The sequence below is a fragment of the Boleophthalmus pectinirostris genome, unplaced genomic scaffold (genome assembly GCF_026225935.1).
Source record: "Boleophthalmus pectinirostris isolate CB_2022bp ecotype Guang Dong unplaced genomic scaffold, ASM2622593v1 HiC_scaffold_4, whole genome shotgun sequence".
Taxonomy (NCBI): domain Eukaryota; kingdom Metazoa; phylum Chordata; class Actinopteri; order Gobiiformes; family Gobiidae; genus Boleophthalmus; species Boleophthalmus pectinirostris.
Window position 1 is genome coordinate 18,820,020 of NW_026571353.1, and position 69,340 is coordinate 18,889,359.

The 69,340-nt window shown below is 37.9% G+C and overlaps 10 protein-coding genes across 16 annotated transcripts in view; 8 read left to right on the plus strand and 2 right to left on the minus strand.

Moving 5' to 3' along the window:
* The first annotated feature begins 409 nt into the window (after nt 1–409).
* On the plus strand, nt 410–5,563 carry LOC110156738 (arrestin domain-containing protein 3-like). 4 transcript variants are annotated; one of them, XR_002318654.2, is made up of 11 exons: nt 410–798; nt 885–957; nt 1,319–1,463; nt 1,563–1,665; nt 1,744–2,009; nt 2,141–2,265; nt 4,577–4,637; nt 4,715–4,878; nt 4,946–5,049; nt 5,259–5,354; nt 5,422–5,563. XR_002318654.2 is itself a non-coding variant. In XM_020920952.2 (6 exons), the coding sequence occupies exons 1-6, from the start codon at nt 534–536 to the stop codon at nt 2,237–2,239; spliced, it is 951 nt and encodes a 316-aa protein (XP_020776611.1). In that variant the 5' UTR covers nt 410–533; the 3' UTR covers nt 2,240–3,563. The 4 variants fall into 4 exon arrangements, 1 of the variants encoding a protein (XP_020776611.1); XR_008633237.1 differs by having other exon boundaries at nt 4,715–4,846; XR_008633238.1 differs by lacking the exon at nt 4,715–4,878.
* Nucleotides 5,564–9,717: 4,154 nt separating this feature from the next.
* On the plus strand, nt 9,718–14,578 carry LOC110156737 (arrestin domain-containing protein 3-like). The gene is made up of 7 exons (XM_020920951.2): nt 9,718–10,095; nt 10,483–10,527; nt 10,600–10,660; nt 10,901–11,051; nt 11,988–12,084; nt 12,184–12,440; nt 13,473–14,578. The coding sequence occupies exons 1-7, from the start codon at nt 9,831–9,833 to the stop codon at nt 13,782–13,784; spliced, it is 1,188 nt and encodes a 395-aa protein (XP_020776610.1). The 5' UTR covers nt 9,718–9,830; the 3' UTR covers nt 13,785–14,578.
* A 276-nt stretch (nt 14,579–14,854) lies between these two features.
* LOC110156753 (arrestin domain-containing protein 3-like) lies at nt 14,855–17,906 on the plus strand. Its single transcript, XM_020920970.2, has 6 exons — nt 14,855–15,144; nt 15,221–15,281; nt 15,510–15,657; nt 15,726–15,822; nt 16,250–16,506; nt 16,832–17,906. The coding sequence occupies exons 1-6, from the start codon at nt 14,886–14,888 to the stop codon at nt 17,159–17,161; spliced, it is 1,152 nt and encodes a 383-aa protein (XP_020776629.2). The 5' UTR covers nt 14,855–14,885; the 3' UTR covers nt 17,162–17,906.
* A 470-nt stretch (nt 17,907–18,376) lies between these two features.
* LOC129411277 (arrestin domain-containing protein 3-like) lies at nt 18,377–21,272 on the plus strand. Its single transcript, XM_055161701.1, has 6 exons — nt 18,377–18,632; nt 18,704–18,764; nt 18,848–18,995; nt 19,191–19,278; nt 19,523–19,779; nt 20,967–21,272. The coding sequence occupies exons 1-6, from the start codon at nt 18,377–18,379 to the stop codon at nt 21,069–21,071; spliced, it is 915 nt and encodes a 304-aa protein (XP_055017676.1). The 3' UTR covers nt 21,072–21,272.
* A 976-nt stretch (nt 21,273–22,248) lies between these two features.
* LOC110156690 (arrestin domain-containing protein 3-like) lies at nt 22,249–28,627 on the plus strand. Its single transcript, XM_055161924.1, has 11 exons — nt 22,249–22,504; nt 22,572–22,632; nt 22,722–22,869; nt 23,124–23,214; nt 23,385–23,641; nt 26,619–26,907; nt 27,374–27,434; nt 27,508–27,655; nt 27,972–28,065; nt 28,152–28,411; nt 28,546–28,627. The coding sequence occupies exons 1-11, from the start codon at nt 22,249–22,251 to the stop codon at nt 28,603–28,605; spliced, it is 1,725 nt and encodes a 574-aa protein (XP_055017899.1). The 3' UTR covers nt 28,606–28,627.
* Nucleotides 28,628–29,378: 751 nt separating this feature from the next.
* LOC110156689 (arrestin domain-containing protein 3-like) lies at nt 29,379–31,288 on the plus strand. Its single transcript, XM_020920896.1, has 6 exons — nt 29,379–29,637; nt 29,716–29,776; nt 30,203–30,374; nt 30,469–30,556; nt 30,625–30,881; nt 31,160–31,288. The coding sequence occupies exons 1-6, from the start codon at nt 29,379–29,381 to the stop codon at nt 31,286–31,288; spliced, it is 966 nt and encodes a 321-aa protein (XP_020776555.1).
* Nucleotides 31,289–33,072: 1,784 nt separating this feature from the next.
* LOC110156688 (piggyBac transposable element-derived protein 4-like) lies at nt 33,073–35,103 on the minus strand. Its single transcript, XM_020920895.1, has one exon. It carries the CDS (start codon nt 35,101–35,103, stop codon nt 33,073–33,075), a length of 2,031 nt encoding a protein of 676 aa, XP_020776554.1.
* A 7,692-nt stretch (nt 35,104–42,795) lies between these two features.
* Nucleotides 42,796–44,458, minus strand: tmem167a (transmembrane protein 167A). Its single transcript, XM_020920953.2, has 4 exons — nt 44,367–44,458; nt 43,738–43,847; nt 43,599–43,633; nt 42,796–43,517 (listed from the first exon to the last, which is right to left on the minus strand). The coding sequence occupies exons 1-4, from the start codon at nt 44,367–44,369 to the stop codon at nt 43,447–43,449; spliced, it is 219 nt and encodes a 72-aa protein (XP_020776612.1). The 5' UTR covers nt 44,370–44,458; the 3' UTR covers nt 42,796–43,446.
* A 26-nt stretch (nt 44,459–44,484) lies between these two features.
* LOC110156687 (DNA repair protein XRCC4-like) lies at nt 44,485–57,976 on the plus strand. 4 transcript variants are annotated; one of them, XM_055161681.1, is made up of 9 exons: nt 44,546–44,598; nt 45,473–45,544; nt 45,713–45,862; nt 46,552–46,730; nt 51,946–52,112; nt 52,393–52,557; nt 52,683–52,774; nt 54,133–54,216; nt 57,225–57,976. In XM_055161681.1, the coding sequence occupies exons 3-8, from the start codon at nt 45,724–45,726 to the stop codon at nt 54,213–54,215; spliced, it is 825 nt and encodes a 274-aa protein (XP_055017656.1). In that variant the 5' UTR covers nt 44,546–44,598; nt 45,473–45,544; nt 45,713–45,723; the 3' UTR covers nt 54,216; nt 57,225–57,976. The 4 variants fall into 4 exon arrangements, with proteins under 4 accessions (XP_020776553.1, XP_055017657.1, XP_055017656.1 ...); XM_020920894.2 differs by lacking the exon at nt 45,473–45,544 and having other exon boundaries at nt 44,485–44,598; XM_055161682.1 differs by lacking the exons at nt 44,546–44,598; nt 45,473–45,544 and adding an exon at nt 44,513–44,542.
* A 4,262-nt stretch (nt 57,977–62,238) lies between these two features.
* Nucleotides 62,239–69,340, plus strand: part of LOC110156762 (versican core protein) — a 38,535-nt gene continuing 31,433 nt past the window's right edge. Inside the window, exons 1-5 of the mRNA XM_020920980.2 lie at nt 62,239–62,299; nt 63,050–63,433; nt 64,248–64,422; nt 64,514–64,641; nt 65,493–65,786. Of these exons, the coding sequence (XP_020776639.2) occupies nt 62,239–62,299; nt 63,050–63,433; nt 64,248–64,422; nt 64,514–64,641; nt 65,493–65,786 (1,042 nt within the window). The remainder of the gene's footprint in view (nt 62,300–63,049; nt 63,434–64,247; nt 64,423–64,513; nt 64,642–65,492; nt 65,787–69,340) is intronic.

Genomic DNA, 69,340 nt, shown 5'->3' on the forward strand with positions numbered 1-69,340 from the left:
CCCACTTGAAATAAGTAAAAACACTGCACTTAACATAAAAAAAGAAAAATCTTCCGCCAAATAGGCCTATCCTGATGCCCTACTGAAACAGTCGATCCTTATGCTGTGACTCACTAGGGCATGGCGCCATCTACTGGTTATTTATTTTATCACTGTAACAATTTTAAGCGAACATTTGCTACAAGGCATATTGTCTTTAAAAGTGCACATAACATGGCATTAACATGTTTGCATATTTATCTTGCTCTGTCTGAATAATTAACAGTGCTTGTATATCAGCCCGTTACTTGGGCCAGGGTCGCCGCAGCATCATTCCCTGATATGGATCTATGTAGTACGGTAAATGGTTGGTGGGCGGGCAGTCCTTGGGTGGAGGGCTGTTCTGCTTTTACGCGTGCGCAGTATGCGTAAATTGCTACGTGAGGTCATGTTTTTGTCGTGTTGTGGTGTCGAGTTCTAATAATTTTTCAGGTTGATAAAAATCAGGAAATGGTTTACATTTAAAAGAAACAGATCGCGAGAGCTGATACACAATGTTCGAGTCTGGCTTCAAGAATGTCAACATAAATCTGACCTCGGCTAATTCGAGGCGAACATTCTCCTGCGGCGACATCGTCACTGGAACTTTATCGTTCGACCTCACTAAGGAGACAAAAATCACGTCCATCACAATGGCACTGTCTGGAAATGTAGATGTACACTGGAGTAGCGGTAGCGGAGGGAAGAAGAGACATCGAAGACATTTCTCAGCAAAAATCAACTTGTTCCTCTTAAAAAGCGGACTTCTGCTAGAAAACAGTGTGTATACTAACCCATGTATGAGAACAACACACATTACCACCCTGTCATATGTTATGCCGTGTGTTTTGTCTCTGTTGTATTAGGCCTTGGTGGTGGACCAACCAAACTTCCCCCTGGAACGCATGTGTACCCCTTCACCTGTCACATCCCACACGGGTACGTTGGAGATGTCTGACTGTGAAAGCTACTTACATTGTTACTCGGAGTCATGCTGTTAGGTCCTGCCCGCACGCAATGTAGTTTTTGAGGCCCAATATAATCTGTCAGCCCCATATGTCAGAGAGAAGGTAAACCAAAGACTAAACAGCTAAAGAGAATTCTTGACTACTAGACAACTAAAGAGACTACTAAACCATTCTTCCACAGATTAAGTATTATTTTTTGCAACAGGAACACAAATTTGCCCAGAAGCTGCTGTGACCCAGTAAATATGAAAAGGAATGCAGTCCTGCAATGTTTTATCTCAAGAGTCAACATGCACAACATATTTACAACATGTAACACAATTTTTCCACAGAGATTTCCCATCTACTTTCCATGGTGTTCATGGAAAGATACAATATCTTTTGACAGTGAGCATTGACAGACCGTGGCATTTTGCAAAATCCTTTGAGACAGAACTAAATTTTTTAGAACGAATCAACAACAAACCTGAACTGTGGGTAAGAACACTTTGTGCATAAGCATACCTTACCATTCAAGTTACATTAATTTTATTTTCAATGTAATGTGCTTGACTGAAATAAATCTTTGCTCTGTAGGCCCCACTCTCAGGATCTAACAGCATGTATGTCTGCTGCCTGTGCTGGGCCTCTGGTCCAGTTGAACTGACAGCAACTTTAGAAAGAAAAGCATTCATGCGGGGTGAGTGCACCCTCAGCTGTCTACTGGCTGGCTTTATTTGTCATTAATGCTTACATGTCAGTGCTGTGTTTTTACCAGGTGAAATTGTGAAAGTCATTTGTGAGATCAACAATGCCTCATCTCGGACAGTTACCCCTAAAGCTAGGTTGAAGGAGAGGCAGACGTACTACACCCATGGAAGACACAACCGCAATTCAGGCACACGAAACCTGGTCACTCAGAACGGAGAAGCCATTAAAGCCAACTCTTCAGATGTCCACAAAGAACTCCTGCTGACCATTCCCACCAACACTCACCTCACCATCTCTAACTGCCCCATATTAGAAGTGGACTACATGATTGAGGTAAAGTAACCTGTTGCCCCAAAATACAGTGCTTGAAATGTGTAATGTGAAATATTAATATAAGTATATACAAATTATAAATATAAATATAAATAAATATTAATATTGTAATCTATGCATTGCTTTTACAGGTTGTTGTTGATGTAAGAGGTTCCTCTGAAGTCATTGTGCGCTGCCCCATTATCATCTATGATTATAACATTTATAATCAGATTCCACAGCAGCCATAGACTCTGCATGTGCTGCACCATCTCAGGTATTTTTGGACAGTTTCTAAAACATGTCTCAGTCAAGAAACCAAAATCACACCAATACTATGAAATGGAATATTCTAAAGGTTATGATTTACACTCTGTCAGTACAATCATTGCTGACACAGTTAATACTGTTGTTTTTGCCCATGGGCAAAAGTCTTTACCTGCCTTGCCTTGAAGGAGCTTTGACTGCCACAAGAATGCAGAAAAGTTTTAAAATGAGATCATGTGACCAGACCTGCTACACTCAAACTGAAAGATTGTTTTATCCTTGCCTAAATGCTCTATGATACTGAACATTCATCATAGTTCCTTTGTGTGAAGTTAATCTATGAATGTTTTTCACACCATAACTGGAGCAGTTTAGTTGATCTCCCTAAATCACCATTAAGGTTGATAAGACACACATACACACAGATCTATTTATGTCAGATAAGACATAAATGTTCATAAAATGTGCATTTCATGACCTAAACACTGTTTACCTCAGCACACAAGTGACCAAATGTTCATCTTAGCAGAAAATGACACAGCAGAGACATACATACTCCATGTGACAGCTTGATTGTAGTACTTGTAGTGCTTTTCTTAAACAAAAGTGTTTTATCTGAATTTTTTCATATTTAAAAAACAAAATCTTTTTCACCATGTGCCATGGTATTTACAGTTGTGATAATGGCTGTTGACCAATTTCTTACAGTGTGTATCTATCAGAAGTAAGAGTAGTTGTACTCAAATAAGAGTCAGAAAGTATATGAGGAAACCACTAATCATGTAAGGGTAACGGTAAGAAATAACTGTCTTAACGTATCTGATTTATAATTTGAAGTGAATGTAATTACCAAACATTACATATATTACTCGAGTTGAAGTAAAAGTATGGTGTCAGAAAACTAATGTACTGAGAAGTACAATTTTATTAAAAAGTTACCCACCTCTGATCCTTTCTATCAACACAGCTTATGTTAGGAGTCTATTGAAGCAGGGGACCTTTTGTTCTGTGAACAAAATGTAGCTTACACTATTTCATGTTACATTTGAGAAACCTGGTAAAGTGCTCTTACATGTATTGCCATTTATTTTCTATAGCCATTGTTTCAAATACATTTTAACATAGTAGAAAGACAAAATATCTAATGGCCAGTCCAAACAATGTTTGCTTTGATTAATTGTGTGTAACATTACATGAAATACATTACTAATACAATGTTTTACCAGATATAAATGTTGTTGATGTTACATATTTGGATTGACTGCATGTATGACATGACAAAGAGTAATAAACTGTATAACAATTTGGCATGCTTGAAACCTGTCAGTTATATTTCCAAATGTTTAATGCTCAAATTATTGCGGTAGTAAGCTTCATGTGATTATATTTAGAGGCATATCTATATCTATATCTATATATATCTATATATCTATATATATATATATATATATATTATATATATATATATATATATATATATATATATATATATATATATATATATATATATATATATATATATAAATGTATGCTTGCTTCACACATTTTTATAACAGCCCCTGACAGACCTACCATTTAATCATTACAGCATTGCCCTTTCCTTGCTTATTGCAGCTGAAGATAAGAGAATCCTTAGTATCTCAGGTTAGTTCAGGTTGCTAGCCATAGCAAGTAGCGATATGATTAATGCAATTAAGAACTTTTCTGTGGGCTATAATCCTATCAATGAAAGTATCGTTTACTGCAGTGGGGACTACATTACAGGACAGGTGACACTGGAACTGTCCAAAGACACAGAAGTGAATGCCTTAAGCGTGGAACTAAAAGGAAACTCACAAATGTTATGGACTGAGGGACATGGAAAAAGTTCACAGACGTACAAGAGCAAGGAGGAGTATTTAAAGATCAAGCAGTTTCTCATCCAGAAAGACTGCGTTAAGTAACAGAAGACATATGCCAGTGTCTTTCTGAAGACATGTTACTTCTCTTCTTCTGTATTATGAACAATTACTGCACCTTGACCTTCAGATATTTGAATAATTTAGTTCAGTTTGTCATCTCTGTTCTTAATACCAATTCTATGCATTATTTATGTGGTGTTGGTTCAATTAAATTAACTCAATATTTATCCTTACTTTGTAGGTTCCACAAAGATGTCCTATGCTTCCTTGGGGAACTATACCCTGTACTTGCATGATGAATATTATTATTTTAAAGTAATGATCTGCTTAAGTCAATCTTTGGCCTCTCTACCACCCTTGCTGAATACTTGCACAAACACAACTAATGACTCTAAACTAATTTTGACTCAATGTTTTCAGGAAACAATCTTGTGGGCCAGGGCAGCACTCTCTACCACTTCAGCTTTCAAATTCCTGCACAGTAAGCCACTTGTAATCAAAACTCATCTTCACTAATAAGTGTGGAAAAATGAAACTGTGTGTCCATGTCATTTGCAGACTTGCCTCAATCTTTTAAAGGTACAATGTAAATGTAAAGGGGTAAAATTATGTACACACTGAAGGCAAATCTGGACAGACCTCTGAGAGCAGACAGGAAAGCAAAGGCAGAGTTCAACCTGGTTTCAAAAAGTAACATGGCCATTGATTCAAGCTATCTAATGGTAGCCACCAGCATAACCTTCATAATGCTTTTGTTTGATGAAATAACAGTATCATTTTCTGTCATAGGCTCCACAACATGGTGTTATAGATGAGAAAATGAAGCTTTTCAACTCTGGACTCTCAACTCTCAACAATGGATGTACATATTGAGAAGACCAGATTCCACCAAGGTAAATGTTTTTTTGAACTGAATGAGGGTGTATATGTCCAGTCTCTAGGCCTTTTAATGAGCTCAAGGTCCCCTGTTCCCCACTTTATTACATGTTGATTGCCAGTTTGAGAGCAGTCAGTATCAAAAAAGCAGTATCAACAATTATGGACTTTATGAAATAATGTACAATTGTGTTGTGTGCATTTAATAACATGCTTTATTCTAAAGGAGAAGGGATAAAAGTGGTGAGTCATCACTATCCCCACCACCACATACCCATCTCTCTTAAACTACAACATTATGAAAGCAGAGTACAGACTCAGGGTATGTGCAACATATACATTTTATTACCTGCAGCAAAATCAAACTTACACATGTGTTGTTTTTGCAGGTCTGTTTGGATGTCAAGTATGCTTTGGACCCTAAGATAAAGTTCCCTATTATAATACTATACTCCTGGCTTTGATACAAATATCAGTCCAACTTATGGATTTGAAACTTTCCCTACAGGGAATGACCCCTCTCCCTACTCTCCCTACTCTGGAGCACAGCCCTCAGCACCACCTATAGACTGTACACTTCCACCTCCCTATGAAACATGTGGGAGCTATCCACCATTGCCCGATTATGAAACTAAATTTTGAGGTTTTGTTTCCATTTCTATTGAATAACCTCATCTGATCATGTGTGATAGTCTCATTCTATTTTGGTATTAAGTATTATATCAAGACAGTTCCCTTATCATGTTTATATGATTTTACACTTTACATTGAGGAACAATGTTACGTTGTTATAAAACAAAAGGCGTAAGCAGTTTTTTCATTTCAGTGGTTAGTATGCAATGTATGACGGGTTTACTATACTGTAGAATTTTGGATTGTCAGATGGTGTCAGGTTTGATATGATAATGATTTAATAACAACATCACTGTTTTAGAATACTTACTGTAAATTATTAATAAACTACATTATTGGTTTTGGTTCAGTCATTAAACTCATTAAGCTCTGTTTATATTTATACAGTTTTTTTGGTAGAAACTTACATTTTCCCATTAATTAAAAAGCACACTGACTGCCTATTGTGTTTGTTACAAAAAGCCTATTTTGAAAAGTGCATAAGGTTAGGCATCTTACAGGTATAACCATATGTAAATGACTGCATATAAGGCAATTAAAACTGACAGAGAAGCCCCAAGAGTAAACTGAAAGGACAACACCCTCTGGCCTATGAAGTTCACATAGAGGTTAAGGTCTCATACTATCTAATTGGGATGTTTATTGTAGCAATAATGTACTTAGTCATAAACCCAGTAATATAATCATGTGACAATCGTGATGAATATGACTGATACAGTATATTAGAGAATACAATTTGTCTTACAACTTTCAACTTCATTGCTCAATTCTGAAAAGAAAAGGCTATAGTTATTGTACTATTCAAATCACTTACTGAGTGAGGTAGGCTATTGTTAGTATTCAAAGATTAGTCTTTGCATAAAACAGTGATTAAAGCTAAACTGAAAGGTCAAAGGTGGGTCAAGTTTTACCTCTCAATGGTCACCATTGTTAGAATAAATAATTAAGCTTAGCTATTTTCTATAATCACTTCTATAGTTCATTTTTGTACCGAGGTCATTTGAAGATTCATTTGAAGGGCTCTGATCACAGCTGTGAGACTCATAGATATATGTCAAGACAAATGCAGGATATTCCAATCTAATAGCTAAATAAATAGGACAAGAACTACTGATAGGGATGATGTCATGACATGTTAGCCAGATAAGCCCCTCGGATGGAGTCTGATTGGACTGTGCAATGTGCTAATATACCTGGCTGGCCTGTGCACCAACGAAGAGGCGCTAAGTCTAAACCGTGGTAACCTCCCACTATAGTTTGCATATAAAAGTCATTGTATAGGTGTACAACATGGAGTCTCTGCATGGGAATTGGAATAATTAAATTATTGGGATTTTGTTCGTTTCTGCTTGGATATAAATTACACTTGAAACAGAAATAAACATGAGAGGAAAAGGTTGTTTTCCTCAACACCATTGTAACACCCTTTAAGGGCTTGACTGCCCCGCACGACAGTTATGTTGGATCACCAGAGAACTATGGACAGCTAAGTTCAGTTTTATGGATTTTATTACAATAATCTGCAGAGTTTTAGTTTAAAAAGGGGAAACAGGTCACAGGAGTGGGAGAAGTCCATTGAGTTCATAAAAAGGTTAAAAACTTAGAGGTAGTCCAGAGGTCCGGGCTTTCGGTCGGCTAACATTACTCTGTGGCAGGCAAATGGCGGCTGGTGTGGCGCTTTGTCCCCAGAGTGCCCCAGTTTCACCCACGGAGTGGCCAATGTTTCTTCAGACTGCCCAGGACCTCCTGAACAGATGACAGCCAGGTGTGTGTGTGAGAGAGAGAGAGACAGCAATTAAAACAACATTATATGGCCATTGACCCACACCAAACAAAAGAAAACCCACACAAAGAAAAAACACACCCATTAAAGTGACAGAGGAATGATACCATAGCCCTGTTACACCATACTGTCACCAAAATCACCACATGTCCAGTATGTTCAATAAGACATCCATGTGCATTATGATAAATGGTCACATTTCCATATAGGACCTTTCCACCTTCAAGGCACTCAAAGAGCTTTACAACAAGGAACCAAAGAACCACTCACTCATTCACACACTGAAACATCAGTGTACGCAGACACAAGGGGTTAGGTGCTTTAAGTGTCTTGCCCAAGGACACAATGACAACATTCATCTATGGGAGATGGAATCACACTGCCAACCTGTGGGTCAGTGGATCTGACCACTCAACCAACGGTGTTTATGTCGAGAGCAGGATTCAAACCACCAACCTTAGGATCAGTGGACCAACTAAGCTGACGTGATTAATCAAAGGGAGCAAGATCACCATGACCATGATCCATGACCAGTGTTGGGAAGGTTACTTTTAGAATGTAATCCCCTACAGATTACATATTACACACCCCAAAATGTAATTTGTAACGTAATCCATTAAATTACTTAAAGTGAGTAACGTAATCTGATTACTTTGGATTACTTGATATTGTCATGTTTTTTTAAACGACATGAATGTAGCAACCACATCCTCAAAATTCGTGTTTGTTGTCTTCAAATTGTCTGAGCCCAAGTCTCCATGAATAAGCAACTGTTTGCTGTAGAGAAACAAAGACCACGATATCTTAATATAAGAGGTTTTGTCTGTTAAAAGACAGTAACAAGATAAGACTTTCCTTCACCAGATTAAAAAATATTATTGATAGAGAAATTATATGAGATCACCTTAAATTATGTCAACCTACTGTTAGGTGTCATGTTGTTTAGACCTGGTTTAGTCCTGGTTTAGTCCTGATTTTTAGACCTGGTCTAGACCAGGTCTTTAGTTCTGGTTTAGTCGTGATTTAGTCCTAGTTTAAACCTGCTTTAGTCCTGCTTTAGTCCTGGTTTAGTCCTGGTTTAGTCCTGGGTTAGTCCTGGGTTAGTCCTGGTTTAGTCCTGGTGTTAGTTCTGGTTTAGAGGCGCACAGGAGGAAGTGCGGTTTATGCGAGAAAACACGGTCCACACGCGGCGCACGAGACGGCGGTGTCCGCGCTGTAACTACGGAAGGAGACGTGGTCCGCGGGTTCTCAGGTTGATGACGATGATGAAGGTGTGTGTTTGTGTTTGTGTGTGTTTGTGTTTGTGTGTGTGTGTCCCCTCATGTGGCAGGTCACTATAGGACAGTAGTGCAGATATTATGAGTCTATGCAGGTTGTTTTCACCAGTGCCAGTAGCTCCGGTTTCACATTTAAGTTGTAGGCGATTTTATATTTGTTTTTTATTTATATATATATATATATATATATATATATATATATATATATATATATATATATATATATTCTATATATATTCACATCGGGAGAAGAATTTCCAAGACACAAATGCGTTTTTACCAATGCACTGCTGCTTCCACTGTGTGACTGACACCGCCAACTTTAACATGACGTTTACATCGCTCTTCCTGTCGCGTTCTGTTTGGGTTTCAGGCAATGAGTGAAATTACCGAAATAAAAAAATAAATAAATGGGATGTAGCACAAAATGTGAAAAAAGGAAAATACCGCCTTGTAATCCACTTATTTCAACAAAGTAACTAATCCAATTACCACTCATTGAAACAGTAACTGTAACGGAATACAGTTACTCATAATTTGTACTCTGATTACGTAACGGCGGTACATGTAATCCGTTACTCCCCAACACTGTCCATGACCTATCGAAAAGGGTTGATTCTCTTTCAAAAACAATATATGGGCACATTTTAAAATACATTGGTTATATTTTAATTTATATCCACATCAGCCCAGTTCTTTTTTAGATCAGTTCGATCAGGAGTGATGCGAAGATAATCCAAGGTAAAATTGTCGGAGGGAGGAGTTATGCATTTTAATACAAAAGTTATAGGTATCGTGTTACTCAAATTTGCATCAAATAGGCCCAGTTGAAGATATAGGCTACAAATAGTTGAAGATGGGATTCTTGGCTTTCTTAGTTGAAAAAGCAAAGAGAGTCACGTTTCACGATGTTCTGTGGTGAGCCTCTGCCGTTGCATGCCGGGGCATGATTGGCCAGGCTGTGCTGGGGCTCCTCTCCCCCTGCTGGCCCCACTGTAATGGCGGATCCGTGTGCTCCAGTCTAGATGAGAGGGAAAGGGAAAAGAGAAGATAACGCCCTTCAGCTGCTCAGCCGCACCGCGGAAGAAAAGAGTTGTTGTTCAAAATGTCGAGCACCGTAAAGGACTTAAAAGTTACTTATAATCCCGCGAACAATGAAGCCAACACATTTACCAGCGGAGACACTGTGACTGGTCAAGTGGAGCTGGAACTGCTCAAAGAGTGCACGGTCCAGTCTCTGTCCATCAAGTTTAAAGGGAAGGCAGAAGTTTTGTGGACCGAGCGACATGGGAAAACCACCGTGGTGTACCACTCCAAGAACAAGTACTTCAGCATCAAGCACCACTTCATTAAAGATGAAGACAAAACGGGTAAAGAGGAGCAGGCTGTTGAAAATTTAGTTTCAACTGTGTGGCCCACAATGGTTACGAGTTAAGTTAGAAAGCTATTAAACATCAGACGGTATTTCTTATTATAAAACAACACCACGAGAAGAAAAAAAAAGGCGTTGGCCGAGTAGCTTTTTAATTAATTTTTTTTATCACATTCTTCATATGCACGATTTAGATCGGCAGGGTTATTGATTTTGACAGTTTACAGTGATTTACAGCAGTCAGACCAGACATCTTGCAGATTAATGCAAAACATTTGTTCTAGGATCAAGGCTTTGCCCTTCTGTCAGGTCACAATACTGTTATAAGTACACTGTAAACTGAGACTACTTTAATCTTTACAATTGTATGCTTCTGTTCCCAAAGAAAGTGACAGTGACAGAATTCTGAGTGGAGAGATTGGACAAACCTGTAAGTCCTTCAAATGTTGTATTCTATGAATCTACCTCCATATTTGTGTGGCTAAAACTATTCTCTTTTCAGATAGTAATGTGCTTCCTGCTGGACGCCACATCTACCCATTTACATTTCAGTTTCCAATGGAGTAAGTTGGAATAAATTGGTATACTATGCAAAAATAAACATCAGAAGATGAGCATTGTGAGAAAAGACAAATTTCCAAAATGGTGGACAATAACTGAAAGGAAGATACTGTTTTCAAATATTTTTTTTAATCTCTTTTATTATTTAAGCATTATAATTTGAAATATACAAAATGTTTATATTGGATGACAACACCACACAACTACATTCACATTTTTCATGTCATTTTTTGTTCCCATAGGCACACACCGTCCTCCTTTCATGCTGACACTGGTAAAATAAAATATTTGCTCGAAGCGAAGTTGAGCCGATCAATGAGGATTCCCAAGAAAGATGCAACAAAGCTCAACTATGTAACACAAGACATTATGGACTACAACCCAGAGCTGAAGGTAGGCTTTTTACAGGCATTCCTCACATTCCAGGAAGTGACACAGTTGCTAACCAAACCACTCACGATAACTTCTATAGGCTACATAGTAGTACTGGAACTTTCGTCTCTTTGTTCAGATCCAAATCTTTTGATCAATTCCTTTCAAAATGATGTTCAAAAGCCTACATGGCAGAAGCCAATGTGATTTAACTACTTTTATGTACAAAATGATACCAGAAATAAGTGATCAAGGCTAAGATTTGTTTGAAATGGTCACATCACTACTACATGTATAGACTCGATTATGATGATATGGTGATTATGATAGTGCTCTGAAGGGGGAGTAGGAGCAAAGGGAGGAGGAACACAGAGGTCAAAAAGGAAAGTGAAACTTATAAAACATGTAAAAACATTGTTTCAGCAAATAAAGGATTTTCAAAACAATAATAGGCATAGTGATATGTTATGTGTTTGCAGTTACTAACCCACAGAAGTCTAATACCCCCTCTTTAACTAATATTTGGAAGTATATTCTTTTAGAGTGTAAGACACAATCTTTCTCTTGATAATAACATGAGATTTGCATGACCTAGGGCTGGATGATAAATAGATACATCATATATTGATATAATTATGTTCAAGATATACATTTGCCATATTGTAAATATCAAGTTATTTAACGTTATGTAACAGTAATGCCACACTGCTGCCTAGTTTCTCATCTTTTGGTTTTGCTTCTCTCTACTCTCTCCCTCTGGGGCAAAGGACATACACTGCCCTCTGTCCAAAATGTTTCTATAAATAAGAAATGTAGAGCTATATATTATATATGAATGTTTATATTAAATAGCTCTGTTTTCAGTTTTTTTTAAATGTAATAACCAATATATTGGCTGTATTTATGAGCTGGACATTGATAGTGGATCCATTCTTCTCCTGTATATAACATTTTCAGGAGCCGCAACATGAAACTAAAGACAAGAAACTAAAACTTTTTAATTCAGGAACAGTCTCTATGGATGTAGATTTGGAAAAAATGGGGTTTTACCAAGGTGAGTAATGGTTGATTTATATCTTATATATCAGTGTGGTGTTCTGATGTTATGTTAAGTATGTTCTGTGCATATTTCTCATTGCTAGTACTTTTGCAGGAGAGAGTATAAAGATTTTCGCTGCCATTCAGAACAACTCTTCTCGAGACATCAAGCCAAAGTTTGTTGTGTACAGCAAACACAGCTTTTTCGCTGGCGGCAAGAGAAGACTTCATACCAAAGACCTGATCAAAGAGGTGGGGGCACCCATCCCTCCCTCCAGCAGTCAGAAGGTGACCCAGCTCATCCACATCCCCCCCGACATGGAACCGTCCATCCACAACTGTGACATCATCAAAGTGGAGCACAGGCTCAGGGTAAGACTGAGGGGTGGCCAATATGGCAAAACTTTATTATCACAAATTTCTTGGAGCCAAATCACAGTTTAAATTTATCACAATTCATACACTTTATTTTTGCAAACTATGTAACTTTTCTGGTGGAGGGTCCACCACCTGTTTGTCTTATTGGAGATGCATTTGCTTTGCCTTGAAAGTGCCAAAGTATGGCATTAAACTTCCCTGTCTTCATGGAGACAAGTAAGTGACACAACTTGTCCAAGTTACAGGTTAGATTTGTGGAGAAGAGAAATGACTCACAATAAGAATACTTGAATTCCCAATATATTTCATAGCAATTAAACATATAATTGAAATAATGCTAAATGTATATATGTTTAATGCCATACCATGGAACATGGAGATTAGAGGCGGGCAGTTACACAGTGTACCTTTAAGAGGTAATTAAAGTAATCTTCTTATTCTGAAATCATACAATTGATAAAATACAGTGGTCTCTCACTCAGGCCTTACAGAAGATAATCAATTTCAGAATGATGATTGTTTTGATAACAATTAACATTTTCAATCTAAATAAATATTTAGAGCTTTTGAAAAAGTCACCAAATGTTGCATGTGTCAGAAAACCTATGAATAGAAGAAGTGGGAGGGAAAAGTGCCCTCCCTTCAGACAGATGTAAGGAAGACAATGTCTTACGTGTGTCCGGCCAGAACAGATTCACAACTTTTGCAATGGAACCTCTCTGAATGACTGAGAGATTATACAGGCGATGTGCCTATAATGACAGGTCGTCACAGCGATGAGATCACTATTAGATTTGTATTACTATGTTGCCCTAAACAGTGTCACCACATATATGATTGAAAAAAAAAAGATTTTCTTAGAAGAAATTGAAATTGCTGAAGGTTGAAATTTTGTCTATGATTAATAGAGGAATGGGCACCGAAAGTATTTTTTAAGAATTTGCAAATGTTTCTTTTAAGTAAAAGAATAAAGTCAGTTAAAAGTTCACAAATCAATCCAACAAACAAAATTAATGTTATTTGCAGGTCTATCTGGATGTCAAATATGCCTCCGACCCACAAATCAAATTCCCCATTGTGATTCTCCATGCTCCCCACTTTGTTGCCAATGGCCCACCACCTGCTGCTTCAGAGTTTGGATTTGGAGCCTATGGAACGGTCAACCCTCCAGTGTACAACCATTTGCCCTATGCACCACAACCTGGACCACAATACCTCCATCCACCACCAGGGGTAATGACGCAACCCTCAGCTCCACCGTTAAACCGCTCGGACCCTCCTCCATACACTGCTTATGAAATGTACCCTTCTTTACCATCATATGACACCAAAAAATAGCACAGCGTTATTGTCTTTTATTGGTACAAGAAGTCAAATTGTAGCAGAAGTTTATTTACTTTATTTTTCAAGTTTAAATGTAATCGCTTTGGTCTATACATCAGTTAATCCCAATTTATGCTAGCCGGGTGGTTCAGCCTTAGTTTAAATAGGACCTAATTTTGTCAGTTTAACCTTAAAGAAGTTGCTGGCCATAATCCCTTCCACTTTGTTTCCAATTTGAAATATTTTTTTTATGTTAATAGTTTTTCATTATGTGATGTTTTCATATAAAAATAAGATAGTCTGTGTATAAAAACAGCCAAAATTTTGAATTTTTGGGACATTCAAAACACAAACATAACAGAGCATGCAGAGCCAGGTTTAAATGTTTTGCTTTTTGTGTTGACATGGTGGGTTTCAGATCACAACATTCTATAGACCAATGTTATTTAATACAGTTGGGGGCTAAAATTAACATTGTTAAATTGCAGATTTTTGTTGCCATACAGTGAGTTCTTGTGTCTTGACACTGATATGTTCTGGGGCAACATTTGTGGGTTTACCCTTTGGATATTTCATGGCAAAGTACAATATCATCAATAAGGAAATCTGACTCTTGACCCCCATCTGGGACTATGGCATCATCACATTCTAGAATCTGAATCTTTTTTCAATATTTGAATAGTCTAGATCAGACTGAAATTTTGTCTAAAAATTTAAATTTCATGTTTTGTTGAAATCTTTTTGTTTTTAAACGTTTTTGCATGTATTATAAGTTTGTATATTAAATAAATTACCATGGCCATTTCAAATATCTATTGTAAATTAATTCTTTAAATATCTGTAATTCTACTATAATAGAGAAGTTCTGTCTGACCAGTACTTTTTCAACACTTTACACCTAAAGGTATTATGTTTCAGTTAAGATATTGTGTGGTATATCTTTACAAAGCATTAACAACATGTGACTCTGAGTAATGTAAACAAATTGGAGCCGCCTCTTTTTCCTCACATTTCACAAAGGACAAACCAGTCAAACAACGTGCTTACATGTACACGTAGCATTTCATTAGTATTACTCCACAGTCTGAGTTTGAGCTACGCTGCTACAGAGACAGAATGACCATTCATAATTTCTCTATTGAATACGATGCCATCAACAGCAACAACATCTTCACAAATGGGGATACCATAAAAGGAAGAATCATTTTAGAAGTCTCAAAGGAGATCAAGGTTCAAGCTCTTATTTTCAGAGCCCAGGGGCAAGCACGTGTCTGCTGGCATGAGCAGTACGGACAGTACGTGCATGTGGTGTACACCTCTAAGGATGAGTACTACAGAGTGGAACATCACATCTTCACAGAGACCACACAAGATGGTAATTCATGTTAAATTTGTTTCATTTAGAATTAATTTAATATATATTCATGTATTAATTTTTGGTTCTTTTCAAGGCACTGAAGTTATTGGTCCAGGGAGACATGTGTTCCCTTTTTCATTCAAGATTCCTGATAGGTTGACAAAAAAATGCTTGATTATTGTTTGTATGAAAATACATAAATTAGATAGATATTTCTCTCTCTCTCTCTCTCTCTCTCTCTCTCTATATATATATATATATATATATATATATATATATATATATCTGTCTATCTATCTATATTTTTTTAAGTTAAAGTGTTAAAAAGTTAGAAAATTTTGTCACTGTAAAAAACTATTTCAAGTCAGTATGTTTAATTACAGAAAAATGCCATCAACATTTAAATCCTCAGTGGGTAAAATTGTGCACAAGTTGAAGGCAGAGCTAAAGCAGTCAATGAAGATCACAAAAACTGCTAAAACACACTTCACCTTAGTCTCACAAGCGGACCTGGACATACCTGGACTTCTGGTATGCATTGCCTAAGCTTAAGTGCACAGTCAGTCCTGCTATTGTAGTAATATCTAGTGTGTTTTTAGGAACCTCAATACGGCTGCAAAGATAAAACTATCAGTGTTTTCGGATCCGGAACTGTTGCCATTGATGTCCGCACAGAGAGACTGGGATATTGGCAAGGTAATTTGTTTATTCAATAATTCACCAGGTAGAACACCCTCTCATTTACATAAGAATCTGGTCAAGGTAAGGCAATGTGACTGCTTTGTGTGTAGTATTAAAGATTCACTGTGTAACTGATGGTGGAGGGTTTACTAACTGATTGTCTCCATGGAGATATTATTATTTTGCCTGGAATACTCCACAGTATGGCATTAAACATAAAAATTTCCAAGAGGTGACACCACCAGGCCAAATTACAGGCCAGTTCAGTGGTGAGGCAGCCTTCCTCACAGCAAGAAAAAATGGGTATGGTACCTCACATCTCCATAAGACACGTTGGAACTTTTCTGGGTGGCTTTTCAAAATAATAAAAAAAAAAAAAAAAGATAAAATATTTCTCCACACACTATGCTAACATAGGTTTATTCATTGATTTGACTTTCAGGTGAAGCTCTACAGGTCGTGGCTGAGATTAAAAACCAGTCCTCTCGTGCGGTCAAGCCTAAACTGGTCTTGTACAAAAAGAAGAGTTATTTTGCCCAGGGTCACAGAAGGGTCAACACGTCTGACATCCTGAAGGAGACCTGTGATCCAGTCGAGTCTGGCTCCAATAAAACTGTCACCAAGACTATCACTATTCCAAAGGAACTGCCCTCCTCTATACTCAACTGCAGCATAATTAAACTGGAGTATAGACTCAAGGTATTAAATTCACTGGCAACTGTGCATATATAAAGTAAATATACAAGCTACATAATATACTACCTACACCTACTTTTGGTGCCTCTGACCATTAGATAATATTACATGCTCAACTACACAAAGAGGTTTATTAATGACATTTAAAAGTACAGTTTATTCAAAATATAATAATATTAATACTACTGGCACACCCAGTACATCCCTAATATTAAAAACTACACACCCTGTACATAACTATTGTAAGACTACAACTTAATAAACAGAGAATTGTTATTCTCTGTTATTTTATTTTAGATGTAAACACGTGCCTGTTCTCTCTTTCCAGATCCTGCTGGATATCAAATGTGCGAGTAACCCTGAGATCAAGTTACCTATAATTGTTTTACCTGAACAAAGCAGCCTCACAGCAGTGGATAACCAGTCGGCTACATTAAAGGAATATGAAGCTTCAGCCCAGCCCAGTCCACAGGACATTTACTATCCACCCATCCAGGCCTGGTCTCTGCCCACTCAGAACCTTGCACACCACCAGCCTGCTGCTGCAGCAGCCTCTGATGACCCTCCTCCCTATGGATCTCTGTACCCCCACACAGACCAAAACAGCTTTAACTGTTACATCCAGGGAAAAGGAAAGGGTGCTGCAAATATTAGTTAAACTCAACAGAAAATTATATCCAATGGCCTTTTCTTTTTGTTGTTTTTGGCATAAAAAGAAAATACTTATTTACCTAGCTGATTTGTACTTTAACATTAACACCAACTTGTTTGAGGCAGGTATTCTCATCTAAAAAGCACTGCATTTCTGGTGGAGGGTCAGTCAAAAACTTTTCTCCATAAAAAAGTTATTGCTTTGTTTGGAATGTTTTGCATTATGGTATTAAACCTTTCTAACTTCATCTAGACCAAACCAGATCAAGTTACGGGTCAAATCTTTGGAGAGGCATCCCCACTCGCAGTCAGAAAGCCTGTATTTTTGAGCTATAAAACCACATATAATTGAATAAATGTAATGTAGAGCTGTTTAATGTCATACTGTGGAACATTCCAGACAGAGCAAAAAAGCAGGTGATAAACGCCCAACCAAAAAGTTACCTAGTGCTGTTTTAATCTGTTTTGTTGTTGTTGTTGTTGTTGTTTTTTATAGAGATCGATAGAGATAGATATGTTTAAATATCATTCTTTACAATATTCAGGAACAAACAATAACATCTCCATGGAGACAAGTAGCAGACCATTTTCCAGAAAAGGTACATAGTGCACATTTATTTATGCATTTATTTATTTTATGTTTATTGTGATTTGACATTAGACATTTGACTTCAGGGAATAGGGAGGGCATTCATCAGGTTTGAATGGGGTGATGTGACAATAAGATACATAGTGAGCAAATATGTTTTTACGTAACTGATTTGTGTACTTTAACATTAAATAAACAGGTACTGTTTTCAAACTTTACTGTATATATGTGTGTGTATATATATATATATATATATATATATATATATATATACACACACACACACAAATACAGTAGAGAGTGAGAGTTAAGCCTAGGCTCTGACAGTTTACTGCTTTATTCTGTCTAATATGTATGTATGTAATATGTATATGTGTATGTATATGTATCAATAGAAAAAAATATATTTACATTAAAAGATCATTGTTTCAAAGTTTTTATAGTTTATTGTATCTGATAGCAACAATAAAATGATATATAGATGGATTAATCACATTGAGATTCCCAACTTCAGTGTTATCGTCCCCTAAGGGCTGTTACTCACCGTGGCAAAGGTTGTGAAACTGAGCATGTGACAGTTGTAAACCATTGATATAAAAAGAGTGAACGCTCTATCAAGGCACACTCGTGAAAATGACCATAGAGAGCTTCTCCGTTGAGTACGACACCAACAACAAAGACAATGTGTTTTCCAGAGGTGACACTATCTCTGGGAGGGTGGTCCTGGAGCTGTCCAAAGAATCCAAACTAGACCATATCACTGTGAAAGCCAAGGGGAAAGCATCTGTACTGTGGAATGAATACTATTCACCTGCACATAACATAGTGTACACGTCAAAGGAAAAGTACTTCTCCATTGCACAAGATGTACTTGACGATTCAACACGTGGTAGGTTCTGTTGTATCAACAAATATTTAAATGTGGACTTTCTATTAATGTTTTGTTGTTTTTTATATCAGGTTCTAAGGTAATCGCTGTGGGGAGACACACATTCCCTTTTACTTTTCAAATACCAAATATGTACGAAAATCTAATTTTACTGTCTCAAATTTACATTTGTTCAGTTTTCAAAACAACTAAACTATTTGCTCTTGTCTTTGCAGGGAGCTGCCATCTTCTTTCAAGGGAAAACATGGCAAAATCACTTATTTTCTGGAAGCAAGAGCGATCAGATTTATGAGAGTGGATCAGAAAGCTACAGAAGAATTCTTTATTGTTTCCAATGAAGACAAGTCCACTCCTGAGACAATGGTAAGAGTACAAATCAAACAGTTTGAAACTAGGCACTTAAAGTAAAACTTACAAGATAAATTACTTTCGGAGCTATGCTTTTGATAGTTGAAATTGTAATATCGATAATGATATTTGCAGTTTTAGTGTATAGCACTCAAAGCAGTTGTGTTACAAATAAATTAAGTAATAGTAACAATTTTTAATGTTGGACAGAAACCTCAATACATGCGCAGTGATAAGAAGCACTCATCTGGGAACGTGATTTTGAATGTGCACACTAAACGGATGGGATATCAGCAAGGTAAAACAAGAAAATTTAATTTTATAATTCAATCTAAATGAAGCAGATTACATATTAGGTGCACAGGTGTACAGGTTAGTGCAAAGTGAATGATTTTGGAATAGCTGCTCTTTATCTTGCCTATAAGGACCATTGTTGATAGAATAATAATCACCTTCAACCCATAAAACAATATACTTGTACTATATCTCATGTACTGGCTTGAATAAAAAGTACTCTAATCATTTATTTTTGATTTTTGAAGGAGACAATATTGAAATCCAAACCGAGATTGTCAACAACACAAACGGCATGGTCACACCCACGTACTACCTGTACGAGAAGCAAAGTTTTCACACAAAATTAAAGAGGAAGGTCTACACTAATGACATCATAAAGGAGTCTGGACAACCAGTGGGGCCCAAAACAGAGCTGATAAATAACAAAATCTTGCACATCCCAAACCTGCTCCCTCCAACTCTCCTCAGCAGCTCCATAGTCAAACTGGAGTACAGACTCAAGGTAATACTCTTATTTCATACATATTTAGCAGTTGCAGTGCAAGTGCAGTGTTTAATTTTGGCATTAAACCTTTCTATTTTCATGGAGCCTAGTTATAGGTCAGATCTGTGAAGAGGCAATCCCACTTACAGTCAGAATGTCTGTTGTTTTTTGTTTATTTTTTTAAGGTATTTTGAGCTATAAAACAACTTGTAATTAATTAAGTGTAAGGTAGAGCTGTTTAATGTCATACTATGAAACATTCCAGGCAGGGCAATGACATCCATCCATAGCAACAAGCAGCTGACAGGCCCCTAACCAAAAAGTTGCACAGTACATCTTTAAGACCACAGAGAATGGATTAAGTTGTGTCCATAAAGGTACAATATGCAGTTTTTCTGGTGAGTCTGCCCTGTCCATGGTGATGTTGTCTAAAATGTTACACAGTATGTCATTAAAGATAACTTTCTTGCATTTAGGATTTCTAGTATCATTTTATTTTTACCTGGTCCCCAAAGGGTTGACCAGGTTTTGTATTTACCCTGTGTGTCTTTATGTGTGTGTCTGTCCACTCGTGATAATTCCGCCATTTATGAACCGATATATCACCAAATTTGGTACGTGGGTCAAGCCCCTGTGCCCGATGCCGCAAAAAAAAGTTTGGTGACGATCTGAGATCATTTGTGGTCACACGGGTCAGTTGAAAGGTCACACCATTATAAAGGATAGGCAATTTCGGCAAATTCTGAACTATCTGTGGCCTAAAATATTCACCCAATCATCACACAAGTTGACACACACATAACGCCTCATGGGGGACCAGGTTGCTATCTCTGATTGCTCTTGTTTTCTATAGAGATCAGTAGAACGATAGATGTGTTTAAATACCATCCTTTACGATATTCAAGGTTAAGCAATAACATCTCCACAGAGATGACATACATAGTGCACCTTTATTTATTTATTTTTATTTATTTTATTTTACTTTTTTGTGGCGTTAGAGACGTTTTGACTTGAGCGAACAGGGAGTGGTTGCATCCAGGTTTGAAGGGGGTGATGCGATAATAAGATACACAGTCACATAGTGCATAGTGCATAGTTTTAATGTAAACTAAACTTAATGTAAGCAGGAAAATTTGAGCAAGGATTAAGTTTCTGCTGATTATAATGTTTTCAATGGCCCGTAGTAAAAAAAACTGTCTTTGCAGGTGGTCCTGGACGCATCTCTGATAGGAAATGCAGAGGTTAAGTTTCCAATTGTTGTGCTGAGAGAGTTCAACAAGCTACAAGAGCAGAACCAGAGTGTTGTGTGAATTAGGTTGGGTAGTCACTCCAAAGCATGTTTTCTTGTTTTGTAACATGTTCAGATGATTTAAAAACTCTAAACAAACATCAAGTGGTTGTAAAATAGAAGCTCATAAAACCAGCCACTATCAATATACAATGCCTGGACTGGTCAATGATTGTTTAATATTTCTATGTAAACCAGAGGAAAAATATGTCAGTTGTTGGTGTCATACTAACTTTGTAAATCATACAGTATAAAATCTAAGTTTGTATAAAAAATAAATAAATATATAAACAAATCAGACTATATAGTGTGATGTGTTATGTACCTTCGTGATTTAGATAAGAGTCCAAAGTCTGACACTACAATGCAAACACTTCAGTCATTCCAGCTTCATGAAGTATCCATGCATAGTATTTTTACTGCATTATGTTCTCACCCAAATAGGCCTGTCACAATAACACATTTTGAAGCACGACGATATATAGCTGCAGAGAAATATGGTAATAAATGATAATATTAAACTACTTTATTTCACTGATAAAATTAAAGTATAAAACTATTTTTAAATAAACATTAAAATAAAAAGGCCTAAGCTGCAGCAAATAAATAGCAGATTAAACCAATAATGAGCCATTGACCTATTCAACAATTTACAGCTCAAATCTTGTCTCATTACTACAAAAATAAAGCAAAAACTACCCATGATACCCAAAATATATTGTTCCAGCTTTCATATTGAATGATAAGTTGATATACTAATTATCATGACAGGCCTACTCCCAAATTTAGAAAGTTACAGAAAGTTAGAAAATTTAATTTTCTATCTTTATACCTGTTTTCATCTGCATATTCTTCTCTCCAACAGCTTAGTTAATTTCTATTCAACCTCCCTAAGTCTAATACAAATCCACAGAGCAGCTGTTGGCAGTTCAGTTTTCACCAAATGCATTGTTATTATACAAACTGATTACAAAAATGTACAAGACCAAATATGCAACCGTACATACATTTTTTGATATTGTAACCATAATATATTACATTCCTTCAAGTTTCTATCCTCTGAAAGTCAAAAGTGCATTGTTATCATTCTTTAAGTGCTATTAGCATATGTCAGCATGGAAAAGGTTGCACAATCAGGACATGTGACAGTTGTAAAAACAAATGAAATACTCTGTCAGTAAGCGCCTGAGTTTGGCAAAATGACCATTGAGAGCTTCTCCATTGAGTACGATGCTAACAACAAAGACAATGTGTTCTCAAAAGGAGACACCATCTCGGGGAGGGTGGTCCTGGAACTGTCCAAAGAGACCAAACTAAACCGTCTCATCGTAAAGGCCAAGGGGAAAGCGACTGTAAGGTGGACTGAACATTATGGACCTAGATTACACATAACATACACTGCGAAAGAAAAGTACTTCTCCATTGAAAAACATCTTCTGATTGATTCAACACACGGTATGTTCTACTATTGTATTTCGTTCAGTCTAGTTTATTATAAATAATGTTTTAAAAATTATTATAGATTCTAAAGTGACACCTGTTGGGAGACATGTCTTCCCTTTTACTTTTGAAATACCTAATGTGTAAGTGAATTAAGATATTTTATTGTTTCAAATCCATGTCTATTTCTTATAAAATAAATAAATAAATAACTTTTGAATTATCTTTGCAGGGAGTTACCATCGTCTTTCAAGGGTAAACATGGCAAAATCTGTTACCGCCTGGAGGCGAGAGCGAGCAGATCCATGAGGCTGGATCGCAAAGCTAAAGAAGAATTTTTTATTCTTTTCAATGAAGACCTGTCCACCCTTGACTTAATGGTTGTATTGCATTTAAGTTTAATATCAGAACTGACTTAAATAATCTGTGAACACTAGTAATTAGCTGTGATTAGAATACTTAAATTTGTTTTAGTATTTCTATATTGTAATAAATTATTTCTACATAGGGGTATTTAATCAGCATTATTTAGTGTCAGATGTTCTTGTCACTTATTCATTATTACTAGATGCAATTACACAAATAAATAAATGAAAAATAATTATAATAATTACTGATGTTTTATGTTGGACAGAAACCTCAATACATCTGCAGTGAGAAGAAGTTTCTCTCCTCTGGAAATATAACTTTGAACATGCACACTAAACAGATGGGGTATCTGCAAGGTAAAAAGGGGAAAAACTATTAACTATTAAGTATTCTGCATGAAGACCTAATGCAGATCGGCATATTGGTGACTTCAAATTGGCTCCTTAAATAACTGCTCTTCTCTGTGCAATAAATGAACCCTATCCTGCCTTCAGCTGTCAATATAACTCATGTCTTGTTTTTAAAGGAGACAAAATTGAAGTGCGAGCTGAAATAATCAACAATTCAAACAAAACCATCACACCCAAGTACTACCTGTATGAGAAGCAAAGTTTCTACACAAGATTAAAGAGGAAGGTCTACACTAAAGACATTATACAGGAGAAAGGACAGCCAATAGGGCCCAGGACACAGCTGAATGACACCAAAGTCCTGGACATCCCAGACCTGCTTCCTCCAACTCTCCTCAGCTGCCCTATACTCAAACTGGAGTACAGACTCAAGGTAATATGCTCAAACTCAATCATTTAAGTTTTACAAGTATTACTGATGATGTTAATGCTGAAAAGCAAGCAATAGTGATCTAAGGCAGGTTGAAGGCGCTGTATAATCTAGACTGCAAAAATAACACGTCTATTGTTGAGTTATAGGAGAGTGTTTGGTATTGCAATTCAGTGGCTCTTGGGAAGTAAATGCTCAACCAGTGACAGATAGAGAACTGTATTCATACCATACTCCATACAAATGTACGACAACACACCCTTATGTAATAGATAACTATGTCAATCACTGTTTGCACTGCTTCTCCTTACAACTTCTTGTATATACGGTAACTGAGATATATATTACTATATTTCTATATTAAATTTTTACTTATGCAAATACATTTATACAATTATACCCTATTTGACCTGTCTCTTGCTTTTTTGCTACAGTACTTATTTTACATTTATTATTACCATTTATATTTTAGCTCTTTGTTATTATAATATATTGTGATGTCTGAGCTACTGTGTCCAAATAATTTCCCTTGTGGGTCAATAAATTTTGTCTAAATCTAATTAAATAAGCAGGTAAAATTATCAGGATCCCTTATGTATGTTTATTGCACCTGACTTTGCACTGTGTGTTTGCAGGTGGTCCTGGATGTATCAATAATAAGAAATACAGAGGCTAAGCTACCGATCATTGTGATGAGAGAGTCTAAGATGCTACAAGAGCAAAACCAGACTGAAGGTTTATTTGGATAGTCACGCAAAGCCATGTTCGCCTGTTTTAGCAGCATGCTTCACTGTGTTCAAAACATTAAAAGAGGGGTGTCAAACTCATTTTGATCTCAGGGCCGTATCCAACCTACTTTGATCCCAAAAGGGCTGGATCAGAAAACTCATGGCATATAAACCCCAAAAATAGCAATAAATTCAAATATTTGTGCAGAGAAATGCAAATATATTACAGAAATCTTTTTTTAAATTGATTAACTCTTTTTTTTTTTTTTTTTTTTTTTTTTTTACAAAATATTATAATATTATGAACAACCTGAAACTTTTAGAAAAATGCAATTTCAAGACAATGTTTTAACATTAACTTGTATGCAAATAGGAATAAGTCAGTTTTTTGTGGAAAATCCTGCACTCGGCTCCACTTTTCTCATTTTTGACATTTTGCTGGTGAGGGTGTCACGGTCAACAGTCAAAACTATTGTCCTTTAAGAGCATTTGGAAAGAGGCAAGTCTTCATTTGTGCTGCTCTGGTGGGAGGTGGCCACGTACAGAGGCGCTGGAGATGCTGCTATGCTAAGCATCGCAGAAAATTACCAATATTTTAATAGAAAATATAATTAAAATATTTTAGTAGAAAATCAGCCGAGGGCCAGATTAAAGGTCTTGGAGGGCCGGATCTGGCCTCTGGGCCATATGTTTGACACCTGTGCATTAAAATCTAGAGTAAACAAACATTGAGAACATCTTCTGTTTTGTGTAATCTACACTGTATCGTAATTAAGAATAAGATAGAAGTAGTAAAATACATTGGTATACGTGTCTTATGTGATATATGTACTGCCTTCATGGGTAAGATAAAAGTCCAAAGTCTGACACTACAATATACACTTCCATCAGTATTTTTCCTTGTTCCATTACTATCCCCAACCACCCCAAGTTTACTGTTCAGTTTGTATCTCCATTTCATCTGTAGGTTCTGCTTAACTATTTAATTTAGACTCCATAAAATTTTTGGTCTAGAACTGCACCCTAAGGCTTTAGTATCTGTTCTTTCTTTTTTCTGGCATCACATCCTAAATTATACAGCATTTGGAATCTCATCACTGCCTTGTTTTCTTTTTTTTCAGTTCAAAGGTGTAAAGCACACAGGCTTCAGGATTTATTAATGTGCTATAAGTTAAAAGAATCAGCAATTAATTGGAGCAGTTAGAGACTGCAGACACGAGGCATACACTTCAGTTGATCTGTAGCCCCACAGTGTGGCCAAATTTTGCTAAGCAACGGGATGTATTTCTGTAGCCTACATTTCAGGTCTAAAGAGATATGTGGTTTACAACATTTTTGTAGATGTCTAAACTACAGGGTTATAGCTAATTTATAAATATTAAGGTCTGAGGTCTAACAAGATACTAAACAAAGTAGGCTGAATATTTAGCTCCAATTGAAACATAGGCTACATTTTTGTCATTAATGTCTAAAATAATACACAAATAAACAGGTACTTAGCATGCCAGTTCTACAGTAAACAGAGACAGTGGCCAAGCACTTTTAATAGCAGACTCCTGTCATTTACTTTCAGTTTCTATTCCCACACTCCCTCTTCTGTGACATCACAGCCATAAACACACAAGCCTCTTCTAGTTACACAGCCACACTCAACTTTTAGTTAATGTTCCCAGAACAGAACAGAAAATATTATTTTACAAACTTCCCATATTACCAAATATACTAGCTGGACCTTCACCTATTTTTAGTTTGACAAATGCCTCATACTGATACTGACTGAGTTAAGGTGTCTACATTAGTGATATCAAAATATTCAAATTAGTAATCAGTACTTTTGGTTGTATTCACTATTGAGGACAATGTTAACCACTCTGTAAAGTTTCTTATGAAGGGCTGATATCATGTGACATGTACTTGTATTTATCCATCATCAACATTTCAGATTTCAGGTAATGCAGTAACATCTTCACCAAGTTAGTTACAAGTTACAGCACCTTCAAGCAGAAAAACTGAATGATTAATACCCTATGTGAAAGAGCTCCCATTTGATTTATACTTTTTTTTTAATTTATTTTTTTATCACAGATGTCCAAGTCATTTCTGACAGGTGAGGCTGAGTTTACAGTAAAGGGAACTGGCACATACCGGCAATATTACATGTACTTATTTCTTATCAAAGTTTTGTCAGACATGTCCTAAGCAAATGTTGTAAAAGCACTCGTCATCACACTGTCATATATAGGCTACAGTAGCTCTACAGCTTCAGTCCAGGACAACTTCAGAACAAAATGAGCATCAAAACCCTCACAGTTGAATATGACCCCTCAAAGGAGAGGAGAGGGTTTTCCAGAGGAGAGACTCTCACAGGAAGAGTGATTCTGGAGTTGGCTAAAGACACTAAAATAGAGTGTTTTTCAGTCACAGCCAAAGGGAAGGCATCTGTGTTTTGGACTGAAAGTTACATCTATTCTGTCGTCTCATACAAAGCCAAGCAACATTTTTTTTCTAAAACCAAAATTCTTCTGGAGCGATCAAGACCTGGTAAGTTGTATTGTCCTTTGAATGTATTCTTGTGTAAAACCTTAAATATATAGCTGTATATATTTTAAGTATTGAATTTGGAATATTATATTTTACCATCTAATCTAATGCAGGGTATAGGAAGTAAAAAAAAAATCAAGACAGTAACAGCTGATGAGGAGTACTAAAACATATGTTCTACTTCACTGAAAGCTCACAGCAATACAGTTCAATATTTTCAACTCTTTCTACCACTCTGCAGTACTATAATGTCATTTCATTCATGAATTCTCAAAATTATTAGGATCTTGTGCAAAAAATTTACCAGAAATGTATGAGTTTTCAGCATATTTGTGAGTGAAAAGGCAGATTTAAATGGTCCTGTTGCAGACTTCAACCAATTTATGCTTTCTCCATTCTGCTGTGGTCAATTTAAATCCTTATAATTAAAATAATATTTCTAATATATTTCTTTGTCTGTTCACAGGGGTAAAGGTTCTTTCTGCAGGGCGGCATGTTTTCCCCTTTGCTTTTGAGCTCCCTGACATGTACGTACTAGTATATGAAACACGACATAATTGTTTCTGTGCACTGTGTCTGATGGCTGAACATCTTCTGCAGTGACTTGCCAAAAGACTGGGTGGGTCGCCATGGACACATCAGTTATTCATTGGAAGCCAGAGTGAGCCGATCCATGAGGCTGGACAGCAAAGAAAGAACAAGCTTCACAGTGGCGTCTAATAGCAACTATTCCAACCTTGATATAATGGTAATTTATCACTAATGTCTTCATACTTTAATGTCTTCAAGTATTTTATTTATTTATTTATTTATTTATTTAATAGGGACAGTGCATTTTACAGTATCAAAGTTGAGAAAGTACACCAAAATGGCCAAATTTGTGGATTTTAAGCACTACTGTAGCTGCTATAATAAAACTTTTTATATTTCCATCTCTTCTACTACTATGATTACTAATACACTAACCACTGCAACCTTCTGTTCCTACTGCTACAACATGTCCATATATTTAATTTATATTTAACCACTATCTATGACTTTGTATTTGGTATTGTCTTTTACAGAAACCTCAACAAAGGCAAGATGAGAGGAAAGGAATGTTTTCATCTGGGAAAATGGCATTAGATGTTACTACTAAAAAGACGGGTTATCTGCCAGGTAAAAAATGAACCGTCTTTTAATTGTTAAAAAGTTTCAACAAAATAATTTATGTTTATTTATTACAACCCATGAATGTTTTACAGGTGAAGGCCTAGAAATCACAACTCAAATAACCAACAACTCAAAAGACACAAAAGCGACTCCAAAATATGTGTTCTACGAGAAGCAGTCTTTCATTTGCAAAAAAAAGAGGAAAGTTCACACTAAACACATTGTTGAGGAGAAGGGCGACCCTGTGCAGGCTGGACAACAAGTGACCCAAACTAAAGTACTACAAATACCAAAGATACTTGACTCAACTGTCCTCAACTGCAACATCGTCAAGCAAGAGTACAGGCTGGAAGTATGTGCTTTATGAATATTTTGGCTAGTATGACAATATTATGTAATAAAGTACTTTTGATGTATTTTAATTAGCCAAGATTAACATTACATTCATTGGACTAAGCTTTGTGTTGCGATGTCTTGTGTTTGCAGGTTTACCTTGATGGGCCGCTGTATTCCCCAAAGGCCAAGTTGCCAGTCATTGTGTTGTGAGAGTTTGGGAGACAAAGAGAAGGAAACTAAAATGAGAAGATTGAGTATAATATGTTTTAATATTTTTATACTGTTGTGCTGCTCATACATAATTGTAATAAATGTACAAACATATGTATGGCTAATTCATTCATTTGTGTGGCATATACTTTTCTCAATTGTCTAATGTTGAAATACAACATGTTGCATACCTTTGTCCATAGAAATAAACACACATACGGAAAAAAAGAAAAGAAAAAAAGAAATAAACACACATACCAAGAACAAGGCTTAGACAGGCCTAGATTTCATCATCATCGACATCTGAATTGGGACTAAACCTAAACTAAACTAAACTAAAAAAAAAACAAACAAAAAAACAGAAGTAAAGGTGCACTATATAACTTTTTCTGTTGGAGGGCCTGCCACCCCACCTGCTTGTATCTGTTAATATAAAAAATGAGCAGTCTGTGGACACAAGCAGAAGATACCACAAGTTACAGGCCAGATTTGTGGAGAGGTGAGCATGTGAAACATTCCAGGTAAAGCAATATCATTCCCATGAAGACAAGCAGGTAGTGGACCCCCAGACCGAAAAGTTACAGTCACCTTAGTTTGAGTATTGTAACTTAACCCACAGGATCAGATGGCTCATGTGAAAGAGAGCCTGCTGGCTGCTCACATGACAGCATGGAGAAGCAGCTCCTTTGTTATCACTACTCCAGAGCCATTTCTACAACTTTCCTGAACAATCCAAGTGTTTTCATTGAAATGTACAGATAGGGGTGGTTATAATGACAGTGAAGCACTTCCATGTGGAATACAACAAACTAAATGAACAGGGCACCTACTCTCCGGGAGACAGCCTAACTGGACAGGTCGTCGTAGTGACCACAAAGGAGACCAAAGTGCAGTGTTTCTATGTGCGGGCTAAAGGCAAAGCCAAAGTAACATGGTGTGAGGGGAGTGGGCCCAACAATGTGGTGCATCAAGACAAGAAGAAATATTTCTACTTTGAACACATCATCCTTCAGGACAAGAACAAAGGAGATGGTCTGTAAAAGAAATTGTTTTAAATGTGTATACTGTATATTATGGTAAATGCATTTTATATAGATTAATGCTTTACAGGTTCTGAAATCATTGGCGCAGGGAGAAATGTGTTTCCCTTTAAATTTAACCTACCAAATACGTAAGTAGCCATTCCTGATTGTCAATGTCTGACTTGGTCAGATGTCAGAAGCTAAGCCACCACCAGGCCTGGGGCAGCAATGGCTAGGGAAACAACTAATTGTGTCCTTAGGCAGGACACTTTCCCACATTGCCTAGTTTCAAAGTGGTGTATACGTGAGTATTGGTGGTGGTTGGAAAAGGCAGATTGGCAGCCTCTTTTTTGTCAGTCTATCTCAGGGCAGCTGTGGCTACCATAGCAGCTTGCCACCAGAGTGTGGAGTAAATGTAATGTAATGTCAAATAAAGTGCTTTGGGTGTTTTGAAAAGCACTAGGCCTATATAAATCAAATGCATTATTTTTGTCATAAAGATCTTTTAATTCAAATATTTTCTGAACAAGAACATAAACAATTGATTTTTTTGTGTAATATGATTTCATTTGCAGGGATATGCCTTCATCCTATCAGGGAAAATGGGGCAGAATTTCATACAGTTTAAGGGCCCAGCTGACACAGTCTATCTGGGTTATACACAAAGCCAAAACTGAGTTCCCATTTCAGACCAACGCAGAGTATCCATTTGCATCTAAAACTGAGATGATCTTAATTGGGCTTAAGGTATGTATATTTACACATGACTTTAATATATCAGTCTGTTATGGTTTTGTTGTTGCTGTTTTTTTTTTTTTTTTTTTTTTTTTTTTTTTTAAAGGAACAACAACAAGCAACACAGATTTCATTTTGTGGTGTTGGAAAAGTTACTATGAATGTTATCTCTGAAAAAATAGGAATCATGCAAGGTATTGTAAATAGCCTTTTATGTAATTTAGTGTAATCAAAATATTGAAAGTGACCACTGTCACTTTAGGTGAGGCCATGGGAGTGTCTGTGGAAGTTATCAATGAATCATCAAGAACAGTTACCCCCAAGTTGTACCTGTGTGAGAAGCAGACTTTTGTAGCTCAGTCCAAGCACATAGTCCACACTGAGAAGATCCTGTTTGGGATGGGTGACCCAGTTTCCTCTCAGAGCAGCCACACTGTGACCAAAGTACTGAGCATCCCACCTCTCCTGCCCGCAACCTTCTTCAACTGCTCCTTGATGAAGCTGGAGTACAGGCTAAAGGTACACACATACACTAGCAGTTAGCAAAGTAAACAAAGTAATGCTATAAACAAAAATGAGCAGATGAGAGAGAGAAAACTCTCCTTAACTGAAATGCAGAGAAGTTAGCATAATCATATCTGCAAAAACAAATAATCATTAGCAAATTTTGCATATGCATCTTCAGAACTATGTCATGCAGTAAATAGATATTTTGTACAACTGAACTCAAATGAAATCAAAGGTCAATGCAGAAGTTCTAAAAATAAATATATTAATAACACATTTATTATTTTCAGGTGATTCTTGATGTGCCACAAGGACGAGACTCTGAGATCAAGCTTCCTCTGATCATTCTTTTGGGTTCACCAAAACCACAACAGCAGAAACCAAAACGCTCCATCTGGTTTAGAAAACTTATTGGTTAAAATGGGCTATTTAGAGAGACAGAGCTGTGAGAGAAGAACTTATATGATATATATATATATATATATATATATATATATATATATATATATATATATATATATATATATATATATATATATATATATATATTCATATATGTAGAACATCTTTATATATATAGAACATCTTTTAACATTTTGATACTGTTTTCATTAAATACTTTCATATGACCTTTGAAATACAAAGGAAAGAATGATACAGTGAAAGTCAGTGATTGCAGGGTGGAGGTTCTTTTGCTCTTTTTTGCAAATGGATGAAGGAGCAAACATGTGTTGCCCAAGTGCTGGTCTGTAAGTGGAAACAGCCCCATGTTCTTGACACTGCAAACTTGTAAATGAGTGTTTTATTGTGCAACACATTGATTGTTGTGACACTTGATGATACCACAGTAATAAAGTTACCCTCATTTTTTGGCAAAAATCAGTATTAGATAAAGGGTACACATTGAGGAAAGGCACTCTAATCACCAGAACTAACTGGTCTTTTTAAACATTCATCATGTTCCTCTTATATTTATTAGGGTCATGTGTAACTGGTGATCCTTGGTCTTCAGGAAGGATGCACCCTGCAGTATTTCCTGGTTGTTAAATATTAAAAATTATGTCAAATAACAGTTTGTATGATGTTTTGCCCCTCCCCAACAAATTCATCTTAGTAGGAAGCAGATTTGATCTGGAGCTGTGGCAGATCCTGCCTGGTAACTAGCCATGCTTCTCCCACACAACCTAACCACGGCCTGATTTGCCTGAATTTGGAGACAGGGGTAAGGGGGGGAGTGGCCTGTGGTACCTCACAACTTTGTAGTGCGGCTGCCATGACAACATGTAGGCCTGCTGGCGACTCCCTGTCTTCATCTGCTGTGGTTACTATGGATACGCCCCACGGGAGCTCCCGAGATCAGCGGGATGGGCGTCCAGTCGACTAACCCTCCACCAACTGGGAACAGCAGAGGCAGAGCGGGAGGCGTGTGCGTGAGGGAGCATGTCAGCGCAGAAGACAGACCAGAAGGAAAGACACACGCAGATACTAGTGTGACCTGCTTCTGTCCAACAACATGGACCAGATGAAATGTGTTTTAAAGTGCATTTAATAAAGGAACATGATTTGAACTATGTTAGAGGTTGACCAGTATACTTTATAGAGGTTTGGAAGTAAGAGGGCTACAGAAGGCTGTGTGGAGTGTGGTTGGGGAAAGAAATGGCATCATGGCTCTGGCTCCAATGGCCACTGAGCGTTCAGGGGCTTTTTCTGCTCTGTAATTGCTCCAAGCTGTGTCCTCACAGAGCCCATGTACAGGAAACAGTCTCACGTGTTTCTAAAGGGTGTCTTTTATCAAAGAGTATAAACTTTTACACAAATATATGTTTGCAATGAGATTCAGTTTAGTTACTTTATTTAAGAAAAGGGGAGAAATAAAGTTTATAGTAAACATTTCCAATTTAATGTAAGTGCTGAAAAGTATCTTAAAAATGCTTAGGCTATATTTTACATAGAAAAAAGTGACAAGGCAGTTCTGTCCGTATTGAAGGCAGGAGCTATGTCAGAACATTCTATCTGATTCCAACACTCTACAGTTTGTTTCTCTATTTTACGTGCAATAATTCTTCAAATCTAAAGCTACCTCATGAAAGTGTAACTACACTATGCATCTGAAGTGGTAACCTTTGGAATTACATCTTCTGTATAAAATCTTTTAACACAGGCTTGCTAACAAAGAATATAAAAACTGATAATCAGCCAGGTGTTATTTGTGAAACTCTGAGAAGCAGCCGCCTCTGCATAGGTGGACGTTGCATATCTTGCAGCCAAACACACTCTCATGTCTCAGTCCTTTGTTGGTGCAGTTCCTACAGCGGCGGGAGCGCTCAGACATGCGCTCCAGTCTGTGTCCATACTCTATGGGTGAGTCAGCGTGCCTCTTACGTGCTGCCCGCTCCATGCCCCGGGCCCCCTGATAGTCTCCAATCAGCTGCTGGGCTAGTCGGACCCGAAAGTGGCGCTGAGTGAACTGTTTTCCATTGAAGCCCGTGGGTGGAGTCCCCCCCCGGCTCTCCCTCTGGATGATGTAGGCATTTACTATACAGAGATTGATGTAGAACCAAAGGAAGTAGCGCCACCACTTTTTGCAGGGCCGACCCACCAGATAGCACTCTCTCAGCTGGTCACACAGATCTACGCCTCTCATGTTTTCTTGATACAGAAGCAAGGGCAAAGGTCGGGGCATACCAAACCCAGAGCTATCACCACTGTCACTTTCACCTTCCCCCTCTGCGTCGCTCTGTTGTTTTCCCGGGCTGATGCCAACTATGCCAGGGGCAGAGTTGGTGGACAAACAGCTGACCACTTTAACATCACGTGTTACTGTGGCAACCAAGTTCCCTCGCTGACACTGGTAAAACTCACCCTGGGACAGTTTTCCAACATTGCGTGGTCTGAGAACCTCAGGGTAGCCCTTACGGCCAGGATGAGTGGGTCCACAGGCGTATAGTCCATCCTGCAGTAGCCTCTGGAGCAGTGGCACTGAGGTAAAGTAGCTGTCCATAAACAGGTGGTGGTACTGACCCTCCAGGCCCCGCACCAGGGAGGTCACCACCCTGTGGCCAAGGCATGCCGCTGCCTCCTCATCCCTCGGCTTTCCCACTGAAATCTTGGTCCGGTGGCAGTACCCTGACCTGGAGTCACACAGCATCCATAAGGTCAGGCCTTTCTTCAGAGGCTTAGAGGGCATGTACTGTGCTGGAGAGAACCGTCCCTTAACCACAATGGCACACTTGTCCACTGTTAAACAGCGATTAGGCATGTACGCGTCCCACATGGTATTCTCCAGCACGTCCAGCAAAGGCCTGATCTTAAAGAGGCCATCATAGCCACGCTCTCCCCGCTCTGGCTCTGACTCCCGCTCACACAGCTGCAGGTATTGAGTGAGCTTCTCAAAGCGCCTGGCTGTCATTGTTTTCTTAAAGCCTGCATTGCCTATGAAAATATCACTGGCCCAGTACATGCCAGTGTCCGGAAGCTGATTGATACCCATAAGAATGTTTAAGCCCACATAGGCTTGCATCTCTCTCACATCAGTGGGGTGCCAGTGGGGGTCTGTCTTCCCACTCCTCCTTTGCCGATAGAGGGCGTAACTGTTTGTTTGTTCTACCATGTGTTCAAAAAGAGAATCTGGGAAGAGTATCCGGAAATAGTCACGGGTGTCAGCATCGTCCCCCAGTGAGTGCTGCGGGCCGCAGGGAGCAGTGAAAGGTTCGATAGAGATCACCTGGTCTGGCTCTCCCCAGAAGTCAGCAGCGGTGCAGTCCTCGTCCAAGTCTTCTTCTAGGCTGAACAAACTTCTGCGCTCCTGCTCCTCCTCCAAATCGGAGAAATCGATATCCGAGTCGTTGGAGGTGTTATCGGAGCAGTTAGTGGAGGTAGAGTAGAAACAGTCCTCGACATAGTCCTCCTCGTCGTGCTTGAGCCCGTTACTGCCCGTCACCACGATGATGTTGCAGGGGACTCCACTGATCAGACTGGCTGCGTCCGCCGCGCCGTGCTCCGCGGTGGCGGCTACGTTCGCTGCTCTGAATCCATTCTCGCCCTCGCCGTCCTCCTCCGCCTCGCACGCCTCGTCTTCCTCTGAGTCTGGCTTTTTGTACGGAATCTCGAACCACTTCACATCGGCTGAAAGATTAAGCGGAGAGTCCTGACTGACGCACACCGAGCTACTTTCTGTGTCCGCGCTAGTTTCCAAAATAGTAAAAAGCTCTCTCCCTTTTCTTCCCGTCGCCATGTCGGGGTATTAAAGTGCCCCTGCATGAGTCTTTTTATGTTAATATTTCCATCGTAGCACCTCCGAAATGAACTGATGTGCACTTAAGGCACCTTCCTAGGCTATAAAATTGCCTGTTCCGTGGCTATGCGCCGTCTATAAGCTAGATTCTCATTGTTTCCGCTCCTGGCTTTTTCTGGGCTTTGTAGCGCAGTGTGGCCGCAGACGTCAGAAGCTGCATGCATGTCCTGCTTTATAGGGCGTTTTGCGACTGCAGCTGGTGGGGTTGCTAGTTCGCTAGGCTGGCAGATGGCCGCTTGCTGTTGTAATGCCCGCTGGCATTCGCCACTATCAATAAGCCGAATGGCCATCTCTGAGGCCGCACAAACAAGTTTCAACAAAAAGCACAATAGTTCACTCTTGCGATGTCTTACAAGCGTGAAATGTCGTCTGAAGAGAACAGGATGGTCACTGGCACAAAGCATTGTGAACTGTAAAAGGGTAGGCTATAACTTGTTATTATAGATCATAAGTGATCACAACATACCATATTGGTGCACAATTCACTTGACTGTGCTCCCCTGTGCTGCACACCACACTGAACTCAAAAGAGCAGCGTGTCCATTCATAAACATGCCTCTTCCCCCCTGACAGGTTCCACATGAATCTGAAGCCCTATAGGCTATTGTAGAATTAGGGACCTCCCTCTATTTTATGAATGTAGCCAAATACCCTGTGATTCACTCCTAATGGTTGAGATATGCTTCAATTACAACTAAGCCCTATACTGAGCCACTATCAAGCAAGCCCATCTGAATTTAAGATCACATGCAAAAAAAATAAAATAAATAAAAATAAAAATGTTTAAGGCAAACAATAGGCTATGTTTGATCAGTCACTGCTGTAGGCTTATAGCATAAATTTATGTATTTATTAGTCCAAACTGTGTGATTATCTTTGGTAGTAAGTTAGGCTAATTGATCTATGATAGAAGAGTGAAGATGGAATTTTTGTGAACTATCCACTAAAATCTAGTTAATACTCCTGGATCAGCTGCCATCCTAACTTCTGGTTACAGGTTCTGAAGATATTAAAACCAATGCCAAATACTAATAATATGAATCATTTAAATGTATCTTGTTTTAACTTAATAATTAATAACATATAAAACAAAGTGATTCCCGAAAATAACAGTAGTCTCTATACTAGTGTATATACTATTTATTTATTTACCCAGGTAAGTTATTTAGATTAGAACGTCAACCGATAGCACATAGTATACAAAATACAGGCCCGTAGACACTAAACAGACATCTTTGTGTATGCAGTCCACTTTGTTATTGATACATTTTTCACAATATTCTTCTGCTTATGGGTGATTAAAAAACCCCAAAAAACACCACTTAACCACTGCTGCCACAAACCATAAATAAATATGCACTTTTACCATAGTAAATGTTTTAAAGCTGCCAAATTGAACTGTACATTGTTCACTTGAAACACTATTGTTTTGTTTTTTTCTTAGGTGCTATAGTGGATACTGAGTGTAGGACATGCTGCATCGCTGCCTTGGGCCCTGCAGAAGAGGAGAGCTGATTTATGCGTCCTCCCTCACTTGCTTAGTGCAGATTCTAGTTGTCTCAGTCAGTAGTATCATGTTTCCTTGCAGTTTGCATTGATTCTGAGACAGTCATAGGGAGCCAGTATGCAGCAAACTGTGGAAAACAGGGGAGGCAGTTTGCTGATATGAGCCCAAAAATAGCTCTTCAGAAAGGGGGCCATTCTTGCGTTTTCAGGCCCCTGGAGCAGAGCACTGCAGCAGACCCCTCAGAGACTCAAAGTGGTGGGGTGGAGAAAGGTTGGCCAATGGCGGCTCACAGCTCCTTCCTGCTCTCTGCGTCTGCGTCTCTGGCGGTTAACTCCAGAGATGTGGCTGTGTGTGTGTTTGCGCCTGTGTGTGTGTGTGTGTGTGTGTAACAGGACGTGCGCTACCATGTGCGCAAATGGTGCACTGGACTGTAACCTTCCATACACATACACAGTCAACTCCTCTCACTCTGATGTGTGTTGTCAGAGGGGGGTGAATTAATGAAGTTCACTTCCATAGCCCAAACTAAATTGTATGTGAAAGCTTTATTTAACATTGTAACCTATATAGTTGAGAAAATGTTTGACATGTGATTTGACAGACTTTGTAGAAACTTCAATATTTTGGCCAACATTTCAACTAGTGACCCACTCAGATTCTGCTTAATGCACCTTTGATGGATGGCATCAGATTCACATTTATTTATTTTTCTTTCAAATTATAAAAAATATTAAAATGTCCTCCTTAAATAGGCCTGTTATAACTGAGCACTTTTGAATTATTGCTGACCTTCACACAATTCCTTGGTTTCCCTCTTGAATGGTCGGTGCCACTGAGCCCACTTGTGGTAGTGAAAGGGATTTTTTTTTTTTTTTTTTTTTTTTGTAGCATCTCATTGACTCATTGGTTACTGTACAACTTTCTCACTTATTGTTTTATTTAAAAAATCATACAACTTGAGTTGGATATTAATAAAACACCAAGACAACTTCTATTGCTCAACATAGCACATTTTTACTCTCAATAATTTGTGTGAAATTAGTGGTGCAATAGTGGGTAACTTTTGAACACAAAGACCACTAGAGGGAGCTGAAGGCCACACTACAAAGAGGGACTGCACATCAGTTTGTCAGTGTGGACGTGTGACTGATTTTTGAGTTAAAGCTTTTAATCCCTGTGCATTTCTGTTTCTCAGCCTTGACTGTCCTAGCTCTGCCTTGGACTGTGGGTGCATGTGTTCCTCATTAGGCCTATGCTGGCCTGGGACAGGCCTGGACCTACTTTGAGGCTTGCTGCTCTTGGCTCTTTCTCAGCAGGGCCTCAGCTCAGTTGGTCTTTCACAAGTTTATTCAAACATTCATAACAGACAGCACTGTGTTTCAAATGTCTGTTTTACCTCTGCTCCATGTTTTATATAAGGCATTTAATATTTGGTAATGGAGTCAGCAACAAAACAACAACAAATCCTTTAGTGTTCTGATTCTTTATTACTTTATAAGCCTCTACTTTTGAACAATAATTGACATGGTAGCCCACATGCAATTTAAAAACGTTCTAAAATACATGTTAAATATGCTCTGCAGGGTCTGTATAATGCATTTTGTGAGTAATTTGAACCCAGACCAAAGTGACCACAACTTAACTCTACTAGTTTCTCAACAGGGAACTTGTCAGTTTGACAGATAAATTGCTTTAGATTTTTTGGAAAAGCATATAAATCCTCCCGCCTGTTTATCACTGAATCACATGTTGTGAAATATCTCGTTAACTTGTATGGCTCACAGCTTGGGAGAGTGTTTTGGGGGAATCCTTTACCATCCACCTCAGGCCCAGGCCCAGCTGTTCTTATTGTCATGTGACACATCATAGGCAGCTTCCCACAATGACGCATCTATGCCACAAAATACAACACACCAGGGAATTGTGCCCAAGTGTTTTGTTTTGTTGATTCACAGAATGACCGGTACTGTTTTCAAAGCATCATAAACAAACAATTGTTTTTGAAAAGTTTCAGTGAACATATGTGAATGATTTCTAAAAGACTTTGTTCACCACGGTGGGACATGAAAAAAGGAAAGATAATGATTCTTTTGTGCAGTGGACAGCAATGCGCATCATTGATCATTATCCACTCAACTTTAATACGCAGCTCTGACTTTATTAGCAACAGTAAATCAGCTGTTTACCGCTACAAGAACTGTTTACATGTTGCCTAATCAGAGCCAAATGGATACCATGGAAGCAAACACATTTGTGGTAGGGCACACAATTGCTGCACTGAATCTTCTTCAGAATCAAATAATGCTCATTTATTTGACAATCTCAAATTATAGGCAATCTTCTTATTTGGGGTTATTTTGTTCAGTATAAATGTAATAAGATTTCTCACCACATTTTTTTAAATCAAAGTAACCCAAGTCTCAAGTGCAAACAGGTAGACTTAGGTAATGTTATCTTGATAAACAATTTGTAGTAGGATTTGTAGTAGGAACTTGTCATTGTAAAACTCTTGAACAAGAAGGTTTAGTAATTCAAGTCTTTTTGCCAACAGGTGGTAAAGCATACATATTACCTCATTTGAAAAAGTCAAGTTCTTGCAAACAAACTTTAGAGCGCTCAAACAAAAACACATATATTTCAAAGTGATAAAAATAACATCCTCTTCCCATTGTTTAACCATTTCCTGAATCCTTTGTAAACCAACAGATCATTTTCACCACTTAAGGCTGTTTAAATGTCCAGGGTCAGATAGGTGTGACAGTTTCATAAAGTATCAACATGCTGCCCTGTACATTTGCTGTTCCATAATACAAAAATATCCAACACCACAATACTTAAAATAAATAAATACATAAAAAATCATATTTCAGATTTGATTGAGGACCATTTCCTGGCTTTTAAGGAAGTAAAATTTTAATATTAGGTTAAAGTCACAAATTTAGGGTTATTATTTATTCTTTTGGGGTCTGTCACCTATACTTGTTTCTATGGATATGTCATTGCTCTGCTTGAAAAGTTCCACAGTATGACATTAAACAGATCTCCCTTACATTTCAATCAATCATAGGTGGTATAGCTTAAAAATATCTCAAAGAGGCATTCTGACTATGAGAGGGGTTGTCACTCCACTGATCTGACCTGTAAGTTTGGTCTGGTTTGGTCTCCATGAAGATAGAAAGCTTTAATGCCATACTGTGAAACATTCCAGACAACGCAATAACATCTCCATGGAAAAAAAAGCATTTGCCGGATCCTCCACCAGAAAACTTACACAAATGTAAGAGTCTGTTTACAGTGAACAGTGATTCTGCATTTAAAGGTGCACTATGTAACTTTTTTTTTTTTTTTTTTAAATCTCCATAGATGCAATACTGTACTACTATACTACTACTGACATGATTAATTTGTTGCAGGATTTCTAATGTTGTATAGCATCAGTCTCAGTTTATGTCATATCTGTATTTAAAACTCAGGCATGATGGTGTTGAATATGTTGATGCTGCTGTTGCTAAGCGCCCACAGCTGAGCAGGGCTGTAGTACATGAGCCATCCTCTCCCTGTCTGTGCTTGAGTCATGTCTGAGGCCCGGACAGAGGAGCCATTGTGGCGCTCTCCTCTCCCACCACAACTGAAGCACATGTCTCATCAGAGAAAAATATTTATTCAACACATGGAAGATTAGCCCAGGGGTCTCTCAAGGATGGTCTAATTAAGTATTGTCAGCTGATGCTTTGGTAGGTTGGTAAGTTTTTTTTACTTTTAGCCTAAAATGTATACTTTTCCTCTGCAAGTACTTTGGTCCCTACATTAATACTAGAACCACAGCATTGCTATTACAAGATAAATCTTTATACTATAGCATAATAACTTCTAATTTCACTTTCAGCATACAGTTGGAAGTCACTGGCCGCTGTGTGTGTCCTCTTGACTGTTCTGAAACACTGAACTGTAGCTATCAACTCCTCCTGCTTGTGTATTGGAAGTGGCTCATGTGAGGCAGTGTTCATTTTTTTCTACACAAATAAACAGATGTGAGGGTCATAGTATTTGCAGACTAGATCTATTCTTTGGCACTCATTTGGAACTCATTCGGTGCAATTAGGATTACGTCTGCCAGAAATTACCCTAACCCACATTAATTCAGTGTAGATGAAGTATCTTGCGAACAGACACAGCTACAATACACAGCAACTGGGATGAAACTGCAGACAAAAAGCCACAGTACCAATAAAATGAAGTAGAAGAGATACATTCAAGTAGAAGAGATACATTCACTTTTAAGCACTACCATCCAAAACAGTACTCAACAGTACATGTCATAAATCAAATAAATAGACATCCAGAAAAATGGTCAAGTCCAAATCTTAAAATATCAAAAACAAATTACACTGTGTAGCTCAAAGTTGTTGGGCTAAAACAAAATAATGACAACATTAAAGGTAACCAACATGACTTTGCCAGTCTCCCAGATTGTATGCTCTTTGCCCTGTCCATGAAGCAGTGTGTAGTGTTGGTTCCTATGGCAGCTGGGAGAGAAGAAAAGGGGCTCACAATTTAGCTCATGTTTGGAGAAGAGCCAGGTGCAGCTCCAAGACCCTCTCTGTGTCTGGAGTGGAAACAACTCCCTCTTCCTAGAAGTGATGCAGGCAGTATGGGAGTCATCAACACTGTACACAATACTCCAAGCTTTTTACATCATATAATGCAGGCTAATAGATGTGCATCTGTCTGCCAATAACAGTGAGCACTTGAGGACCACGTTTTGGCATGGCTTTTGCACTTTCACAACTACTGTAGGAAGTATCCTCTGCTGTGTTTCTTGCTGATGGAGTTGTTGGTTGGCTCCCACTCAAGTGATGGTGGTTCCCACAATGAGAAAATAACTTTTCTATTTGTCTGTTACAATCCCTTTGCTTTTTGAATTGTCAGTGCAGATCAAAGAGCCTCTCCAGATACTCAGAAGTGGCTAAGTCTTTTGAACACTTGTAGTCCACTTAGCTAGAGAAGCTTCAAACTAACTCAAGTAAAGGCCTTTGAAGTGCTCAAAATGACCAGAAGAATCACCACCTGATTAAAGAAGGCAGCAGATGGACCAAAATAAAAGTATTCTCAAGTAACTTTATAGATATGTTCCGGTAATATCTTTTCTAAAATATTTATCCAAATCAACCAGAAATATCAACGTACAAATTTAAAGCTATCATGCAAATAGTGTTACCTCTCATGAGTAGATATGTGTGCAACAGAGCTCACATATGATTGATGTTTCTTTTTGGCATTTTTTCTTTAGTTAGTTGTTGCGCACTGAAATGGCTATCTGGAGCTACTGACTATAATTTAGAGAGGCAGATATACTTTTCATAGTCTCTAAAACACACGCTCATGTTTATCCATAAAACATAAACAGTGAAAGACAAGAATAATGCATTTCTTGAATAAAACTAAAAACTAGAAATGAAATGAATGTAATAATTTACTTCCACCTCTATTTCCACCTAGTCCTGAACATCAGCTAAGCACTATCTATGCTCCTCAAGATGGAGTCAGCAGTCTGAGAGCATTCAGCTCCTGAGTCTCCTGTATCTGCGTCACTGGCCACTGATAACTAGGACTTTACCGGCAGTCTTCACTTGATTCTTTATCTCACTCTAACGGATCTAACAGAACTCCTTTTCCTAACATGGGACAGTGAGGGGGTGTTGGGATTTGAACGCTCCTACGTGATGGGAGCATCAAAAAGTGGAAACGTCAACAAGTCTCAGCTTTATTTAGCCATCCTACAGGAAGAGGAGAGGAAGTCACTGCGGGATGTTTGATAAACGGAATGTGTAGGAGACTTGTAAAGGTAAAATTTGTGTATATAATATATAATATATATATATATACACATACACATGGGGCAAAATATTAAAACATAGCTATTAATTAAATAACTTATGGTACATTCCTCTGCTTGGTTGTTTTTTTAAGAAGACCATCTTATGTCATTGAGGCAGCCACTATACTGTCAAGCCTGCATGATGAGTGAGAGGTTACAGCAGGGGTTATCTCAAACATTTCACCATTCAGCATTACAACTGTTGAAATTAAACCATGTAAAAGATGTAGAAATAAAATGCTAAATCTTTCCAGATTTTTGAAAAAAGTTTTAATAAATATTGACAATTTTACTTTAAAACAAACCCCTTTCAACAAATACACAATAACTGAATGCCTGTTGGGGGAAATTTTCTATTCCATTTTCTAACAATACCTACAATCGTGCAGAGCATATAGTATGAAAGATAGTCATTTCAAATGTTTCATACATCAGTTGAACTAAAAAGTAAGCATTTGGGTCAGAGGTTCACAGATATTTATTTTGTTTTATGAGTTTATAAGAAATTAAAATTAAGCATTGGCATGTTTCTAAAAATGTTCTGAAACGTTCAGACAAATGTATCTTGATCCCCATAATTGTGATAGAAGGTGACGAATAACAACAATTGCATAAAGCAGAAAACAGAAATGAATAAATTGGCCCCCATTGTTCACATACTGTTAATGCTTTGCATTAGTTGAGACATAAGTCTGATGAATACATACTTGCACTCTTCTGCCAACACACACACACACACACACACGAGTGTGTTTGGTAGGGACTGATGACAGGGTCCCCCATCTTTTTTTTTTTTTTGAAGCAATCACAGCCTGCAAAGTTCTTGTGTGTGACTAGATTCAGTGTTTGGTGCTTATATCAACTCATCTCATTTCCACAGTGGATAGCTCTTCTTTTGTTACTGCAAGAACAATATACTAAAAGCCATGATGACACAACAGCAGGCCACCCAAGGACTCTTTCGCTCTCCTACAGACAAAAACATAAACAGCTGTAACTAGGTTTGAAATGGTGCAAAAACATTATACACAAAAAGACAAACATTCATACCTATTCTGGCACATTTCCAAAAAATACCTAGGAGTCTGGAAAAGGAAAAGAGAAATTATCTCATTGAATAATATTATTAACCATTTGCAATAACATTAATAATAATAATAATAATAATAATAATAATGAAAAAGTATACCCAGTCTTGTTTTTGTCAAGAAGGCTGGGAGCCAGAGCTCTGATGTAGGCACAGGTACAAATTAGGAGCAGAATCACCGTAAGAAGTGACTGGAAGTTGAAAATGGCAGACTGCAAGAGAAATAAAGACAATAGTAAAAAGAAAATATAATTTTCCCATTTCGTAAATTTCAACAATGAATGTTCAATTGTCAAACAGATAAGATTAAAATCTACTAAATATTGTGAGTTTTTACGTTTTTTTTTGGACTGCAACGAGTATTAGTTTCTGAGCATATTCCAGCCAGCCACTTCTGCTCCTACCATTATACGTGGCAGTGTACACTACGTACAACCATCTTCAAAGTTCTGCATCTGCATTCATAACATGCCTATTCTGTAGTTATAGTAAATTGCTTAAATCATGTTTGGATTAAGGATAATGTGTAACCAATGATCAAGCTAGGCATAATGACTCCAAGGCAATAAAAAGTAAAGGAGGCTAGCGCTAATGCTAACGACGATTTGTTTTTGTCAACAGTTTTTCTAACAAATGCAATCTAGCGTGCAACGGGTTCCGCACAGTATAAAACACGCTAGTATTTTGATTTGTTTGGATGCGTTGAAGCGCAGAGCATGAAACAAGCTTACCATTTTTGTTGCGATTCAGAGCCACATCACACTTCCCTTTGGTGATCTTACGTTGCGTAACCCTGCTACGCATTTGACGTAGTACGCCAGTGTTCTGCTTGATGATTGGTTGGCGGCTCTTGGGGTTAAAGTTGAAACCCCAGCTGCACCAGAGCGCCGTCGATGGAACTGCTTCTGTGAGCAGACTGTACTTACACTTTGAACTACTGTAGTCTTTCGTTTAGTTTGTTCTGTAAGTATATTTAGGCACACGTGAAACTGTTTTATACTAGGCCTATATCATGATCAACGCTAATATTCCAGCATATTCAGATAAAGGTATATTACAGAGGCGTAACTAATTTCATATTCAGTACTTGACCTAACTACATCAACGATGATTAATTACATCTGTTTAAAACCTTGTTTTACAATAGCAAAGCAGTACAACAAGTGAACAGTCGCTTCCTTGACCACAGTTCACGGTTCATACTGTGCTTATTTGTCAGACAGCCTACTGTACTTGATCATCTCAACTACACGTGACATATGCTTGCCATTAACAGCAGATAGACATAGCAAGAATGATCTGAATAAAACGCATGTTAAGTATTATATTATATTACACATACTCAATATAAGCTGTGAATTGAAATGACAAGCCCTGGAAATTTTGTCCAGTAGTCCATTCCTGACAGACAACAGTTTATTTCAATGGGCTGTTCTTCTGTCTTTACCACAGGGTCATCATCCCTGCACAACAGATGTTACAGTAACTAATGAGTAGCTGGGCTTGTTTTATGAGGTTAAAGTTGACCCTTCTAGCTCCCTTTACTCACTCTGCCCCCTCATCCAGCAACAACCCCTCATTCGCCAAGCATCATCATGAAGGTGCACATGGAAAAGCACCACTTTTGTTATAAAGTCTCTTCATACATAAACCTTTTATTTGCACTGGTCATGTGATTCCTCTTAAGAACTGAAGAAAACGAAACGCTTTGTCACATTGTGACTTACGCTCAATGTCTAAAGGGGTTCATTTTCATTTTTGTGAAAATGTTAAACTTTGCCAACTTCTAATTAAACTGTCATTCGCCTCCTTCCCCACCATGTGCCCTGTATTTAAGCTGATGATGTCCACTTCACCTCTCACTTCACGAGAAAGCAAGAATTATTGTGACCTGGACATCCGTAATCAAGTAAAAGTCCCTAGAAACATTTGTGTTGTTATTTAATATATCAGTGCTAGATATGCATTTTCACTATGTACACACACATAACCTTCAAAGTTCTATGTATGCTGTATTTTTACATGCATGCATTTTTAAGGTCTTTTCAAATTAAATATGTAATTTGTTTTCTGGCAGGTCCATCAGACATGAAGAGTGCTGTTCACCAGATTTTCATAACCAATGACTCAAACATCCCGTATGTCCTGCGGGTGGACTGGTCAGGTGACCTTGGTGCTGGCTTTGCACTTGTTTTGACCAATGGTTGTGGAGCCTGGATTGGAGAAGGTGATTCTTCTTTTATTTATTTTTTTAAATAAAATCAATCAAACAAACAAAATAAATACAATTCTGACAATTACTGACAGTTTTCTAGAGATAAAATATTTCTTACACAAAGATTGGCAGCTACAGGTGTACCTAATATTATATTATACAAGGCTGGTCTTTATGGTGTCTTGTCAGTGGTTTTCTGGTTGCCTATATACACAAATGCTTTTCCTATGAGAGACACCTGGAATTTAACAGGTCCTTAGTGTCTTATTGCACTCCATCTGCACAGTTGACAGGCAGCTTGTGGGAGCTTTGTGCAGGCTTCTGGATAGTCACTCTTTGTGTTTGATGTGTTAATTGTGACCCTCTGTGAGCAGCTGTGCCACAGCTGATGACATTCTCTCCAAGGGTCGTGTGAGATGTTCTTTATAAACATGTACACATGTACAAATGCAGTACCACAAAGTAAAAGTACTACATTTCATAATTCAGTGCTCAATATGTAGGCAGGTTCCATTCAGTGGCATGAAAAGGATTTTTAGATAAGGTTAGATAAAGTTAGATTCATTAGGGATTGAGGTAACGTTACAATGTCACCTGCAATAATATTATAAAATTGCTGTAGATACTTCCTCTAAGTGAATAACAATAATAATACAGGACTGGTGCATGTAACAGTGGTCTCTAAATTACATCTTTTTCAGTTTCAGAAGAAGAGGTCACAAAATGTGCCAGTGACACTGGAATGTCCAGAGAAAGATATGTGGAAGAACTGCATCAAGCCTTAATCCGAGATAACAAAGAAAGAGGACTCGAAAAGAAGTATTCATTCCAACTCTCTTCAGATCAGCTAACCTATCAGAAGATGTCAGACAATGTCTTGGTAAGCAATACAACACTACACTTATTAAATGTATGTATAGCAATGATAAACTTTCACTCCAATTTGTGCAAATTATCAGTTGACTTAAACTGTTCAATTAAATACATTCAAATAATGAAAATATATTTAAAAACATAATCAAGGGTTTCACAAAATATAGTTATAAACTGTGATTACTGTATAATGGCATTTTTATCCAGTAAATACTGTAGCCTGAGGAGGCCTTGTTATGAAGATAAGGTTTATACTTTTCTCCATTATATCTCATAAACACCTTCAAGTTATAACAAAAAGCAAGAGCTCCATTATTACGTCACAAATAGAGACCACCAATGAAACTTTCTCTACATTGAATCACTCATGTACGAATGAAGAACTACACCATCTCAATGTGTCAAGTGATACTTTGTTTATAAAGTTGTAAAGTTTCTTAAAGGAGACTTATTATTTAAATAAACTTTTATGAGCTTTTAACCACCATGTTATAATAGCCACAATATAGACAGGGTTAAACATTTCACTTAGGTATTTTTCAACTTTCAAACACACAGATAAAAATAATGCTGCTTGCTACAGTGAAATTTTAACTATGAAGAGGTGAGACTTTTCAGTACTACAGTTCTGAACAGGAACTTTATGGACTGGTTTCAATTATTAAGCCATTTTAGATCTATATTGTTGTTTACAATGGACAAAATGTGAAATAATGATTGTTGTATATATTTTAGTTTATTCCTAATACCCCCAAAAATGTCATATGCTTCATATTGTGAATATACTGAAATAAAGAAGACACCACAGATGACATATTCATATAGCTTGGGTCATGTGTCTTCGGGTGGATCTCGGTGTCCCTTTACTCTTACAGAGGAAGAACCCTGGAGGAACCAGGTCACTAGGGTCCTGGGACTGCAGTGTACTTAGAGCAGGCCAGAGGGGAGAAGCCAAGAGTTGTGGGCACCCAACATATAATTGTAGTGACAGCCAGGGTCTTCTAATAGCAACCATTCCTTGTTTGAATTCACAAACTGAGCCACTGATCATTTGTTAATGTACAAGTTAGCTCAGCATAGTTTTTTGGGTACTTTTTCTTTTTGGATACCAGTTATATATATTATATATACAATTATTATTTTTACATTTTTAATTGCATTAAAATAAGGCCTATTTGTTTCTTTGAGTAACAGAATCACAAGACAACTTAATTGAAGCCAGCTTTTAAACAGCACTTCTGCAGGCTCTGTAAAGTGCTGTGTTTTAATTGAAAATGCCTCTCAGCTTGACTTAGAGCTTTGATCACTGTTAGCAGCCTGTGTGTGGCAAAAGTACAAATCTATAAAGAGAAAAGAAACTTCCAAGACACACCTGTTTCTTTTCTTCTCATTTAGTGTCTCCTTTGGCGTCCTTTGGCGTCCTTTGGTTTTGAGCCAGTCACAGGTTAAATGTGTAACATATTTTCTTGGTGTATAATTTAAGGGTACTGTCTCTAAAAATGAGACATGTTTCCTCTGACAATTGATGAAAGGGAGGTGGCAACTAAACAGGTGGTGATAACATTGTGACAGTAATTTATGAATATGACCCTGGAAGTTGTAATGATGAGAGTAATTTGGCTGTTCTAACCAGTAAAACTGCCGCTCCTCTGGCACTTTATGTGGCCATTAGTGAGACACAATTGCCTCCTTTGAATTTGTTAACATATCAATCTGTCATTGATCAAATATTTTACTAGAATGCATCTGTACATTTGAAAAACTGTCTCTTATCTAGTAGCAAATGCAATTATGTAAATTGAGTTTGAGTTCCTATCACATTCAAGGAAACAAAACAAAAAACAAAAAAAACAAGCTGCTGCTTCGCTCCATGGATATGTACAACTTCAGTGACATATTGTGGAACATATCAGACAAATCAATGCCATCTCCATGGAGACAATTGGGTGGCAGGCCATCCATCAAAAAAGTCACATAGTGCACCTTTAAGTCTGACCCGACGCTGTCTTTTTCCCTAATTCTGTGATTAGAAAATCTAGTGTGCTACACCAGGTGTTCTGATTTATGGCGTTACACTTTCCCATCAGTCATTGCTGTTAGGAAGTGCTGCTAATTGTCTGAACTACTGTTTAACATGATTTATCTTTACCACAGGCATTAGCCCTGTTTTTTTTTTTTTTAAATACTCGCAACTTTCAAATGGACTTTGATTTTGTAAAGACCTTGGTAAGATCAGAATATCTGATCTTTAATAATAATAAACACTGTTGAAGTATTTCACAAATCTGTGCACATTATATACTTTATATGTGTGTGTGTGTGTGTATATACACACACACACACACACACACATGCGCACACACACACACACACACACACACACACACACACACACACACACACACACACACACACACACACACACACACATATATAAACAGATTACAAACCAACCTTTGTTATTACATGATAATGAAACCTTGTGTGTGGTGCCCTGTGTGGCCTATTTGCTCTCTGTTCTTACTGCTCCACACCTACGTTTCCCTTTCTCCATGGGTCTGACCTAAAGCCTGGTATCAGTCACAGCCAAACAAACAAACAGACCACACACAACAGTTTCATGGCTCCATTGGAAATCCTAGTTTTAAAGTAGTACATGGGTTTTACTGCTTTGTCCCTTTTGTCCACTCTAGTCTGTTTATGTTATATCTGTGATGCTGACATATTAATCAACAAGTAAAAAGATTAAAAAGATAAAAAAGTGTAGGTTTGGGGATGCTCTGACCTCCCACATGCTGGCACTGACTCCTGTACTGTTCAGACTGACCTTTCACTCAGCAGCTAAACAGCAGCTTAAGAATATACAACTAAACTCAACAAATGAAAAGAAAACAAGCATTGTTTTTTCTTCAATTTAATTCTACCCCTAAAATAACACAGTCTTAATTCTGAAAGCTTTGTGTAGGCCTGCCATGATAATTACTATATCATTCAATATATGATAGATGGAATAATAATTTTGGAGGGTCATTTATATTTAATGTGGGTACTTTTTCTTTGTAATAGTGGGAATTTTTTGTCATTTCAGGGGGTTGAATAAATGACCTCTATGACTTACAAACTAATTATTAAAGTGTTGTCATTACAATATGTCAGAGGCATTAATTAATTTGTTATTGCAACAGACCTAGCTTTGTCCTGTTCATCTGAAGCAGGTAAAAAGTACTGACTCAGTTGCCCAGAAGACTGCAAGAGACTAATGACAAAGAAGAGATATTAATGTCAAAAAGATGAATGGTTTAACTGGTTACTGTCAGGCCTAGTGATTATAGCTTGGCACTCTTCTGCTGTAAATGTAGAAACTCTGTGTCCAGCCTTCACATTATCTGTTTGAATGTGGCCAATGACTAGTCTGCTGGAAGCACGTGTACATTTGAGAGAGAAGTGGTTCAAAATGTCTACTATTACTATAACCCCCAAGCTCCCAGACTATAGAGACCTGAAAAACTATGAAAAAATGAGCAGAACAAACCAAAATCAACATTATATAATAATTTTTATTACAAAATGTACCCTATAAACAGCAAAAAACAAACAAACAAACCAAAAAAAAAAAAACTGCAAAAATATCCCTGAATTTTAGACTTGCAATATAAAAAATGCATGTGATTCTTGAATTATTCAATGTTCATGTTTATGTTTTAGTCTGTTTATATTTTTGGCACACATAAGCATAAATTACAAATAGAATTTCAATTGCATAGCGGATGAGAGAAATTCCAAATTGATATTTGCAAAATTGTTCAGCCTTAGTAGATTCTTGTATTCAATAAAGCACATGTGGTGCTCTATAGTTGGGAAATGTCCATTCAGCTCATGTGCAGAGACAGGGGACAAACAGCTGTGTGGCCTGTCAGGACACCATCCACTCAGGACAAAAATGACAGGAATTTTATGGCTCTGTTTGAAGATGGAGACTTCATTACTAAAGGTTTATGACCTTTATTATGGCCAAACAGGATTTAGCAGCACTCTTGTCCCAGCACAGGCAGGTGACAAGAGTATAAATGATTGATATTCCCATGGCAACCACGGCAAATATTATGTATATTGTGTATGACTGCATGCAAGGTCATCATCATCATCTCACCAGCTGTCTTTTTATTTTTTTATAATTTTTATTTTTTTTACCAACACAACAGAAAAGAACAAAACGTAGGACATACAGGTATACAATCATGACAAAGACAATAACAATACATTACAATTACATTACACCTACATATACATATATGCACATACTTATACATTCACACATGTGCATGTACATTACATAAATGTATACATGTGTGCATATATACATACACAGACACATATACCTACACACATGTACATATTACAAATACCCACATACACATACATACATACTCATAAACATCTCAACATGTATTAACATACACGTACACACACACGTATATGTGCACATACATTTGTGGCATCCCACCAGCCATCTTTAAAATCGCCAACAGAAGTTTTAATACAGTTTCATCAATATTTTGATTCAGCATTTGCATCTGAGGTTAAAAGTCAGCAAAAATATTGGAGTGTTTTTAGCGTGTATTCAATGTGGACTGTGGCTGACCTGCACTATATGAATCAAATGAGGAATTTTTGATTACACCTGAAACGTACCTGTGATTCAAATGTGTCATCAAAAAGGAACGAGCAGAGGAAACTTGAGTGACTCAGAATGAAAAGTTGTATCCACCCTGGATCTTTCTCAGACAGAGAAACACACTCATCATTCTTAAAGTGTCAGACTTCAGACACATTCTGATGTCATCTTTAACACATCTTCTTTTTGGCAAAAATCTTGAAATAACACTCAAGTGCAAGTGCTTACTCATGTACTACAAGAAGCAGCTTTCTTTGAATGTTCTAAGACAATTAGCTTTTATACCTCACATGAACTAATCCCAATAAAGCTTTTCTTGAAGCATCCACATTCAGTCTGGTTGTCACCCAGAGAACTCCAGAGGACACTTAAGTCACTTAACTAGTTAGATGTGCACAGTTTTAAACATTATTTGCAGAATCTCTTTTCAGCTTGAAACAGTATTTAAATGCACAGTTGTCTTTGCATTCACTCAGATTTTGGAATGTAATCAGTATAATCTTGATTTGATTGGTCTGTGTTAAGCTTTGTTCCTCCTTTCCCTTAGGTAACGTTGGGCTCTGTGGAGCTTCAGGCAGCACCAGACCCTCTGGAGCTAAACCGGGAGATGATTGGCCAATCTCTTAAACACAGCTTAGATCTAGAGGCAACAAACTCTAAGCTTTTGGAGGAGAATTGTAAACTCAAGCATGAACACAACCAAATACTTAAGGAGTAAGCTACTGTTCTGTTTTTAATTTAATTTAATTTCAGATATTCTTTATATGTTGTTTCAAAAAAGTTATTATGTTTTTAAATGTTTGTAATGTTTATATTATGCAAGTTCCACCCAGTTATCAACTGGTTATGTGATCTATGTGAGCTGATGTAATATATTGGTTTTATTAGTCATAATTTTGGGAACACATTATTTGGTGTGTTACTATATTCTTTGTGACTAATTCATATGATATATATGGTACAGAAATTTACAGTTACAATTGTGTGTGTCCAGGCTGAACATTCATGTCAAAAATAAGAATGCTTTGGAGAAGCAAATGTATTCTCGCTTTGTGATGATTCTCAATGACAAAAAGGCCAAGATCAGGGAGCTGCAGGACGCTGTCCGCGAGCAGCAACAGACTAGTGACCAGCCCAAAGCCAAAGTGAGGAGGCAAAGGTCAGCTCCACATTTTTCTGTTCAGCATTTTTGACAGTAAGAACAAGAGGGCTGGGTTTCTTTGCATCCATCTAAGACAAATACTCAAACATTTTACTTTTTACAAACATTGAATACTCTTTCAGGGCTGCATCTGATGATAATGATGATGATGATGATGATGATAACAGCAGCTTGGATACAACCCACTTTCAAGATCCAACTATTGTCATCACAGGTATTCCATTGTTTTTTGTTTTGTTTTGTTTTGTTTTTTTGTTTGCTTTTAATATAAATTTAACCAGTACACATTGCTTTACTTGTGTAATGTGGCTGCACCATTCTGATAATATGAATAGGGGCGTATGATGGAAAAAATAATAATGTTCATACGTTTTGCTTTTTCCTTATGATGTCATAGGTCATCCATTCAGTCAGTAATGAAGCAGATGTTTACGCCTTTGCCCCACTCATGCAGCTTTTACTGTCTAATAAAGTGGACAGTTGAATGTAATAGATTATGTTAGCTGGAAGTTTAAACAAACTAAAAGCACACCAAGCCATTACCTGCATTAGCAGAGTTCTGGGAATTTCTTGACATTGATTCAAAATCCCATGGACAAAAGTGAGCAATGATTGTTTCAACCTGCCCCACAGTGAGGTTGTCTGCATCATGGAGCAGTAGTGTGATGTCACAGGCGCTGATTCAGACCCCCTCTGACATCGCAGTGCAAAGCTTCCATTGTTCTCTCAATGGCTGCATCTGTCTTTGTGCCTAGGAGCACCATTCATTTGGGAAATGGGCTTGGTTATGTTTTTAATTCACACTAACTAGCCTTATGGCACACGTTAGTACCTCCAGGTCTCCTACCTTTAAGATGCATGGAGAATTATTACTCATACTTGCTTGCTTACTAGGTTGTAAGAATGCACATAGCACATTAAAACCAAAGTGATTTGATCCCAAATACTGATGTCACATGTATGTTTAGTTTAGCTTTTTCAACCAACTTTTGTCCACTGTATTGCACCTCTGTAAACAATACCAGTCAGTTTACATAGCAGATGACCAATTTCACTTTGACATACTTGACCCTAGTAAACCCACTTGCTTAAGGCTGTGGTTTCATACTACACGACACTGATAAGATGAGGAATGACGAGTGACAATGTTTGACCTGTCCCATCAAGGTTTGGTACTTTGCCCTAGGGCCCAGAGCTTTGGTGTGTGATAGAGCCTGCAGCAAAGAGACTGAAAATAAATGAGCAAAGTTATCCAAGTGTGACTTAAAGAATAAGAGAGATTTGAAGAGATATGAACACACTTTATATATGTCCAGAAAACAGCATGATTTTAGTGCAGTCAATTATGCTCTCTCTGAGTATCTCCATATCAGCAATGTGTTGACAGATCTTTTTCTCAATCAGACAGTGTGATAATGGTTGTAGCTTAAGGCTGTGTTAAATAACAGATGCCTGGATCAGATCTGGCTGGAATGCCAGATTTATTCTGATAAAGCCTATATGTCGGTGTTGAGAATCAACAAAGGGCATCCACAAAATCATGTACATTATTCTTATTTTGGTGATTTTCAGGTCGAAATCTGGAATGCCATGGCATCCCGGTTGACCAGAGTTTTTCATCTGCAGCAAGTCTTCAAACAGATCTACAGTCTTGAGGTACTGACTTTCTGGCCTGAAGAGTTCACATAATAACCACAAGAAACTATCAGCTAGTCTTGAGCCAAAATCTTTGAGTTAAAATAGTTTCTTCAACCATGCTTCTACCATTAAAACCACACAACCAATTTAACTTACAAGACGCCTGAAAAGAGTTGGTATGGATCTAAATATGTTGACTTTTATGTTATGACTCTCTCATGTCCGGTGGATGTGGTGCGACTACCATTGTATTAGAGGGCATAGCTGTATGTGGAGCAGCAGTATGGAAGCAATTCCATGGGCTTTAATTTTCTCCCTTAAGCCCCTTAGATTTGGACCAGGATATAACAACTATTGTGAATGGCACAGTCATCACCACCCTCTTAACCACCCTCTTAACCACCTTCTTAAACTCTTTATGAAATGTCACTGGATCTTTTATTTAGTAATTTAAAGTAGCATTTATGTTATTTACCTTTTTCAATCATGAAGACAGATGATGAATAGGGCTTTATACATGTACTTCACATTGACTACCAAGTCTAGGTCCTGAGGTCATCCCAGTGTGTCTCCACTCACTGCAAGAGTCAAAACGCAATAGACTGACAGGTTTGAACCTCCACAGCTCCTCTGACTCTTGGACCTTACTGTGTCTTTCGTGTTATCTAGATGTCAGTGGATGACTGCGGGTGGCTGCCAGGATAATCCTACAACACACGCTTTACACCTTTAATAATCCCTATCGGAATGTCTCACTTTCACAGACAAGAAATTGCATCAAAGAGTTGGTTTAAATTTTATGTTAAGATAAGTTTTTTATTTGTCATTAGACATGCAACAATAGAACTACATAGATCCAATTAATTGTCAGCAACTATAAACTAATTTCAAAATGTCCTTATGTAAAGTCAAAATTATATTCACTGTAAGATACTTGGTTGATACGCCTTTTCAGTACTGACTTTCTATTAAAGATGCATTATGTAACTTTTTGAGTCACCTGCTTGCGTCCAAGGAGGCGTTATTGCTATTGTGTGAAATGTTTCACAGTATGGCATTAAAGTTATCTAACAGACATGTACAGTAGTTTGATAAGATCTATGGAGAGTTAACCCTGCCTACAGTAAAAATATATCTTTTTCAAGGTATTAAAACTAAAATTAGCTTTATACCATACTGAGGAATATTCCTGGTGGACCTTCCACCACAATATTTACATAGTGCACTTTTAGGGCTATATATCATCATGTCTGCTTGGGATCCGGGTAGGCCCTCAGCACAGAATCTTAAAGGGTTAAATATGAAGGATCTGTTTCTCATCATCATTTACTTACTGAGTGCACCTGTAGGATCCACACCACCATTCATTCACTCACTGGGCTTTGACTGTTTTCACCTCCAGAGCGCCATCAAACAGGGCTGTCTTTGTGCATGTTAAGTTAGAACTTCTTAAGTTCTCCTTATATTAAATCTGAAATAAACACTTTTCTTCTCCAAATATTGCCTATGGATGGTAATATATGCAAGCTTTCTCACTGTATAATTTATAAAATGACTGATTTTATAAATTAATGCACACACACGCGCACGCACACACACACACACACAGGCTCCTGGCTTTATTAGCTTAGTTCTGTCATGTTGCATTACCTGTTCCTTCTTTAGATCCCAGTGGGAATACTACTGGTTTTCATTAGTGAAACGTGAAACCGACTTTAACAAGCTGATTAAATATACTGTGTTATATAGGTTTGTTCTCACCACCTCTGTAGGTAGCAACTGAAAAAAAAAAATATATATATATATATTTTTTTTACAGCAAAATAAATAAATAAAATAAATAAATAAATTCTAATAATCTTCACCCAGCATGTTTAGATCCATACTAATTCAGATTTAGAACAATTGATATAGAGACAGTTGTTACTTCAACTTCAGTCTATGTTATACAAAGGTCACCATGTTTCACCAGAGGCAACACTTCAGATTGTCATTAAAATACTCTTTTTAGCACTGCACATAATAAAAGGTTTCTCACCGTGATTCTAGTGGAAACAGATTTCAGTTATAAAATTAAACAAAAAAAAATTAAGAGCTTGATTTTTTTAATCACGAAGTAGCATTTTTAACATTGTACTGCATATATTCCACCCAAGTATTTTAACTGACTAACACTTTTTATTGCGCATTCCCTCCCAAAAAACTCAAATTAATCTTTGTCAAAAACCAATGAAACCAAAGTGATTCACTTGAGTTGAATCCCTTGCTGCTGTAAATGCATGAGATCTTTATGTGTGCCAAAACCAAGTCACCAAATCATATATTGGCACTTTGTTCTTGTCTGCAGAGCTAACCTCCTCATAACACACCCATCTACTGTGGTCTCTGTGCAGTCAGGGTCTTTGCTTTACCAATGATTCTTCATTCTGGGACACACATGCTGTAGATCATATGTCATACCATGTAACAATGATGACACATGCCCTTGTTTGGTCATAAATACTGTTCGTCAGTCTTTTGAGGTTAAGTCAATATGAGGATCTGGGGATACATTAAATATTTCCCACCAGATGCATCCTCTTAACTTTAATTTGCAAAGTGTAGTGACGTAGAAATGGGCTGTCCCTGGTTACCGAACTATTTCAGTTCTTACAAGAATCTCTTGACTTGTTTGCTTTCTCAGTATTTTTTCACACGTCTGACCATGGATTAACACTAATAAAAGAAGTCATTTAAAATAAAAGTTAATTATTACATACAAAAGTCATACAAACCATGCTGCCATGCTCAGCCCGCAGCTGCATGGATGCTGTAACAGATGTAGACATTTTTTATATCATATTTTATAGTATGTTTTATGGCGTGAAAGCACAGGACCATAGAAAGGTCATATAAATTTTCAGATATTTATTTTAACTATTGAGTTCTTATTCTTGTGTTCTTGAATAATAATATGCAATAATGTATATTTGAAAATATTGTACGGTATGAAAGAAATTGTAACAACTTTTTTCTATATTTTTCAGAACAAATGCCATGATGAGGAACATGGAGCATGGGAAGGTGGATTCAGTGCTCAGAATTACTGAGTGAACCTCACAAGATCTTCTGCTCTGCTGCCATAAGAATGATCTTGAATGATATCACGAGCTCAAAGACATCGTGGTGACTTAAGCAGCTTTCTGGTAACTAATATCCATGAAGCAAAGCATCCAAAAATCAAGTATAAAACACAAGATTCAGGCAAATGTTTTAATAACTTGACAGTTTTAACGTTTCAGAAACAGATTTTAAATAAAATTATAGGTCTTGTGCTCATTAGTCACCACCTAGCTGATTATGTCCGAGTAAGCTTTCAGACTTTTACATTTTTTTCAGAATGTGTATGGGAAAAATGAATTAGAAATTTACTTCCAGAACGAGGTGCCAAGTGGTCACTGTTGAGCTCCACTGCTTGAACTGTGGTGTGTTGTATTGCTTACAGTCCCATTAACCTGCTCTCCTAGTTTTCCTGTTTTCTGTTTAATTAATCCAGTTTGACTTTATGTTGTATGGAAGTAAGACAGCATGCAGGCGTGACCAACTGGGAGGGATCTTGGTTCATTGACGCACTTAATTTTTTATGTAAAATGCACAATGAAGGAACTGACAATTTCTCATACAGCCACCAATACATTTTTATGGCAGCTCTAATTTAATTTATGTGCTAGAGAATAAAAAGAAAATCTTGTTTGTGAAAACATAACTGATTACTTCATATAAAAGCAGTTTCTCACCACATATTGACTGTCCTTTTACTGGAAGAACATAATTGTATGGGGTTGTCTGCTGTGCTTACCTCTCATGGCCTCTGTGCTAAAGCTGAAAGATCACCATCAGTGGTCTGGCCCTCCACTGTTGGCTCCAGAGGATCAAGGTACTTCTCTGTCCAGAGGCAACTTCATTTGAACACATTTTATGCTTTAAATGGGGGATATGTTTGCTGAATAAATTCACAAACTTATTCAGTGAATGCTGGGAAAGTACTGCAGAGTGTAACAGATATGTCACATTGCATGTAACTTTTTTGTTGGGGGTTTGCAACCTGCTTGTCTCCATGTAGATGTTGGTGCTATGAACCGGAATGTTCCACACTCATATTGCATTTAAAATGCCATCTTGTTTTTATTCAGTTGAAAGTTCAGGTAAAAAAACAACAACACACACAAAAAAAACACAAAAAAAAAAACATGCATTCTTTTGGTGTGTGAGCTCGCCTCTCCACAGCTATGACCCGTAACTTGGCCTGCCTGTCACCATGGATATAATGCCATACTATGGAGTCTAGCAGGTGGAAGGCTCTCCACCAGAAAATGTAGAGTACCTTTAAGCATTTATTGTTGGTATACTGATATTTATCTTTGCTTTTGATTCACCATACCTGCTATACTGCCTTTATTTGCATATTTATTTGTTTGTAGAATACAATGTTCATTGTTTTCTTTTTCAGCTGGTTTCTTATATAACTCAAAGGACTGAGCTGAGTTGCAGAAATTGTTCTAGGTTTTATGCTATGTCTGTGATGGCATGGTACCGGACGCAGGACACCTTTATTGGTCATGTGATATGTGGTGTCTTGTGGGGCCCACACAGCTCCTTTCCAGGATCAAACACGGCTAACTGACTGCATGAGTCAGTGATTTAAAGGCACTGAAAAGCCCCTGGAGGTCGTCATTATACATACAGTAGGGAGGTTTTACATAGCAGTTTGTAACCTGCATCTTTTTACTTTTAGGTGACTCACTTAAGACATGGGAGCCGTAAAGAGGACAGAACTTCCTGTAACTTTAAACTAATGCTCAATAATATAGTTGTCTTGAGTAGTAAAAATATCAATGGGATTCTTTTGCCTCTTTTTTGAGCACTATAATTAAAGGTGCACTATTTGCATTAACTTTGTCTGGTGAAGGCTCTGCCACCTGCTTCCGCAGTATGACATTTAACATATCTATCTCCATGGATACTTTTTTGTACAGAGTTTGCATGTTTCTCTTCTGTCTAGGAGGGTTTTCTCTGGTCACTCGAGTTTTACCGGTCAACCCAAGATATGCACAATCGGTCAAATCCTCCAGGTAGTTCTGACCAAACTAAGCAAGACAGGAATGGAGATGGGCCCTTGAGTGTTGCACTGTGGTGCTCACTGCCTGAGGAGAAGTCCCAGCGGCATTAAAGTATGGGTCAAATACAGTGGACAAATTTCCCTACAGGGACAATAAACCTTAGCTGAGAATTGTACCTACACTGCCAGGCTGTTACAAGTCAGATCTAAGGAGAGGTGACCCTGCTCACAGGGAGAATGGAGATGTTTCAAGATATTCAATTAAAGAAATGCTATGGACAAGTTTGATGCAATCCTATGGAAAATTCCAGGCAAAGCAATGATATCTCCAGACATGTAGAAGGTGTACCTGCCACAGGAAAAGGTATATAGTGCACTTTTGAATGAAAATAGTTACTGTGTTGTTGGGGTTGAAACATTTTTCTTTCTATTCTCTATTGATTCCCTATTGATAATTTTGAGCCATAGTGATTGCACTAATGCCCACTGATGGCCGTCAGTCAAACTTTATTTATACAAAAATGTAACACAAAGTGCTTTACAGTGATTACAAACAATCCCACATTTCCTTCCACCCACCCACCCAGCCCCCACAGCTGTCCGACCCCACACAACCAAACAACCCAGACAGACGCAGACATGCACACACGCACACGCGCGCGCGCGCACACACACACACACACACACACACACACATGAACACACACACCCCCACACACTCAGACACACACATACTAACATGCTAAAATACATAAAACTACGCATTATAAAATGTGAGGCTGATTACAATGCACGCAGGTAGGAAAAGACATATGACTTTTACAAGAGCCCGGGGAGGTTCAGAAGTGCCCCTCTGTGTCAGAAGCTGCTCATCAATGCTTTAGGTGTCAGCTGGAATGAGTGGTCTGAGAGTACAGCCCGTGATTTTGGAACAATTAGTCTAGTCCAGTGCAAGTCTGCGACTCCTGACCCTTGGTCAGAATGAAAAGTGACCTACAAGTCAGGTGTCATTCATTCACTATGTCTCAAGAGCAGCTTTCAGGGGCTATTGTGCAGCCGTTTCAATTACAGAAATGAAACACTTACAAACCATTTAACATTATATTAAGTTATCTGCAAGCATCACATTCCTTATTGCTATACTCAATGCTAAGTAACTTGTATGGTTGGAATACTACAGTGTGTTGATATGCGGAACTCAAAGAAGTTTCATTAACATTATCAAGAAGTGTCATTATTTGTGATTGCCCGGTCCTCGCTATGTGACCCCACACTGCATATGCCACCCATTTCCAGATAGGTTACACAGACCCTATCCCCTCACCCGCAGCACTGGCAAAGCCTTAGAGCGAACCTGAGTCACTTTCAGTCAGATCATGGTTGCACCACCCACTTTCCACTGACCACTTGTAGACATTACACGTCTTCTCTTGAGGGCATTCAACTGACACATCATAATCCATAAATAAAGTGTTTTGATCGCACCACACAAAATAACCTACTCGTAACTTTGAAAATACTTTGCCCAATGCAACATGTAATTAACCTATAATAAAGTCTTACACACATTTTTCAGTAAATGACACCAAGTATTTAATTTCACATTTGGCCACTTTCTCTGATTAACCACTGTACCATTCTAATTCATTTGGCCACACTGATTGGCTCAGAGTGAACCCCAGCAGCTGATTAGTTTGCTCCCTCCCCCAGGTGTCCCCTTCACTTTTTGATGGGCGCGCTGCCCCTCCTCTAACCCTGACGAAATAACAGGGTGCCTTTGGACACAATCGAACTTGTTGCTTTCCAGCACTTTATCCCCTCTGTGCTCCGCGCAGTACATCCAACCAGGAGCGTGTCGCACTGGACTATCACATAGAGGGAAAGTGCGCTTCAGGAGGTGCGCTGGTGTTTTGGATTGGGCATTTGGACCTTTTTTACGCACTCATGTTTTGCACTGGGATTTACTGGATATAATCATAGGTCTTGTTTTATTTTATGGAATAAAACACCATTCGAGGTGAGGTTACTTTTTTAAATCAAATTATAATTTAACTGATCTCCGGTAAAGTTACAAGACTGTGTCTGTTATATTAAAATGCTGTTTATGCATTGCAATACAGTAGACCTACGTTGAGAAACAACGTGGAAATGTGATTTATAAGTAAATGTAAATGTTGACGTTGTTAGAGTAGCCTATAGTGTAAGATTTGGGAAGCCTGTGATGCCGCGCTGTCCTCAGATAACCTACAGTGTTGGAGCAGAGCGGTCCTCCATACATTGCCAAATGGGACTCCCACTTCTCAATTCTCTGCTACTCTAGGGCTCCTAATATTTATTTAAAAATGCATTTATTTATAATAGCAACTCTCTAATATGGGCTACTGTTAATTGTAAACTCGTTAGTGTCGACAGGTTGGTTGTCAGCATCCCTCATGACTTTTTCCCTTGCGTAATTTTCAACACTTCGCATCACCGCTTAATTTTAGCCAAAGCATATTTTAAAGAGCTTTAAAGGATATCTGATGGCTAATTTGATAGGTCCCATTTTGTGTGCGAATGGGCGTTTGCAAAATCCACCATATTTTCGATTTGCCCAATAATTCTTTCTACGGAATAATTCTTCTTTCTACCTTATTTGCCATTTTCAAACACTTGGGTTTTAGGCGCACGTAAGGGCAAAGATGTACTGTACTGCGTGCCACCCATACTCCCATAAAAGTGCACCTGGATATATGCATTTGAGTCTGCATTGCCTCATTAGAAATAATAAAGTGGTAATAATATGTGTTAATAATAATACATTATTTCTCAAGTATTGTTATAATTGACATAACAGTAACTTTGTTTTATCTGAAAATGATTAATTCATCATACCACTGAATGAAGTAATCATTTGTCTATATATTTTGACAAAGCAATTTATTTTATTTTTATTTTGACAGATGTTAAATATAAAGCATATCCTGTGGTTATATTGCCTCTGTGAAGCTGCCTTCGCCACAGGTAAGTCTCACACAACTACAAAGTTTCCTCTTGCAAGTTTTAAGAATGTCTTTGTAAAAGTGATTCCTTTCACTTTTGTTTTACACCTATCCCTCTTAGGGTTACTAGTGCCTCAGTGGCTCTGAGGCTATGGTTGACACCTTTCAATTAAACAGTGCTTGCACTCTGTACAGCTGCTCTAGACCAGATAAGGCCCTCCCTTACAGCTCTTATACACCCCCTGGGCACTGTCCCCCTGCAGCATCCCCGCATTCCCCACATTGTTCTTGATTCCATCCCCTTCCCAAACCAAAACATAAAATAATAATAACAGGACCAGGAACAGGATATATCTGTATTTCTTGAACTCTTTTTGGTGTTTTGGATCCTTATGCTATTTCAGTGATTGATACAGTGATTTATCTGCCTTCTTCAGTTCTTCTGTCTCTTCATAGCACAGTTTTAGCATAAGGTGAAGTAACCAGGATGCAGAAATGATCTTGACCTTTCTGTAAACATGTTGTGCATCTGCAGAGTTAATGTTCCCACACCCAACATTTTCAGGATGAGGTTTGACTTTCCATCAGCGTTCAGGACATGATGCATGTTTTTTTATTAGTCTGGGTGTAGTTTACACACCCTGTCAATGCAAATGAACTAGACAGTCTTATTACTTCTCTACTTAAATAAACACAAAACAAACAGAGCTAATATAATTGTGTGAATGTTATGTTTAAAATGTTCCCCTTTTTTCTTTTGTATATGTTACAGATATCAATGCTCTATCCATTATCAGGCCGGTAGAAGGCCTGCTGTCGGGAAAGGTAACACTTCCCTGCTTCTTTTCAACAATCCCAACCTCAGCCCCAATCATCAGTCCAAATGGAGCCATCCTTTATAACAGAGATTATCTGCGTATCAAATGGACCAGAATAGATTCAAATTCTGAAACCACTGTGCTGGTGGCACAAAATGGGGTTATCATGATTGGCTCCAGCTATCGCAACCGGGTGTCAGTGCCCAGTCACCCTGAGGATGTGGGTGATGCTTCTTTAACAATGGTGAAGCTACGGGCCAGCGATGCTGGCACATATCGTTGTGAGGTCATGTACGGCATCGAGGACACGCAGGACACTGTGAGCCTGGATGTCAGCGGTGAGAGTTTCTAACCTTCTTAGTGCTTCATACTGTCTACACGTGGGAGGCTGCAGCTTGTTGAATAATACTGAAATACAATACAAATGTTAATAGGAAAGTAGACATGAACACAAGATGCCCCTTCATTACCCAGTAGTTACACACAATAACCCCACAAGATATGCCCATCAAGCATTCTATTATCATTGTAGTGTATTATCATCAGTATGTCACTTTGTAAAGAACCACTGGTGGCCTTTGCTTGTGCAGTCTCATCTTAAAATCAATCACTGTTTTTTAATATAACAATGCTGCCTCAAGTTAAGTCTCTTTGGGGTTATTTCAATTCTCTACCTAGTGTAATTGCTATATAAGATAGAAGCTGCTTTCACATGGAAGTGTCCTGGGAGACGTATGTCATGTATTGGGATGTAGAAAACATAAGCAGGGTGGAGGACACTGAGATACTTTTGGTTTACACTGGTTACCACTGCACAATGTCTTTCCAAATATCTGCAAAGTTAATTAGGTCTATCAATCATTGGTTTTACGTCAATTTAGCATCCACAAATATGGGGATTTCAGTGGAATGGCATCAGCTGCGCTTATCTTATTCGTTTGTGGTGAGAGTTGAGTATTTCACTTATCCTTTTGTTTATTGCAAAGTTTGCAAACAGGCTGAGAGTGACAATTATTTCAGACATGATGTGTGCTTTATGGGACATTTATTATAATTTACAACACTGAAAAGACGATAATTATTTCCAGACTTTTAGAACACAGATCCTTTTATTTTTTTATATTAAAATTGTATTTATTTATATTTTGCCAGGTGTTGTCTTTCATTACCGCGCAAGCACAAGCAGGTACACACTAGACTACCAGAAAGCCATTCAAGCCTGTGAGGACATTGGGGCCACCATCGCCACATATGATCAGCTAAAGGCAGCCTATGAAGATGGCTTTGATCAGTGTGATGCTGGCTGGATTGCCGACCAGACAGTAAGGTTTGTCAGTTAGATATTTCAAAATTTACATCATAACTATGTTGACACACAAAATCCAATGATTGAATTACATTTTTTTTTTAAAATCTAGATATCCAATTACACGGCCAAGAAATGGTTGCTATGGAAACCTCAAAACTAAACCTGGCATAAGGACATATGGTATACGTAAGCCATCGGACACATATGATGTCTACTGTTATGTCGACAAACTTGATGGTAAGTCCATCAGAAACCATTATACTCCCAAATACAAAAAGTAATGTTCAATTGATGTTTTATCTATTCTTCACAAAACAAGGACTATTTCAGTGTGAACCCAGAGCAAAAAACATGGCATTTGTATAGTGTTTAAGAGATATCTTCATTGTCAGCCAGAGAGCATCACCCCTCCCTCTAGTCACTAGAGATGCTTCTCAAGTGCTTTGAATTGGGTTTAAAAATCCATAACTAATTTACAGTGTTTATTTTGTTACTTTATATTGTATTTATACTGTTCTTACCCTGTGTAAGAATAATGCCCCAAACCCAGAATAGAAGAGTCCACAGCTGTTGTAGAGCCTTTTGTAATGACAGTGCAGTTTTAAGGTAACCAGGAATTGGGAAATAAATTCTGTTTGAGAGCTATTTGCCTTAGTAAATCAGTGAAAAAAACAACTTCATGGGATTGTGAACAGTTACACCCAGACTAACTCAAAACATGCAGTCAGTGATAAGTCCATTACACAGGACTTTTTTGTTCAGTTACTGTCTTTTTCTGTTTTTGAGAATTTTTTTAGAATAGTATCAGATTTAAATCACTGCTGGACAAAAGCCCATAGCATATAATTTACATGTATGGAGGTCTATCATGTGATGCCAGATATCTCTGGATTACTGTCCCACTTCACAATCACTTTGAGTGGATTTTTAAAACACTGATTTGAAGTTTATTATTTCTGCTTGAATAGTGTAAGCAGGCCTAAGTTTGTTAAAGGTGACTGTGGCTTTGAATGACCCTGGAAAAGAAAATGTAAAATGAAATACATTTTATGCAGATGTAACAATCAACTGTTGTCTTTTTTACTTAGGTGAAGTGTTCTACGCTCCTGTGGCAAAGAAGATGACTTTAGAAGAAGCTAGAGAAGAGTGTAATAAGAGGAACTCTGTACTGGCAACTCCTGGGCAGCTTCATGCTGCATGGCGACTAGGCCTTGACCAGTGTGACTATGGCTGGCTATCTGATGGGAGTGCACGACACCCTGTTTCTGTATCGAGAGTCCAATGTGGTGGAGGCCTACTTGGCGTTAGGACTATGTATCGCTATAGGAACCAAACAGGCTTTCCAGATGCAAATACAAAGCTTGGAGCATACTGTTTTAGAGGTAAGCCTATTTTCTCATTCATCTTGGTTATAATTTGTGCTGTTATTTCATAAGCATGTATACGTTTGATTTGTATTGTGAGTTAGAAAACAGTTTCTGTCAGAACAGTCCTGAACTATGGAGAGCTATGATCTCATCTCACTTTCTCCTCCACCCCTTTTTTTTCTTCTTTTTTTCTCCATTTGTACATAGTTCCACATCCAAAGTTGTCCAACATTTAAATGTTTACAGTTCAATTGAGAGAACATGCTAGCCTAGTTGGCATGCTAGCGTTAAGATTTCACATCACTACTTAGAGTAGGCTAATTAAAACCACACCTGTGGTGTTACTATCTCGTTCTTTTCACTTCCCTTTCTCCTCTAATTTCCGCTGTCGTGTTTGCCCTCTGTCATTCTCACTTGGACTTATCAGAGCAGACGTTTGGATAATGGTCAAAGCTACTGCTGGACTTCTAAATTCAGTCATCCTTAGTGACCCCTGACCTGCTCTTTCCATCTTTACAAATGAGAGACTGAGCAGATAAGCCCTTCCCTGCCCCAGCATTTACTGCCCCAAGCCATGCTCAATCTCACTGTGATAAGTCTCTATGGAGTTCAGAGGGCACACAAACAGGCAAACCTCACCTCCTGCTTTGTGTATCCCATGTCAGCTCTTCAACTAATGTTGTATTTAAACACTTGTGGAAGTGCTTTAAAAGTGCCCTTCCTTAGACATGTTTCTGTTTTCCCACACCAAAAAAAACACACCAAATCTAAACAGGAATGGGATATACACATTGTCATTTAGCCCACAGAGGAACACTACAGCAAATTATGTTAATAGAAGGAAATGTGTACTACAGATGCACCAAAATTTGATCTGGGTTGAGCAAATGAGAGGAATGGCCATAGTAATCACAACAGATCAAACGTATACTGTTGTGCATGCAAGAGTGAAAGGGTGATCAGTTAGCTCATTGGTGTGTCACGTTCAATGCCCAATAGAAGTAGACAAAAATTTAAATATCACCATTTGCACTCATACTCTTACCAAACAGGAACAGGTGAAACCTGGTGTAGCCTAGTAGTTCAGAGCAGGAATGCTTTAACACTATGTTGTTTTAACAGAATGAATAGATCTGTGAATAAATTATTATTATTTAAATATGTATTTTATAATAGTTTGTGATAATTCCTATTCTATATTTTACAGGACGGAGTGACATAATAAACCAAACCTCACTTATTGATGTTTTCATTGCGACTCCTGCTACCACCTTTGTCTCGCTATTGGAAGCAAGTACTGCCACTGTGACCACAACAGAAGAAACTTCCCCAGAGAGTTCGGTTACACCATTTATGTTTTCGACCAGTATGGTCCCGACCCATCCTTCTCCCACAGAAAAAGAAGAGTTATTCCCCACATCTGCCCCCACTATTAAAGATGAGGATGAAGAGACAGCTGAGACACCTTTAACAGACTTTGATAATGATGACTTTACTGATGTGACCATTTTGGAATCTGTTCCCCGTGGTGATGTATTCACAGGAACTTCATCCACTACAGACACCACAGAGTCTGTATCTGATCTGGATGACCACTCAGTGATTGAAATCAGTACAATACAACCTGATATCCCCTTGCCAGAGGATTCACATAAGACGGGGCCTATGTCGGCTGAGGGCACAACAGAGGAAACTATTGTAAATCCTGATATTACCACAGATTTGGCATCTGACCCGGCTAACATAACATCAGCTGAAGTGTCAAGTGAGATGGTGTTCCCAGAAGTGTCATCTTCATCTTCTGAAGCTCCTTCAACAACCACAGTTCCCTTATATGAGATTGATGAAATTGAAAGAGTTTCTTATGTTGAAGAAAAACCTCCCATACCGGCCCCTGTCCACATTATAACATCTACATTATCACAGAGTACTTCATCTAATGAAGCTACAACTATCCCTGCAACGTCTGATAGTAGAACCTGTGTTGGAGACCTTACTTTTACTGATGAATCCACCACCTCCACAGGGACATCTCCTGCCCAGATATCCCAAACAACATCCCCACCTATTGTAGACACTCAAGAGTCGTCAAGTCAAGTCACAGAAGACCTGGACGTGACACAGTCAGGTAAGACAACATATAATACTTAAATGTAAATAATGTTTTGCCTTCTCAGTTTCTATTTTCTTGACATGTCACTTCTATATATGACATGACACTTGACTGAATTTCCCCTATCTTTGAAATGTATTTAGTGAATTATTTACTTATGTAAGCCAACATGTCAGTGATAAAGAACTATGCAACAGGAGCAATACATTTATTAAGTTGATGGACAAATTCTCTGCCTTTCTATGCTGCACAAAGAGAAATGTAATTCTAATAATTTAATAATTTGTTTTTTATTGTGGGATTTGTTGGATAATCACAATTGTGCTTTAGTATACAGTGTAGTAAGTCAATTACTTCAGTTCCCAGGACATGTTTAGGTTGTAAACAGGTGTCTTTACTGTAGAGGCAAGCAGTTGCAGGTGTTCCAGTTCACAACCAATAATCTATGTGGTCCCAATTTGTGACCAAGAGAATGAGTGGTGAGAGCTACACAGAGAAGACAGGACTCGGCAGATTTGATATACTTTTACTACTATTTTACACTTGAAATTTGTCTTGTATAAAATTTTTATGAAGTATGCAGAGTGGGTTATTAAAAGTTGTCATGAAATCTATTATTTCTGTGTGGTATCATGTAGTTTTATCTTTTTTTCAGATGTATTTGATCATCCTGGCTCCTCTACAATACAAACAGTGCCTGATCATCCCACACCTTCTATAGCTGATGGTGAGCCTGTTAGGAATAGTCAAAAACCAGACCTTATCGCCCCAGTTCCATTGTCTACTACTCAAACTATAATCTTTATAAATGACACGCTTGAGATAACCCTGGAACCAACACCAGAAAAAGAGGAAGCAAGAGGTACACAGATAGCGACCAATGTCACCCCTCCAGAAACAAGTGATGAAGTAGCTACAATGAAAGATTTGAGTGGGACTGACACTAGTGTTGATAAATCCACTGAGTCAGCACAAAAATCAACAGAAATGTATGATTCTCACCCAGCACCATTTGATGAACCAATTACCTCTCTTAAATCAAATGAGCTGATCACAGAAGACTTCACACAAATGTACATCACATCTGCTCCACTGAAATCTACTCATGCTGCTGACACAGAGGCACTGAGTGATGTAACTGTGACAGCTCTCGATTCTGTTTCCACAACAGCAGCTGAATTACTGCTTTCCACATCTCCAGTGGTGATGATGGATAAAGAAACTACCACATATTTGAAAGAAGAGGTTGATGTGTCTTCTGCTTCTTCAGTAAAGCAGCCTTCTACAGCCAGAGCTGAAAGTACAATAGCCCTGAATGACACATCTGGCCCTATAGCTTCAGAGGAAATAACAACATCTACTCCACAGACTCTCTCCACATCTTCTGAACATCTTACAACAGAATCACTAATTACTGACTCTTCAATTGTCACTGAAAAAGTAGTGGAAGAGTCAA

Bases quoted from the DNA above. Each gene is read 5' to 3' on its own strand.
- LOC110156738 (XM_020920952.2), top strand. From the start codon at position 534: ATGTTCGAGTCTGGCTTCAAGAATGTCAACATAAATCTGACCTCGGCT. The intron at 799-884 runs GTGTGTATACTA...CTGTTGTATTAG, and splicing joins CGGACTTCTGCTAGAAAACA to GCCTTGGTGGTGGACCAACC. The intron at 958-1,318 runs GTACGTTGGAGA...ATTTTTCCACAG, and splicing joins ACCTGTCACATCCCACACGG to AGATTTCCCATCTACTTTCC.
- LOC110156737 (XM_020920951.2), top strand. From the start codon at position 9,831: ATGTCGAGCACCGTAAAGGACTTAAAAGTTACTTATAATCCCGCGAAC. The intron at 10,528-10,599 runs GTAAGTCCTTCA...TTCTCTTTTCAG, and splicing joins TGGAGAGATTGGACAAACCT to ATAGTAATGTGCTTCCTGCT. The intron at 12,441-13,472 runs GTAAGACTGAGG...TGTTATTTGCAG, and splicing joins AAGTGGAGCACAGGCTCAGG to GTCTATCTGGATGTCAAATA.
- LOC110156753 (XM_020920970.2), top strand. From the start codon at position 14,886: ATGACCATTCATAATTTCTCTATTGAATACGATGCCATCAACAGCAAC. The intron at 15,658-15,725 runs GTATGCATTGCC...GTGTGTTTTTAG, and splicing joins TGGACATACCTGGACTTCTG to GAACCTCAATACGGCTGCAA. The intron at 15,823-16,249 runs GTAATTTGTTTA...TTTGACTTTCAG, and splicing joins GAGACTGGGATATTGGCAAG to GTGAAGCTCTACAGGTCGTG.
- LOC129411277 (XM_055161701.1), top strand. From the start codon at position 18,377: ATGACCATAGAGAGCTTCTCCGTTGAGTACGACACCAACAACAAAGAC. The intron at 18,633-18,703 runs GTAGGTTCTGTT...TTTTTATATCAG, and splicing joins ACTTGACGATTCAACACGTG to GTTCTAAGGTAATCGCTGTG. The intron at 18,765-18,847 runs GTACGAAAATCT...TTGTCTTTGCAG, and splicing joins ACTTTTCAAATACCAAATAT to GGAGCTGCCATCTTCTTTCA.
- LOC110156690 (XM_055161924.1), top strand. From the start codon at position 22,249: ATGACCATTGAGAGCTTCTCCATTGAGTACGATGCTAACAACAAAGAC. The intron at 26,908-27,373 runs GTAAGTTGTATT...GTCTGTTCACAG, and splicing joins TCTGGAGCGATCAAGACCTG to GGGTAAAGGTTCTTTCTGCA. The intron at 28,412-28,545 runs GTATGTGCTTTA...TTGTGTTTGCAG, and splicing joins AGCAAGAGTACAGGCTGGAA to GTTTACCTTGATGGGCCGCT.
- LOC110156689 (XM_020920896.1), top strand. From the start codon at position 29,379: ATGACAGTGAAGCACTTCCATGTGGAATACAACAAACTAAATGAACAG. The intron at 29,638-29,715 runs GTCTGTAAAAGA...AATGCTTTACAG, and splicing joins GGACAAGAACAAAGGAGATG to GTTCTGAAATCATTGGCGCA. The intron at 30,557-30,624 runs GTATTGTAAATA...CTGTCACTTTAG, and splicing joins AAAAATAGGAATCATGCAAG to GTGAGGCCATGGGAGTGTCT.
- LOC110156688 (XM_020920895.1), bottom strand. From the start codon at position 35,103: ATGGCGACGGGAAGAAAAGGGAGAGAGCTTTTTACTATTTTGGAAACT.
- tmem167a (XM_020920953.2), bottom strand. The intron at 43,634-43,737 runs GTATACTTTTTC...TTCCTTTTCCAG, and splicing joins CTTGACAAAAACAAGACTGG to ACTCCTAGGTATTTTTTGGA. The intron at 43,518-43,598 runs GTATGAATGTTT...TTTTGTCTGTAG, and splicing joins TTGGAAATGTGCCAGAATAG to GAGAGCGAAAGAGTCCTTGG.
- LOC110156687 (XM_055161680.1), top strand. From the start codon at position 44,648: ATGATCAACGCTAATATTCCAGCATATTCAGATAAAG. The intron at 46,731-51,945 runs GTAAGCAATACA...CCTTTCCCTTAG, and splicing joins AGATGTCAGACAATGTCTTG to GTAACGTTGGGCTCTGTGGA. The intron at 52,558-52,682 runs GTCAGCTCCACA...ATACTCTTTCAG, and splicing joins GCCAAAGTGAGGAGGCAAAG to GGCTGCATCTGATGATAATG.